Source organism: Trifolium pratense, linkage group LG4, assembly GCF_020283565.1.
Source record: "Trifolium pratense cultivar HEN17-A07 linkage group LG4, ARS_RC_1.1, whole genome shotgun sequence".
NCBI lineage: Eukaryota > Viridiplantae > Streptophyta > Magnoliopsida > Fabales > Fabaceae > Trifolium > Trifolium pratense.
The window spans coordinates 51913966-51986054 of NC_060062.1; the positions used below are offsets into that span (position 1 = coordinate 51913966).

At 33.6% G+C, this 72089-nt stretch overlaps 5 protein-coding genes, 3 long non-coding RNA genes and 1 pseudogene across 8 annotated transcripts in view; 3 read left to right on the forward strand and 6 right to left on the reverse strand.

Moving 5' to 3' along the window:
* The first annotated feature begins 9507 nt into the window (after positions 1–9507).
* LOC123922875 lies at positions 9508–14287 on the forward strand. Its single transcript, XM_045975547.1, has 2 exons — positions 9508–10705; positions 14100–14287. Exons 1-2 carry the CDS (start codon positions 9508–9510, stop codon positions 14285–14287), a joined length of 1386 nt encoding a protein of 461 aa, XP_045831503.1.
* Positions 14288–19889: 5602 nt separating this feature from the next.
* LOC123881467 lies at positions 19890–33376 on the reverse strand (annotated as a pseudogene).
* On the reverse strand, positions 25991–30226 carry LOC123881466. Its single transcript, XM_045930164.1, has 6 exons — positions 29783–30226; positions 29510–29701; positions 29255–29437; positions 29053–29110; positions 28822–28888; positions 25991–26929 (listed from the first exon to the last, which is right to left on the reverse strand). Exons 5-6 carry the CDS (start codon positions 28867–28869, stop codon positions 26375–26377), a joined length of 603 nt encoding a protein of 200 aa, XP_045786120.1. The 5' UTR covers positions 28870–28888; positions 29053–29110; positions 29255–29437; positions 29510–29701; positions 29783–30226; the 3' UTR covers positions 25991–26374.
* Positions 27179–28383, forward strand: LOC123881469. The gene is made up of 3 exons (XR_006799468.1): positions 27179–27415; positions 27584–27654; positions 28335–28383. It is a non-coding gene; the product is annotated as an uncharacterized LOC123881469 (long non-coding RNA).
* Positions 33377–33813: 437 nt separating the features above from the next.
* Positions 33814–35251, forward strand: LOC123881468. The gene is made up of 3 exons (XR_006799467.1): positions 33814–33899; positions 34799–34867; positions 34968–35251. It is a non-coding gene; the product is annotated as an uncharacterized LOC123881468 (long non-coding RNA).
* Positions 35252–50029: 14778 nt separating this feature from the next.
* On the reverse strand, positions 50030–56304 carry LOC123922876. The gene is made up of 11 exons (XM_045975548.1): positions 56001–56304; positions 55807–55893; positions 54515–55386; positions 54246–54429; positions 51161–54154; positions 50888–50967; positions 50720–50797; positions 50527–50636; positions 50362–50440; positions 50211–50275; positions 50030–50093 (listed from the first exon to the last, which is right to left on the reverse strand). Exons 1-11 carry the CDS (start codon positions 56302–56304, stop codon positions 50030–50032), a joined length of 4917 nt encoding a protein of 1638 aa, XP_045831504.1.
* Positions 56305–64841: 8537 nt separating this feature from the next.
* Positions 64842–65735, reverse strand: LOC123881470. The gene has a single exon (XM_045930166.1). It carries the CDS (start codon positions 65637–65639, stop codon positions 65028–65030), a length of 612 nt encoding a protein of 203 aa, XP_045786122.1. The 5' UTR covers positions 65640–65735; the 3' UTR covers positions 64842–65027.
* Positions 65736–66280: 545 nt separating this feature from the next.
* LOC123881471 lies at positions 66281–67864 on the reverse strand. The gene is made up of 2 exons (XR_006799469.1): positions 67464–67864; positions 66281–67397 (listed from the first exon to the last, which is right to left on the reverse strand). It is a non-coding gene; the product is annotated as an uncharacterized LOC123881471 (long non-coding RNA).
* A 3075-nt stretch (positions 67865–70939) lies between these two features.
* LOC123881472 (pentatricopeptide repeat-containing protein At1g77360, mitochondrial-like) overlaps positions 70940–72089 on the reverse strand; it is a 2568-nt gene continuing 1418 nt past the window's right edge. Inside the window, exon 1 of the mRNA XM_045930167.1 lies at positions 70940–72089. This exon is cut by the window's right edge and continues 1418 nt beyond it. Within this exon, the coding sequence (XP_045786123.1) occupies positions 71665–72089 (425 nt within the window). The 3' untranslated portion in view covers positions 70940–71664.

Genomic DNA, 72089 nt, shown 5'->3' on the forward strand with positions numbered 1-72089 from the left:
GGTGTGTGTATCCATGTATTTGGTTTCGTTTTGGTTTGGAATTATTATATGTTTAATAATTGTGTTGTGTGATGGCATTTATATAAAATGTCAAAGAAGTATATGTATGTTTGTATATCGGATTGTCCGATAAAGAAGAATATCAGTTTGTCTGATAAAGAAGTTTAATGGATTATGTTATCCATGTAGTGAGCAGTAGCTTCGTGCTAAGTGATTATCATATGTTTGGTAAATGCATGGCATTCATAAACTCATGCATTATTTAGGGATATCAGACTTGTCTGATAAAGAAGGATATTGGACTTGTCCAATAAAGAAGGATATCAATGGTAAGTTCCTTGATAAAGAAGATGGTACCACATGCATTAGTCGTGTCTAGGTTGGCATGACATTGAATGTTTGGCATTAGACGCATTTGAGTAAATGTGCAATTATGTGTTATGTGTTATGTGAGTTCTTTGTGTTGTCCGAAACGACGCGAAACTATCTGGTTGTGTATTTGTGAGTATGTGTTATCTGGTTATTGCTTTTGAGGCATATGTGTGAGTTAGTAATACGTGATAGGTTGAATATAGGTGTGTTTCTATATTCGTATGTATGTGATTATGTTTACTAACTCTCTACCTATTTGTTATGTGCTGGACCTTTGGGGGTTCAGGTATTCAGGTCGAGGTTTCGATCGAGCTTTAGCTGTAGATCGTTTTGGTGTGGAGCACTTTTGGTGAGGAGCTAGTGTAGGCTACCTTTGTATAGTTTTGTTAAGTTTAGTATTGGTTGTGATGTATATTAGTGCTCTGGTAATTGTAACATCGAGTCGGGGGATCGTTTGTATTCCGTCGTATATCGATGCGAACATCTTAACTTATGTTTTATGTAGATGATTTATCTTTTGAACTACTTTGTTCATTGCTTTGAAAATCCTTTATGTTATGTTTTCCGCTGCGACGTTTCGTGTCGTGTGCACGATCGTTTTGAAAATGTTTTTCCGTAGCGCTCCGGCTACTTATCTTTAAAAAGTTTTTAAGATCACGTTTTTAAGGGTAGCTAGCTGAGGGTGTTACAATAGTGGTATCAGAGCAGGTCGGTTCATGTGAGCCATTAGGATTTTCTTTCTCTTGTATGAAGCATGTGTTGGGTACACTGTTAATACATTCTAACGTCGAGTTGTGATTCGTTCAGGAATCATGGCTGCTGCTAGGACCAACGCTCAGATTGCACAAGCTTTGACTGCTTTGACTACATTGGTGGTAAGGGATAATGACCCGGGAAGGGATAGTGAGAAAAGATTGGAAAGGTTTATGTCGCATAAACCAACTCTGTTTACCGGAGGCTATAACCCGGAGGGAGCTATCAGGTGGTTAGATGAGGTTGAGATCATCTTTGAAGCAATGAGTTGTTCTGAGGAGAACAAGACTACTTTGGGAACTTATGCCCTTAGAGAGGAGGCAATTGTTTGGTGGAGGAATGTGAGACTCAGGATAGGAGTGGACGGTGTTGCCATCGTTTGGGAAACTTTCAGAAGGGAATTTTTAAGGAAGTACTTTCCGGCAGATGTGAAGAATAAGAAAGTGATCGAGTTCATGGAGCTCAAGCAAGGAAATTTATCGGTCGCCGAGTATACGGCTAAGTTTGAAGCTTTGTGTGTGTTTAGTCCACACTACAACACGGTGGAAGCCGAAGAGGATAAGTGTGTCAAGTTCGAGAGTGGACTTCGTCCGGATATCAAGCTTTTAATTGGATTTTCTGAAATCAGGGATTTTCCGACCCTTATGACCAAGGCAAGGATTTGTGATGAAGATAGCAAAGCCAAGACCAACTACTATAAGGTTCTGAATGATAGGAAAGGAAAAGGTTTGGATCGTGGTAAGCCGTATGAGAACAAGGGTAATGGAAGTGGAAAGAAGAAGCAAGGAAGTGGAAGTTGTTACAAATGTGGAGAGCGGGGTCATATGTCATATGATTGCCCGAGGAAAAGCGACAAGTGTTTCAATTGTGGACAGTTTGGGCACAAGGCCGATGCTTGTCGGGTGAAAGTGTTTTGTTTCAATTGTGGCGAGGAAGGTCACAAGAGTCCGGTATGCAAGAAACCGAAGATGCCGCGTTGAGGGTTCGTTCTCTGTTTTATCTCTTAGGTAATTTCGAGGGCGAAATTCTTTTAAGGGGGGTAGAGTTGTAACGACCCGATTTTTAGTAAATCGATATTTTATATATTTGCATATATTTTGGGTTAGTGTTAAATATTTATTTACGCGACCTATTATTATTTATCGCGAACATAAGTTTGTGAGCGAAACCTTTGTCGTGTTAGTGGGCTTAGGCTATTGGGCTTGGTTCATGAACCATAGGAAGTGGTATAAGTAGCAAGTCAAACTAAGGAATAGTTTCATAATTCACTTTTCATGAGAAGTTAGAAGTTAGCAAGAGAGAAAGCTAAGCTAGGGTTTTGGCTAGGAGAACAAGGAGAAGAACTCGAGCAAGGAGAAGAGTTAGAGACCAAGAATCATCGTTCAATCTAAGGTGAGAGTGGTTAAGCATAAGCTTGGGTGATCCAAGAGAGGGGAGGTGTCTAGCCTCCATTCCTGAACTCTCTCATCCAATTTCTTTGGGGTTTGGGTGAAGTTTTCTTTATCATAAACATGTCTTTTCATCTTAGTATGCTTAATGAACATCTAGGAGGGAATATGTATATGTTTGATGATGGTTTTGCATGTTTATGCAACTTTGCTTATTTTGCAAGAAATTGACATGATTTTGTATGTGTGATGTGTTTTGGTGTTTTTGATTGTTGATACATGTATATATGTATGGTATATACATGATTGATCACTTGTTATGCATTTATAACATGTCTAGATGTATTTTTGATGGATTTGAGTGTTAAACCGCCTTATTGAAACTCAAGAACAGATATTTTTCTGGTGTAGTTCGCTAAGCGACCAGGAGTTCGCTGTAGCGAACAGGTTCGCCAAAGCTCGCCATGAGCAGGTGACTTCCTGGTGAGGTTCGCCAAGTCTCGCTAAGGCTTCGCTTAGCGAAGGCCTCTGTGACAGCAATTTTTGCTGATGTTTGTAAGGTGTGTGTATCCATGTATTTGGTTTCGTTTTGGTTTGGAATTATTATATGTTTAATAATTGTGTTGTGTGATGGCATTTATATAAAATGTCAAAGAAGTATATGTATGTTTGTATATCGGATTGTCCGATAAAGAAGAATATCAGTTTGTCTGATAAAGAAGTTTAATGGATTATGTTATCCATGTAGTGAGCAGTAGCTTCGTGCTAAGTGATTATCATATGTTTGGTAAATGCATGGCATTCATAAACTCATGCATTATTTAGGGATATCAGACTTGTCTGATAAAGAAGGATATTGGACTTGTCCAATAAAGAAGGATATCAATGGTAAGTTCCTTGATAAAGAAGATGGTACCACATGCATTAGTCGTGTCTAGGTTGGCATGACATTGAATGTTTGGCATTAGACGCATTTGAGTAAATGTGCAATTATGTGTTATGTGTTATGTGAGTTCTTTGTGTTGTCCGAAACGACGCGAAACTATCTGGTTGTGTATTTGTGAGTATGTGTTATCTGGTTATTGCTTTTGAGGCATGTGTGTGAGTTAGTAATACGTGATAGGTTGAATATAGGTGCGTTTCTATATTCGTATGTATGTGATTATGTTTACTAACTCTCTACCTATTTGTTATGTGCTGGACCTTTGGGGGTTCAGGTATTCAGGTCGAGGTTTCGATCGAGCTTTAGCTGTAGATCGTTTTGGTGTGGAGCACTTTTGGTGAGGAGCTAGTGTAGGCTACCTTTGTATAGTTTTGTTAAGTTTAGTATTGGTTGTGATGTATATTAGTGCTCTGGTAATTGTAACATCGAGTCGGGGGATCGTTTGTATTCCGTCGTATATCGATGCGAACATCTTAACTTATGTTTTATGTAGATGATTTATCTTTTGAACTACTTTGTTCATTGCTTTGAAAATCCTTTATGTTATGTTTTCCGCTGCGACGTTTCGTGTCGTGTGCACGATCGTTTTGAAAATGTTTTTCCGTAGCGCTCCGGCTACTTATCTTTAAAAAGTTTTTAAGATCACGTTTTTAAGGGTAGCTAGCTGAGGGTGTTACACCATATTCAATGGGGTTGACATCAACATGTTCAGACTTGTTAAACGATGCACTGTAGCCAAACAGGCGTGGGAAATACTCAGGAAAGCACATGAAGGAACCAACAAGGTAAAGCTGTCCAAACTTCAGATGCTTCGCACAAATTTTGAAAATCTGAGTATGAAGGAAGAAGAGACTATTCATGACTTTCACATGAATATTTTAGAATTTGCAAATTCATTTGATGCCTTGGGAGAACCCATATCAGATGAAAAGCTGGTGAGCAAAATTCTCAGATCTCTACCTAAGAGGTTTGACATGAAAGTAACAGCAATAGAAGAATCTCAGGATCTGGCCAACATTCAAGTGGATGAACTAATAGGCTCACTTCAAGCCTATGAGATGAGCATAAACCAAAGAAAAGAGAAGAAAAACAAAAGTTTGGCTTTTACTTCTAATACTGCAGAAGATGATGAGATAGATATGGAGAGTGATGAAAGTCTATCTGAAGCCATGGTGTTACTTGGAAGACAGTTCAACCGTATCATGAAGAGGATGGATAAAAGAAATAAATTCAATGGTCCAAGTACCAAATCTGACTTCAACAATAAGTTCAATGGTACAAGCACCAAATCTGACTTCAACAAACCTGTATCTAGTCAAAGGAGGACCAGAAGTGATGACAAAAGTACTTCATCTAGAAGAGTTCAGTGTCATGAGTGCGAAGGATTTGGTCATATCAAATCTGAATGCCCTACTTTTCTGAAGAAGAAGAAGAGTCTTGCTGTTACTTGGTCAGATGAGGATGATTCAGAAGAAGATGAAGGTGAATCTGCTAAACTTGTCAATGCATTGACAGGTGTCTATGAATCTGATGCTGAATCATGCGATGAAACATCATATGAAGAACTTTTGGCTACCTATAAGGACTTATTCATCAGGAGCAATGAATTCTGCAAAGCCTTGGAAAAACAAAAGAAGACAAATTGTCAACTTCAGGCCGAGAAGAATGAATGTCTGGATATAATTAAGACTCTCAACAAAGAGATTGAAAAGCTGAATGAAGACTTGGAGCATGCTAGAAAACAAGTTAGAGTCTTTGCATCAAGAGAAGAAAAGTTTCAAGCCATGCTGCTAAAACAAAGTGCTGGTAAGAAACCTATTGGCTTTGATTACGAGATAGTGGATCAAGAAATGGGTTACAACAAAGCTACAATCACTACCCCCATTGATAAAACTTTTCCTGTTAGTGGTGGGTTACTACCTCCTCATCCTCCCACACATCAGGGAACTGACACATGGTTAAAACCCAAGCAGCATGTCCAGACTAACTCAATGCCTCAACACCCGCCTCACCATCGATACAACAGGTCAAGATCTAGGACTAAAAGAAGGAATTGGAGGTGTCATTATTGTGGTAGGAAAGGGCACATTAGACCTTATTGCTACAAACTGTACGGCTATCCACAGAATTCACGGCCACTTGAACCCAAATCTGAGAACGTGAATGTCAAGAAAGAGTGGAAGAAGAAGGAAGATGGCGTAAGCCTGATAGCTCATACATCACTGCGGGCATCATCTAGACAAGATTGGTATTTTGACAGTGGATGCTCTAGACACATGACTGGAGTGGAAGGGTATCTAGCCAACCTAAGGTCCTATGCCACAAGCTTTGTAACATTTGGAGATGGAGCTAAGGGAGAAATAAAAGGAATTGGGAACCTAATTGATAATGGGTTACCAAACTTAGACAATGTTCTGTTAGTAAAAGGACTTACAGCAAATTTGATTAGCATCAGTCAACTATGTGACCAAGGCATGAAGGTGAACTTCACACAATCAGAATGTCTTGTTACAGATGAAGAAGGAAGACTGATAATGAAGGGAGTAAGGTCCAAAGACAATTGTTACTTGTGGGTGTCTGAAGAAGGAAATTATATGTCTACCTGCCTCATAAGCAAAAATGAGGAAGTCAAACTCTGGCATCAAAAGTTGGGTCATCTACACCTGAGAGGAATGAAAAAGGCCATAGCTGAAGAAGCAATCAGAGGATTACCCAAGCTAAAGATAGACGAAGGAACAATATGTGGAGAATGTCAGATAGGCAAACAAACCAAGGTGGCGCACCCAAGGCTTCAACATCAATCTACTACCAGAACACTTGAATTGTTACACATGGATTTGATGGGACCTATGCAGACTGAAAGTCTTGGAGGAAAAAGGTATGCTTTTGTTATGGTGGATGATTTCTCTAGATTTACATGGATAGACTTCCTTAGAGAAAAATCAGATAGTTTTGAAACATTTAGAAACTTATGTGTACAACTTCAAAGAGAAAAGGGGTCAGTCATCATAAGGGTCAGAAGTGATCATGGAAAGGAATTTGAGAATAGCAAATTCTATGATTTCTGTGCAGCAGAAGGTATCCAACATGAATTCTCTGCTCCCATAACACCACAACAAAATGGTGTAGTAGAGAGAAAGAATAGAACCATTCAAGAGTCTGCTAGGGTAATGCTTCATGCCAAGGGTCTTCCATATCAGTTCTGGGCAGAGGCTATGAGTACAGCCTGCTACATACACAACCGTGTAACACTCAAAAAGGGAACATCTGCAACCTTGTATGAATTATGGAAGGGAAGAAAGCCAACGTGAAACACTTTCACATTTTTGGGAGTAAATGCTACATTCTTGCTGACAGAGAACCAAGGCGAAAACTTGATCCTAAAAGTGAAGAAGGTATATTTCTGGGATATTCCTTGAATAGCAGAGCCTACAGGGTCTATAACTCAAAAACCAAAGTCATTATGGAAACGATCAATGTTGTGATTGATGATGCACCATCCACTCAATCACAGGATGTGGAAATAGATGTTGAACCATCCCCTGACAATTCTGATGGGATAACACAAAGTGAAAAGTCTGAATTAAAAGGTGAGGAATCTGATCAAGACTCTGTACCTGCCCCAGCTAAAGCACCATCTATTAGAACACAGAAAAATCACCCCAAAGATCTAATCATAGGTGATCCAGACCAAGGTATTGCTACCAGAAGAAAGATTGATGCTATCTCAAACACTTGCTTTGTATCAAAATTCGAGCCTAAAAACATAAAAGAGGCTCTTACTGATGAGTTCTGGATTGGAGCAATGCAAGAAGAATTGAATCAGTTCAAGAGAAATGAAGTGTGGGATCTTGTTCCAAGACCACATGGAGTAAATGTCATAGGCACTAAATGGATATACAAGAATAAGTCTGATGAGAAGGGTACAGTAACAAGGAATAAGGCAAGACTAGTAGCTCAAGGCTACACTCAAGTGGAGGGAATTGACTTTGATGAGACCTTTGCTCCCGTGGCAAGACTAGAATCCATAAGGCTGCTTCTTGGTGTAGCTTGCATCCTCAAACTCAAACTCTACCAAATGGATGTCAAGAGCGCCTTCCTAAATGGGTATCTTCATGAAGAAGTGTTTGTTGAACAGCCTAAAGGTTTCATAGATCCAAATCATCCGGATCATGTCTACAAACTGAAAAAGGCTTTGTATGGCTTGAAACAAGCACCAAGGGCTTGGTATGAAAGGCTAACTGAATTCCTGATCAACCAAGGTTACAAGAAAGGTGGAAATGACAAGACCTTATTTGTCAAAGAAATGAATGGAAACTTGTTGATAGCACAGATATATGTTGATGACATAGTCTTTGGAGGGATGGCGGAACCGATGGTCCAACACTTTGTGAGACAGATGCAGTCTGAATTTGAGATGAGCTTGGTAGGAGAATTAACCTATTTTCTTGGATTACAGGTGAAACAGATGGAAGACACAATATTTGTGTCTCAAAGCAAGTATGCTAAAAATATCATAAAGAAATTTGACATGGAAAATGCTGCACACAAAAGAACACCTGCTGTCACACATCTAAAATTAACCAAGGATGAGAAAGGTGTAGATGTAGACCAAAGCCTGTATAGAAGCATGATAGGGAGCCTACTATACCTCACAGCAAGCAGACCTGACATCACCTTTGCTGTTGGTGTATGTGCAAGGTACCAAGCTGAGCCAAAGATGAGCCATCTTACACAAGTAAAAAGAATTTTGAAGTATGTCAATGCAACTTCTGATTATGGAATAATGTATTCCCACACCAACAATGCTAGGTTGATGGGATATTGTGATGCAGATTGGGCTGGATGTGCTGATGACAGAAAAAGCACTTCTGGTGGATGTTTTTACCTAGGAGAAAATCTTATCTCATGGTTTAGCAAGAAACAAAACTGTGTTTCTCTATCCACTGCAGAGGCTGAGTACATTGCAGCTGGGAGTAGTTGCTCTCAATTATTGTGGATGAAGCAGATGCTTAAGGAATACAATGTTGACCAGGATGCTCTAACATTGTACTGTGACAATTTAAGCGCCATAAATATTTCAAAAAATCCTATACAGCACAGTAGAACAAAGCATATTGACATTCGTCATCACTTCATCAGGGATTTAGTAGAGGAAAATATTGTGAAGTTGGAGCATGTTGCAACTGAAGAACAGGTAGCGGATATCTTTACTAAAGCATTAGATGCTCATCAATTTGAAAGACTTAGGGGCAAATTGGGAATTTGCCTATATGAGGAATTATAGCAGTTAAGGCATTATGTGCGCGCAACCGTTTTGTTCTCCAAATTTTATCTATTGGCGCACGTAAATCAAGGAAAGACAAAAAATACTTTCCATAACTGCTCTATTACACGCTATCAACTCTCATATCATCATTATTTCTTTCCAAAACTTTCAACTTCCTCTGAACTTCCTGCTGCGATCCGCAAACACAAATCATCATCTCAAATCATCAAAAATCTCAAAAACTTCAACAAGTTCTTTGTGAAAATGTCTCAATCTTCCGGTTCCGCTCAGATCAAAAACAAAATTGCTGATACTGTGAAAACAAGATCAAAATCTAAGAAGGAAGGAACAACTGTTGTGGTCGATGCGATGCCCATATCAAGTATTCCTGCAACTACTTCTAAGAAGAAGAAATCTGCAAAATCTTCTAAGAAAGTAAGTGAATCGTCTCCCTCGATCTCTATTAAGTCTGATTCTATTAAGTCTAAGAAGAAGAAACCCCAATCTCCTGTAAAAAGGGGTTTGAGCATGACTGATCTCTACTTAAGTAAGAATTCTTCTGAAACGGCGAATGTGGAATCGCATGATGTTGCCTCCGGCAAAAATGCGAATGTTGAATCGTCTAATAAAGTTAATGAAGAAAGTGTTAAGTCTGTGTCTGAAAAAGTGAATCAAGAAACCCCCTCTGCAAGGAAAACCCTAGTTCTGTTGAAACCCTAGGAAAAACCCAAAATTTTGCTGAGAATGTTGTTGTGAGTAATAATCCTAGTGTTCCTGAGAATATGGCAGTTCCCACGAATGTCATAACTGATGTTACTGAAAAATCCCAAGAAAAGACTGTTGTAACCGATGCTCCGACCGGTGTTGAGCCATCCTCTATACCAACTGATGCTGAGAAGGATGTTGAAGCATCCAAAGGAGGATCTAGCCCACATGCTAACACTGCCACTGGGTCGTTTGGCAGTGGATCTAATACTGAAGCTTCCACTGAAGAGGAAGTAAACAAAGAAAGTACCCCTGAAGATGTGGCTGATTCTGAGCCAGAGAATGAAGCTGGTAAGGACTCTGAGAAAACCACCAATGAAGAACAGGACATAGTGGATGTTGATGAAGTCCCCTCTGAAGAAGATCTGCAACCTCCACCCACTCAAAAAGGTATTGGGAGAAGACTGAGAAGCAGGACCACTACACCTGCACCTGCTGTTACCACTACCCCTGTTGTCACCAAGAAAACAAAGAAAAATACTCTGAAGCCTGTCAAGTATGGTCCTAAGAAAGGATGGAGCAAGCCTATACCTCTTTCTGAAAAGAAAAAGGGTGTGCTGAAGAGGAAGAGTGCACCATCAAGTGACTCTGATTTTGAAGCTGAAAAGGATGACTCAAGCATCAAGCCTCCTGCTAAGAAGGCTATGTCTGCTAAGAAGGCCATGTCTCAATCTGTTGCTCCTGACATTGAAGACTTCCCTTGTGACAATGTTTCATTTCATCTTCCATCTTATGCACAACGATGGGGAATCATTTGCAAAAGAAGATTGGCTCTGGAAAGGGAACTAGGCAAAGATATTCTGGAATGTGAAGAGATTGTGAGTTTGATCAATGATGCTGGATTGATCAAAACTGTGTGGGGCTTAGGCTCATGCTATGAAAAGCTGGTTAGGGAGTTTGTTGTCAACATCCCTATAGGTTGTGACAATCCCTTGGACAAAGAATTTCAGAAGGTATATGTTCGAGGAAAATGTGTAACATTCTCTCCAAGTGTGATCAACAAGGTGCTGGGTAATGCTGATGATCCTCACCCTGACATAGATGTATCTGACAATGTGGTCTGCAAAACTATCACAGCTGACAAGGTGAAAACCTGGCCCAAGAAGGAGAAGGTACCAGCTGTCAAGTTAACCCAAAAGTATGCAATTCTGAATCGTATTGCATCTGTCAACTGGGTTCCTACTACACATGCATCTGACATTGCAACAAATCTGGGTAAGCTCATTTATATGATTGGTACTGGTACTAAGTTTAATGCTGGTCTATATATTTTCAATCAAGTTGTGCAGCATGCTAAGACCTCTGTCACCAAGCAACCCATTGCATTTCCAACTTTGATCTGTGACATCATCTTGTCCCAACATCCGAATATAAGGCATGAGGATGAGTCTGCTAAGAAAAGGGCAACTCCTCTGGCCATTCATCAGAAGCTGTACAGTAAACAGCATGCTCCAGATATTGTTGGACCATCAAATGCTGCTGCTGACACTCCTATGACAAGGAAGGAGATGATTGCTATGCTGGAAGCAAACTGTAAGGAGCTAGATGAAAAGAAGTTGCAGTTTGAAAGGATGATACATGCCCTCAGGGTTGAAGAGGCTGCAGCTCAAGCAGCTGATGCAGATGATGATGGTTCTAGTGGTGAAGAAGAAGCTGACTCAGATGCTGAAGGAGAAGAAAGTGATTCCTCCCCAAGTGCTTCTGTTTAACTCTGATGTTTCAGTAATTGGATTTTTTTTTTTTTGTTTTGCATGTCTGTGGGCTGAGCCCTGATTTTAGCACCTAGTGTGCATGGCTTGGAATATTTTGTCTGCACTTTCTGTTCTGCTACTATCTGCACTGCTCTTGGATATTATTTTATGCAGTTCCCATTTTGTCTATTTTGTGGCTAAAAAGGGGGAGTAGTTATTGTATGCCATAATAGCTTGCTGAGGCCTTGATGTGCCACCAGATGCTGGATCATCTGAATAATCCTATGCATGAATTAAGGGGGAGTAAGATGAACTTGGTACTCGATTCTACCTTTGAGGGGGAGCAATACTTATTTTTGCTTAGCACACAATGTGCTACTGCATGTTGAAGCATCATCTGTTCCTGAGAATTTATTTTTCTCAACTTTGAGGGAATTTATTTTTCCCCAGTGTTTCTTTTATGAGAATCTTATACTCTCTATTGGCAAATTCCTGTGAGGCTACTTGTGCTTATCCTTCCGCTGTTGCATGCCTCTGAAGTTCTAAATTGATACATATTAAATATGCTATTTTTATATGAGGGGTTATTAAAACAAGCATGTTAAAATTGTTCTACCTTACTTCATGATTGTGTGCCTACGTTGAGTTGAAGAAAAGGAAGCTTGTGTATCCCTTTAGAACGGTTGAAATTATCTTAGGATGTTTTAGCCAAAAATTGCCAAAGGGGGAGATTGTTGGCGTTGTATGGTTGGCCTCATTTTGCTAAAACATGTGGTCTTTTCTGATGTGGAACTACATGTTTCCACCATCCAGTATAAGCAAGATGTTCGGTACAATGCTTCAACATTGGATACCACATCCAGTAGGCCGGGCCTGTGTATGGTGAGATCTCGCGCCTAAGTTCTATATATGGAATCCACAATAAATGTTCGTTTGTGATAAGGAGCGTTGTCATGCATAATTATTAATGGATCTCGTGATCAAGTGTTGCTTGCTAATCAGATCTTCAAGTTAAGGAAACAAATCATTTTAATTGAAGATTATTCCTTGAAGGAACCATTAATCATGCTGTGCTATTGAAGCCTAATTGAAGACCCAGCCTGAGCTAATGAAGGTTTTTTAAAGAAGGCTGACTCCATTGTTCAAATCACCAAAAAACCAGATTTGAGTCTTACAAAGCGTGAGTTTAGGTTTTAGTATTGTGTCTATTGTGTTCTAAGTCTTGTGTTGATTTTCCACTAGACTAAGAACTGTGTGTTTGTGCATTGTAATATCTCTGGAGCTTCTAAGCAAGGAGATAGTGTGTGTATATCATTCCAAAGCTTTTAAGCACAGAAGTGGTGTAAGTGTTTTATGAAGTGTGTCTTCACATATTAAATCTAGTATTGTACGATCACAGTGGCTGTGGTCAAGAGGAGGTGAGCGGAGGTTCTCATACCTAGGTGTGTCTTAGGTAGGATATAGCACGGGTGGTGATTAGGTGAGAAGTCATAAACGGGAGGTTTATTGAGGGCTTCAAACTAATACTATCATAGTGGATTCACTCCTGGATTGGTATCCCCTAGAGTAGGCTTATGCTGAACTGGGTTAACAAATTACTGTGTTAATTTACTTTCAGTTTGTTTAGTTTATTATTCCTTGTGTATGCGCGGTTGGATGTTGAATCATTGATTCACGCATTAAAAGTGTATTATAGTGGTGAAGCGTTGAGTACAACATCTTAATACTTGTGTGCCAGAATTTCAATATATATATATATATATATATATATATATATATATAATAAGAATTAAGTGCAAATTCTTTTGTGGTTGTCCTGCCGTTATTTAAGGAAAAAGTTTTGATAATTTAGAGTTCGGTTAGAATAAGTAAAGTCAGACTAATAATTATTTCATATAAACTTTCAATTTGGACTCTCGAATAATTTGTCTTCGGATGAAATTCATTGTGTACTTGTAACAAAAAAAAAAGAAGAAATTCATTGTGTACTTTAATACAATCACTTGTTTAAAGAACTGTTTATAAAGAATGAAATAGTATCTTAGCCCCTGATAATTTAGTTTTATTTAATTTTGTTCTTGGTTTTTGAATTACTTCTTGTGCAAGTTTTATCACCTTTCTTCTAATTTTCTTTATATTTGTAATTATCTTGAATATATATATATATATATATATATATATATATATATATATATATTCAAGATAGCCGTATTGACCAACTTTTTGGTTTGTTTTTATATATATTGTATAATTTTAATAAAATTTAATATTAACATTACTAACTATTTTATACACCAAGATTTAAGGTGTTTTGTTTCCGGTTTGTCATCTTTGTTTTGCTAGAGTTTGTTATTATTTTTATTAATTATCTTTTTTTAAGCTGAGAAACTATATACTATCAAAGTTAGTTCCTAATTTTAATAAAATAGAAACCGTTTAACTTTTTTGTGCCTAATTTTTTTAAATGAAAATCATAATAACTTGGTTCAAATTTATTGACTTTGAAGAGTGATACAGGTAAAATTAGTCGAAGTTGGTGGTGTTCATATTCAGAACAGCCAAATTGTCAAAGAAGAAAATTCAGCTTTCAATGTTGAAAATAGAATCTGTTAATACTGGCTTAAAAGTCTATTCAACATTTATCTATGGTCTAAATTCGAACTCAATTGAAATCCCACCATCGCCTTATGACGAGGAGGAAATCACATTCTTCCCTGACTTTGTCCAAATTCAACACAAGTCGTTGAAATCAAAATCTTGCAATTCCGATGATAAGGAAATCACATCCATCCCTGACTTTATCCAAATTCAACATGAGTCATTAGAATTAAAATCTTCCAATACCAGCTAAGAAGACCGTTCAACATTTATATCTAGTCTAAATTTGTCTGATGAGGACAACTTTATTACATACGAAGGGCCTTTCTTGACGTTTGATGCCCCTGAAAACAATTTGATTGAAGATGATTTCGATAGTTCAAACTCAAATATGATTAAGAATCTAGTAGAATCTATACTTGATGATGACAACGACAATGGTGACAATTATAACGATGATGATGAATATGAAGATGATGATGACGACGACGATGACGACAATTTTTGATTACCTTATGGGTGATATTCTGGTACAACTAAGGCATCATGGAGTTAGAGTTGGTTTGTTTCTTACATTGTTTGCTTTAAATTTATTTTTTTTGGTACAATAAATTTTGATATTTTACTTATCCATTAAGTGAATACAATTATATGTTAGCATGAATATTTTTAGTTTAATATTTATTGCATATTTTTTACTAACTAATTATTTTGCTTGTTAAAATAATAAATGTTGATTGCATGTTATTTTGTAGTTTATTCTATAAATAAAAAATAATATACTATTTATTAATTTAATACAATATACAGTATTAGATAAAAAATTTCATATATCTTTTTTAAAGGAATAATCTTATTCCATTTAAATTTCAAAATCTTAAGAACTAGCATATAACATATAACATAGAGAAAAGTATGAGCAGCAATCTTAGGTAATCGTTTAAGTGTATCTTATATAATTAATATAAAATTGAAGCAAACTATAGTTAACGATTTTATAGGTTTTCATTGATGCAATCAACAACCGCATTGCTATCCGGTTCAATTGGTTGGAATCGTTCTTCTTTTAAGTCAAGTTGCTTCCGCTATTTTGGAGAAATAACTTGATGCTTGCAAATAGGTTTTGCTCAGATAAACTCACCTTCTCTATTATAGATGCATATGTTGATCTTGTAACTGCTTTGTTGTTGAAATGAAATTACACCCACATTAATTGCATTTCACTTAATGAATTTGGGTGGCCAAAATCATAAATTGATCGAAATATCTAAGATGGACCCAAATTTTGTGCAATTAAAAATAGGGACTAGCGTTCCAAAAAAAAAAAAAAAAATAGGGACCAAAATTTCATTTAACCAAAATTTCTAAGATGGTTCCAAAATTGTGCAATTACTACAAATGAGTGTTTGTAAATTTCTCTTTTTTTTTAAAAAAAGACAAATAAAATTCATAGATTGCAAATAGACTAAGGGCTTGTTTGAAACACTTCTCAAATTCTCTATTTTAGTTTTTAATACTTAAAAATCTAAAAAACTTGTTTGATAAACTATTTTTGAAAAAAAGTTTTGAAAACTGTTTTGTGTTTTTCAGTTTTGGGGACTAAAAAACTAAAACTTGTAAAATGTGTTTTGGTTTCTATTTTTATTTTCAGTTTTTAGAAAGTTGCTATTTAGGCCCCCGTAATTTGCTAACAGGCCCAATTCTATTTTGTTTTAATTAATATGCTCAATTCTATTGTTTCCTTTTTGATGTTTTTAATAATATAATTTTGAATTAAAAAAGTCAGGTGGTGGTGGTGGCTGGTCAACGGCCGGTCAACGCCGGACCTCTGGCGCCAGCACATATTTTCCTGCGAACCACGGCGGCGGGCGGCAGAGTTCCGATTAGCAATAAATTTAAACAAACTATCAACTAATAATTAGAAGAACAATTTGAAATCAGACAAACCTGCACTAATTGTTTTGTCAGCTGCAATGTTATATATAAGGACAAGCTGCAACAACAATGTCAAACCAAACTTAAACTATGTTGTATAGAGGGACAAAACAATTACTTTCATCAATTAGACTAGCTGGGCCTTTTTATTCAAAGCAAGTTCACCATAAAAATTCTCTTAGCATGAAAAAAAAAATTTAAATAATAAGAAACAATAAAATGTAAAATATGAAATTCATTTAAAACGAACAACTTAAAAAAATTTCCTAGGATAAATATTTAATTCTTACAAATTTATCCCAAGAAATACTAAGTGGATTAAACTATATTTGAACTCGTTCATAAGTCTTGACTCAACTAATAAAAATGACGAAATTGTAAGGTAGAATACCATGATCCGAATTCGAACCCGAAACTTTAAAGTTATGTGTGGATTTAATTTCAGTGGTTTACCTCTTCAACTTAAACAAAAAAAAGATGATATTTCAACCCGAAACCATTCCATTAAAATAAATAAAATCCCAATAAAATCTATAAATTGAAAATTTTTCCTTGTACCCCAACATTTGATAGGAAATACCTATTTTACCCTCATTTAAAAACAAATTAAAACTATCAACCGAGGAGGTTGGATTAAGATTACCGGAAACATGAAAAATAGTAAACTTAGTTCAAGTTTGAGCCATCAAGGTTACCGGTAATGTGGGCTTTATTCCTCAAATGTATATATAAAAAAAAAAAATTACCGCTAGTGTGGAAACGACTATCAATTGAGCTAGTGAGAATAAATTGAACATGTTCTTGAATCGCAGAGTACATGATTGATTCCTACGAAAGACAAAAACTTTACTAGAGATACGAGCACCACTTAGAGAGGGGCCCAGATGCAAAGTTTACCGTTAAAATTGGGTTTGGGTGAAAATTTGTAAACACAAATGTTAAAAAAATAAGGGGGCAGAAGTGAAATTTTTGAAATTTTTTAATAAAATGTTGGGATAAGGGGATAAGTTTTCCGATAAATAGCATAGTACACCCTAAAAATTCATTCCGTGTTCCTTCTTAGAGCTACCGAAATTTCAATTTTTGGAAAGAAAAGGTTAAAGTAAAGACGCGTTCTGAAGAGAAACCCTAAAAATCAAGATTTGAATATCTCTCGATCATCTTCAAACCCTAAATCATCTTGTGTGGCATCTTCAAATTCTTGCAATGTCACAAATTTGCGTTTCTCTTCGAAGATTGCAGAGCGGTTTGTTTCGTTGACGGAATCTTGTTTTCTTCAAGATATGGTTGCAACGTTCGCTAGGTTTCGAAAATCAATTTATTCATTGGCTCAGGTAATGCAATTTCGATCTTTTAATTTCTTTTCAAAAGATTTGCCCCTTCGATTTATTATAGTTGGTACATGTTTCAATCTTCTGCTTTTTTGTAATAAAGAACTTACTATTTTGTGAGTGAAAAATTTAACTGGGGTATACAAATCTATGAGATTTTTTGTTTTTGCTGGAAAGTCCTGTAATGTTGTGAAACACGATAAAAAGAAATATTTTTTCTGCACTATATGAGCCTATATTTACAATGCACAAGTTGGAAGATATTTTTTATGTACCGAATGAAATTCTTTACTGTCAATTGTCCATGTGATTTGAAATCTCTGTTTGCAATTTGAAAAAGGATGATATAACCCCCAAGTTTGATGGTAGGAATCGATGAATTTTGTAATTGTTGGGATGCCTAAGTGATTTTAAAGAAAAGTACATGATGCACACTTTATTTATAATGTACAAATTTATCATGCTTTAAATGCATTTATGAATGTGAATTTGTAACTGCACAAATTCACATTGTAAACTGAGACTGTTTTATAATTGTTGAGGTGACTAGAGTCATTAAGTAATGTATACAACATTTTTTGGGCATCAACAAAGCATTCATAATGCATTTTCATTAAAGGTCATTGAAGCATTCATCCCTTACAAAACATATGAAGCATTAGGGACAATGGTCATTAAGTTCATAATGCAAAATCACTTTTAATTGCAGTTGCAAAATTGAATTTTGGGACTAAGTGTCAACAAAGCAGAATATATCCATTCATGCATTATTGTGAATAAAAAATTCAAAAAAAAAAAAAATAGAAAAGAGAACACCGATAGAAACAGTTGCTTGAGTAGCAATTAAGACAACAACTAGCTTTTCCACATTCAAGGACTAGAGTCATTAAGTAATTTATCAAGCATTTTTTGGGCATCAAGAAATCCAATCCCCTACAAAATTTGAAGGGTCAATTTTTTCAAAGATTAAATGTTTTTGAATAATCAAGAAGCCCGTCGTTGTTCCCAACAAGTATCGATTATGAATCAGATAGGGAAAATATGTTGGAATGGAAATTTCAAAAACGTGTGAAACTCCATTATCGTAACAGACAAAAAACTGTCTTTTGAAATATTGGTACACCAAACAGGATCTTGGAACAGAACACTTTCACACTTAAGTTTTTTTTTTTGTTTTTCTCAAGCATAAGATTGAATGTTCTTGAATGATCAAGAATGAGAAAAATGGGTAAAGTTATACCATTTTTCAAGCAAAAGATTGATGAATATTGTGTTAATATTGAAGAATGAGAAAATGAATCATAATGCCAAATTAATCACCTTCAAGTTGTTTAAAATGATGCCAAATTAGAAAACTGAAAAATGATAATTTGACCTTTGCTCACAATTGTTTAATATCTTTTTTGAGTAGTTAAGGTAACTTAATGATGGACATTATGTAGGTTCACATTCTGTTTTCCCATCAAACCTAAGGGTGACAACTGATAACTCAATCAAACTCATTATCCACTAAACACTATGCTTTGCACCAAACGAAAAATGCCAAGGAACAAAGTTAGAGTAACTACCTGATAATAATTCATATTATAATTGGAATTATCAGCCCCATAAAAGGATCCACCATGTGATTGAGAATTTTCAAAAGCATTTGTTTTCAAGTCTTTCTCTGCAACCATAATTAGAAAGGGGAAAAAAAGTGAAGAGAAATGTAGGTGTGCTGAAAGCTTCATACACTGAACAATAAAGGAAACACTAGACAGCTGAAGTCATAAAATAATAATTAATTAAATAACAAAACCATGAACATAGACTTTTCCAATTGAGAGCCCTTCATATGAAAATGATTATGTTCCTCCACCAAATAAAAATATCTGAAGAGAACTGCAGTTCTACATGGCAGATGTGACTTACACTAACTTATTTTAATAAAATAAAAATCTTTCCGAAAAGGATTTAGTAAAATTACTTGGTTTATGAACCATTAATCACTCTACTTGGTTTATGTTAAAAACAATGTTAAAAAGTGGTCATTAAGTAATCACTTGAGTAGTTAGATTTTCTAAAACCGGCAAAATCTTCCCGAAATATGGTTAGGTGTATAATCTTACACGTTTAATAACAGCAGAAAATAACTACACACTGAGGTTCACTATGCAATTATAATGGTAATGCTATCCCACTATAATAAAAATACACAAAAATGCTAGTACTCGAAGTATTCCTCAACGAGAAGTGGCATTTGAAGAGTCACTTGCTAATAAATAGCATTCAATTTGTATCATTTTCCTCTATTTTTTTAACCATGCCATATAGAAATCCAAGAAAAAGTTTACCAGGTTCCGTAGACAGTGCAATTCGGTCCTTCAATATTACAAGTTCTGTTGAAAGTTCTTCAAAACCCAAAAGTTTTAGATACTCCATTGTGGTCAGCAACCCTTGACTTGCTAAGATTTCAGCATATTTCTCAACAAGCTTGCACAGAGAGGCACTAAAGCGCTTCTGCCAAGTTGCCAAGGCAAGAACAATAGTTTTTTTCCCATCAAATCCTAACAATGTATAATTGTCAATTGTCAAGTTGTACTATTGGTAAGTGGGAGTTTTATATTATAGTTATACATATTTACACGTAATAAGAGTATCAATCTTACCTGAAGAAGGTCAACATAAGATTTCCCCAGCACAAATCTAGACTCAAGCACAAATTGTGGAAAAGCAGCAAATTTTAAAAATTTAATATATATTATGTACCAAATTTTTTTTAAAAAAATTTAATATATATTAAATCTTTTATGGTTTCAATAACTATTAAATATTTGGAATTTACATGGGGTATAATAGACAAAATATAACCTTAAATTATCAAAACGACAAATAATTTGAAACAAAATTTTTTTCTTTCTAAAACGACAAACTAAAAGGAACGGAGGGAGTATAAAACAATGAGTTGCAGCTAATGTATTGCCTGCCCCCGTGAGTTTTGAAGCAAGTGTGTTGCAAAGCATAGTCCATTCATCTCTGAGCAAACTGTTAACATGTGAAGACAAAAATTATAATAGCTTACTATTAAAATACCCGATCATCAAAATTTATGTCCCATTGGGGATTTTATAGTATATGCTAAGAAAAAAATACTATAACATAATATTTAACATTCTTATTATTCTAACATAAACAGATAAAAATGTATCACACAATATTTAATTATCTTGTTCGTTTTATCTCAAGAATACTCTGAGGCAAGCCGGTCTCAGAGCGCCTGCTACTGCATACTTTGGATAATGTCTGTTTCCACCTGGGCTCACATTTCTGATTAACTGAATGGATTCTAAATTGAATCCTCTGATCTGATATTTCCTGATTGACATAACTAACTAATAATTCTAAGTTGTCCTGACCATTGAGCAGGGACGGATTTAGTGTGGGGGCAGTGGGGTCAGCCGACCCCACTTGCCTATTATATTTTTAGTTAATACTATGATTATTTATGCAATGTGACACCATATATCTGATATTATCGTTTTTATATAGTCAATTTATTACACTATAACAAATATAAAATTAATAAGACTAATTTACAATACTAATGAGTATCTTAAGAGTATTGACTAATAAACCAAAATAAGTAATTTTATATAAGAAAATGTTAAAATCATATAAATAACAATTTATATTTTTTTACGTTATAATTTTGACCCCACTTACTAAAATTCCTGGATCCGTCCCTGCTATTGAGTCCCTTCCCGGGGTATATCTAACTGTCCTGATATTCCTGATCTAATTCCTGAGTTTAATTGATTTTAAGGCATGTGAGGGAACCATAATTCGTGTAATTCAGTTACTTGTTAATTTATAAAACAAATTCTATGTTGCTGATACATAAGCTGAAAGGTTTTACCAAATGTCTCAGGTTGCACCGGCTCATAGGACTTATGCACCGATTCATGCAACCCAGGTTTTCAGAAAAAACAAGTCTGGGCTCCATGCGTCGTCTCAAGCACCATTGCACTGATGCAAAACCTACCCAGGACCAGTTTGAACCGATTCATCCGTATGATGCTCCGATGCATCGTTCCCAGGTTTATAATGAAGGAAACGTTGCACTGGCTCGTGCTATGTTTGAACCGGTTCAAACTCGTGCACCTGCATTTTACAGAAATTCCATCTACAATTCAGCTTATATATATATATATATATATATATATATATATATATATATATATATATATATATATATATATATATATATATATATATATATTCATTGGTTACAGGGAATTACACGAATCACAGTTACAACAGACATGCAAGGGCTTATTCGAGTTAATTAATTTAGTCAATTCATGAGTTTTGTCCTAAATCATCCTATCATCCCTATGTTAAAATGCATAGTAAAATTTGGGGAAAGCTAATGAAACTACTCTATTAAACTGAAGGTTTCTAAGGGAACCCACCTCATAATTGATGAACTTGGTGATGAAACTTTAGCTTCTTATTAACCCAACCAAGAACTTTGAGTAGCCAAATCCACCACCAACTAGTTTACAAATAAAATCTCATTAAACAACCCCTGACTTGCCACGAGAAACAAAAGGTATCAGCACCTCTTCAGCTACATTGCAAATCTCTTGATTTAATTAATTCCAATCACCACTCCATATGTATAAAAATCAGTACCTCCATTTCCATGCATGTACAACAAAGACTACATTAAACCGAATTTCCAACCTGTTGTTCCAAATTTCCAACTCCCAGCTGCAAACCGAATTTAAATTTGATTGAGAATCTCACTTATATAAACTCTAAAATAGAGAATTGAAAGAAATTGGGACTTTTAACCCATAGCACTAAGGTTCCAGCCAGTTGAGAATCAAAGGGAAAAATAGAGTTTCCCAGCATTCTATATTTGAAGAAAATGAGATTTGGGAAGGGTTTCCACTGGTACCGAGAGGAGGGAAAGGAATAAAATGGGTTTCTTTCTTTTATGTGAGATGGTTACAGTGGAATCTACATGTGTGAGCTTGTAATGAGGATAATAGAAGAAATTTTGGATTTTGCTATGAGGTGGTATTGGCTTCGTTGAACAGAGAAAGAAGGGGATAATGGGTTGCTCTCTCTTCAATTCATGACTACTTATACACTCATTTACAAACTAGCTCCAATCTTCTAAATGTTTACTAGCATGTCATTCTTTCTTATTTTCCTCACAAAACTACATTTTATCTTCTAATTGGAGATTCTAATTAATAGATTAATATTAATTAGAGTTGGGTTGTTACAGATAAACCATCCACATATTGCATCATGATCTTAAATTTCACTACTTCAATATGACAATTGGTAGCAATAGCATGTAGACAACATATGTCAAAAGGTTGAATCAAATTAGTTTGTTAATAGTAACAATTAGGGAGTTGGACAGTGTTGAAAGTTGACCATGGTGGCGCTAAGGCAGGGAAAGTTGATGTAACAGCCCAGGCCCCACCAACTTAGGTGGTCCCGGCACTGCCACCTCATGATCTTCTCCACCCCCTCTCTAGTGGAGTTTTTGCCTTCCGTGGGAATCGAACCACGTACCCTGGGGTTCAAATACATGTTCAATCCATTCCCACTACCAGGGTACGTGGTTCGATTCCCACGGAAGGCAAAAACTCCACTTGAGAGGGGGGTGGAGAAGATCATGAGGTGGCAGTGCCGGGACCACCTAAGTTGGTGGGGCCTGGGCTGTTACAAGACTTACACTGCAAAGAAGAGCAAGGGTTTCTTTCCAGAATTTTAGAGGCCTAGTGTTCACAAGGCTTAAGAGATCATTGCTCACCATTGCTGAAACAATCTGAAAATAGAAATGAACCACAAATGAAAGAGATTTATAAAAAATAAATATCTGATAGGAATTTGACAATTTTTGTTGGATATGAAATTTAAATACTCCCTCCGTCCCTTTTTATAAGAACATTTTCGAAAATCACGGGTATTAAGAAAAGTTGTTGGAGTAATAATTTTGTCATAAAAGTGTGTTACTATTACTAAATTACCCTTGTGTATTAATACATTCATTGTTGATTTTTCATATTCCAAGACAAATTGATAGTATTAATAAGGGGTATGTTTGGAAAAAGTGTAATAAATGCATCTAAAAATTTGTAAAGGGTCATATATTTAGGGACACATTTTTTATAAAAGTGTCTTATAATTAGGGACGGGGGGAGTATCAACTACCTTTATGTATGGTGATCGGTTCTTCTTACGGTATTGATACCGTGTACTTTCCCACAAGGAGGTACTACCCACATGAGCAATAACTAAAGCATCAGCCCATTTATTAGCCATTGTAGCCACATGCTCTATGTTATTGACTTCCTGAGAAAGATCATCACTAACTGTGTCTTTTGTTTCACTTGGTGCGTTAAAACCAAGGTGTGTGAGAAGTTTTGTTCTAGCAGTTCCATCATCTTCAAACATAACCTTCAAAAAGCCGCATGTTTCCCTTTCCTCCTCAGATCTTCCATAACAATAAAAAGAACACAACATGCAAGAGCCACAGCCTAATTGTTAGACTGACAATCAAACGCAAACAGCATAAAACAATATTGCGCTTCGTGGATAAGAACTTACTCTGATACCTGAGTCTTTTTATCACATAAAACCCTTAATAAAGTTCTTTCCCCATTCTGTATTGCAGCTTCAAATTCAGATGAACGACTCACCAGACCGTCTTCAGGGACCATGTTATGCACATAAACCTGGAAAATTATAAATAACATAAATTCAATTGAAAGGTTACAGAACATGGACAAAGAAATATACTTAAAGTACTAAAATCTTGCCTCTGAAGCCCCAACAAGAGAACCTGAAGCAAGTTTACCTCCAAAGCCAAAAGACACTAGCAGGACTTTTATACCATTTTGGAGGTCTCACTGGTACTGCATAGAAAGGACATGCGTGTGTCGTTTCACCACCAAATGCGACAAAAAAAGAAAAGAAAAAAAAACAAAACAAGCATACACCACCAAATGCTTAGAAACAAAATCTACATAGACTGAGCATTGGTATATGCAGATGAATTATAAGAAAGTAAATATTATAGTTAGTAACTTATTTGATAGAATTAAATAATTAAAGCATCACCTGCACTAAAATCAGTCTCTCCAGAACCACGGCAACCCTGCAGATAACCACACGTGTTAGAATTAATATGGTCAGTAAAGGGATCAGCAGGAAGGAGTATTGAAAGCAGATTATGTCTAAAATATAACGGTCGAAATAGGCATAACTTATTCAACTTCCTTTAAAATCTATGCGTACGCTTCTTCTTTATCTACTACAACTAAAAAATTGAATATATGAAGGCCAAAATTTTAAGCCAAATATTAAAATTACAATATAAGCCAAGTCGATACATGAAAACTGATTGATAGGATTTAGGGACCGTTTGTTTTATCTTTTTTAAAATGATTTTTAAAGTGTATTGTTATTTTGTTAAAAAAAAATTAACAAATAATTTTTTTATAAAAGCTTCAAGTGAGAAATTGGTTTAAAATAGCTTCTATTAAAATGTCATTTTAAGTATTTCATCATTTTGTTACAAATTTTTTTGGATTATAAATTTTAAATCATCTCTAAAATAAGAAGCATTTTAAATAGCTTGTCATAAAAATCATTTTTGAGATACCTTTTTTAAAAAAATATGATTTTTATTAAGTTAAAATCTCTAACATGAATATTTAAGTTATTGAATGTCAAAATGACTCTATTAATTTATAAAAAGATGAATTTGAAATAACTTTTACTATTTTTAATTAAGTTATCATAAAAAACCATTTTTAAAAATACAAAGAAAAAATCACTTTTAATAAAGCTAAAACAAACAGGCCCTTAAGGAATTCTGCTCACAACGGCTTCTTTTTCGTCTACTAAAAGATATATGAAGACCTGAATTCTAAGCAAAATGTTAAAATAAGAACACAAGCTGTATATATGTGAAAACTGATAGATAGGATTTAAGGCACACTATTATGCTCGCAAAAGTGGAAGTTCAATAAATTTATAGTCAAAGGTCAGTAATTAAAGGGAAATTATATAGGAAAAAATAAGAATTTTATTTACCAGATGGAATTTATAATTATGGAGATCAGTTCCATGTCTAGAACTTGAAAAGGAACAAATTATCTTACAATTCATAGCATGATTGAAGTGATACGCAGTAACTTGATCTGACAAACAGAACAACTATCTATTAAATTTATGAGACAACTTCAGTCTATACCACAATAACAACTATCTATTAAATTTCTGACCAATAATAATCAAGCAAAAAAAAATTCAATATAACTAATCTACTATTTCATTTTCCTCATCACATCATTCCTTTCTAATTACTCAAAAGATATGAGGGAGGCAATCAAGACCCTGACCTTCAAATTGCAAAAAGACTTGGGGCTGAAATCAATAATGGAAATTGCAGAAAGGCGGGCAAGTAACTTAGAAGCTTAAACCCAGACACAAGAAAAAAAGTAAAGAATAGCAATTTGACTAAGAAATTGTGTATCCTACTAATCATGTCCTGACCATTTTAAGACTAGTTTTAGCACATCAAACTAAGAAAATATATTTGCTTTACTAAAAAGCTATTAATAATCAAGAAAATATAAAATGATACACTGTCAAATTATATGCCATACAACATTAACCAAGTGAGAATTACTATGACTGTAAATGTATTTTATATATGAACAGGAAGAAGAAAGATATTACTGTACCCCATAAACACAAACAGCTTATCTCAGCATCTGCAGATGCTATGAAATACTCAAAAACTTCATATTGTAAACCTGAAAAAAGGTAAGGAGTCTCTATAAATAATACCTTCTTTTAGACCTGACCGGAGATGGTGACAAGTCACGTTTTCTTGAAAAATGAAGGGAAAATGAATCTGTTCTGAACCTTTTCGAGCCATCTGAGCCTTCACCACATGAATCATCGGCATGACTATGATACTTGCTGGTTCTACCTCTACTGCTTACTGACGAAGAACGCCTTCTTTTGTGCCTGTCATGGTCACTTCGCCTAGATTTTTGCACCCCCTTATCGTTTGAATGCTCCTTTTTTCGGCTAGTGTCTTCAGTTGTATGACCTCTGTGAGGTTTTTCTCCTCCCTTCCTATCATCCTTGACATCAACATGGGAGGACCTTTTCCTTGATTCTGATTTCTTTGACTTCTCACCATGCCTTACATTGTGCTCTTTCGATCTTTCATTTGACTCACTGATGTAATCTGTTTGTTCCTTTTTCTGATTTCTTTCATCCTTTCTTCTTTTGCTCTTGTCAATTTTTTAATCTGTCCTGGACTTGTGACTACTTTTTACCTCCTTAAAATCCTTCTCGGAAGAACTCTTGTCATGTCGGTCATTTTTTTCTGATTTTCTTCTGCTTTCCTTTCCTAGATGATCTTCTGTTGCTTTCTCCACACCATTTTTTCCAGGCAATTCAGATCTTGGCACCCCTGACATGTCTTTCGAGCTATAACCATTAAATCTTGTGTGGCTTCTTTCAATTGCATCAAGCCCATTATCCCTGGCATCTTTATTAACTATCTTGGAATCTAAATGATCAGATTCTTCGGTCATCATAGCTTCATGTAATTGATCAATAGCATCACCATTGCTATTTCTGGATAGCGATGAGTTGATTTTAACTATATTATTCACCATATACGCAGCATTTTTTGCAGGAGCAGGCATAGTGGAACTCTCAATTTCATCATCGGCATCAGAGCCATAATTTCCAAGACCTAAAACATCTCCAGGAGAGCTTGAATTAGATTTTTCATTGGCACCATCATTCTCTATTTCCTCTGCTTTATCTGGAACTAAAACTTTAGCAGTTGCCTTAGCAATCGGAGCAGAGGGTGGAGAGGTTGATGCATTATGGTTTGAAGTGGCAACATTATGACCCACAGGGGGAAAAAAATAACAGTTAGAGCTTCTGAAACGCACCGTTTCACTTAAACAATAACAAATGAAAATAAAATTAATAATAATAATAATAATAAATAAACATAAACATAAAAAAAAAAAAAAAAAACACATCACACCCATTTCACTACATTCTTTCCCTCTCCCTGCGTATTACTCTCTCTCTCTCGGTCAGTACTCCCCTGTTCTCACTTCTCCAACCTTTCCTTCTTCCATTTTTTTTAATTTTTTCAAATCACCAAATTTCAATTAGAAACCAAACAACCTTGAAGATACTTGCTCCTTCCAAAGTAAAGCTTTAACAAATGTGATTGGGTATAATTTTGGGGCTAGGGTTAATGATCTAAGGGTGGAGATGAGTACCCGTTCCTTAAAAATTGCTTATTGAGACTCTTTCAGGTAAATATATCATCTATAACTCAACAATTATCTTTGGGTATATGTAATTTGATTTAGAAAATTAATGTTAGAGATTAGAGTAGATATTTGGGAAATTTATGGTTCCATATGCTTAGTTTAAACTCTAGAATGATTTTCTAAATTTTAATAAACATGATTGATGTTCAGATTCAACCGTTGCTGCTTCATCTGCTTCTCCCGGAGTCGTTGGAGAGCAACATTAGCCGGTCTTCATAGTTGTGAGTTGATGACAATGATTATCACTTATTTTAACTACCGTTATAAATTATATGTTACTAATTTTCTATGTTAATATTGATTATAAATATTTTTATTGGGAAACACGCCTTTGAAACCGTTTTCGTCATCCTTATTTGTTTACATATGGACTCTAGTTTGATTTCTTATGATATATAAAGTAGCGGATTGAAAATTATGGTTTGATTGTGTTTAATTTTACATAAGTTTGGAAATGTTGTTAAAACATGGTTTTAGTGGAATGTATTTTGAATTCACGGTTTTGACCATTTAGCCGTTAACGAGAATAACGATCTAGGTGCACCTAGTTATATGATATCAAGGAGAAAAGGGCTATCCATTAGATGGAGCCGCCCCTAAGTGAAAAGCCGCTCTTAGGAGTAAAGGGCTATCAACGAGATGGAGCTGTCTCTTGATTCTTTCGTAACGAATTATTTTATTTGATTGAATTTCTATATTTTTTTCTTATTTCAATTTTTAAACTCTATAACGAATTGAATCGAATATTATTTATATTACATAGTTACTACTATACAATAATTATTACAAGCTTCTAAAAATCAAACGCTCGTGTCTTTGTGTGTTTCCCATCTAGTTGGTAGTGGTTGTTATGTCTCAATAAGTCTTTGTGACTTACCCCTTCTTCTTACACTTTTTTCAGATTCCCAGTCAGCTGAGTAGCAAGTTTTTAGCACATTCAAAGCTTCATCAGTCTCACTCTTTTGGTAGACCTCCTTATGGAAGGCTAAATTGTATATGTATCTTTTGGTTTGATCGAATATCAGCAGCTATTTTGAGTCTAGGAATATTTCATTTTGGGATGTATAAAGTTAAGAATGTAAATGTTGAAACTTTGTCTAGTGATGTATATGCTGCAAACAGGGTTTATTTTGATTTGGAAACATTGAAAATACAGATGTGATTTTGTCGAAATTTCAGTAAATATTATCTTTGAAGTAAATGGTCATTTTGGAAATCTTATATTTATTGTTAAATTCGGTCATTAGGCTTGCCGGACTAGTATTAGTTCGCGCGCCGGTCACGAATTGTGTTGGGTCGTGACAGCTTCCAATACCTAATACTACATAGCTAATACTTAATCATTTGTGTGTAAAGAAGATAGAAAATTAGAAGGATCAGGAAATTACCTTCAGCAGGCAGATCGTCTTCACGAAGAATTTTGGTTGCAATCTCATCAAACAATTAATCAGTAACCTAAGGAAGAGGCTATAAAATTAGAACTGTAATATATCTTTTTCTGCTAGACAGTATACAAATGTTAATCATGAATTGTTGCGTCTTATTTGATGTCTTTTTTTTCCACCAAAATAAAAAAGGTGTTAATTAAGACAACGGTTTATGTTTCAAACAATGCTTACCTTCAAAAGTTTTTTTTTTAATTTCTTGGTTGATTTCTGCAGTTCTATCAACTTCGACCTGATCATACATTATATGTCATATCAAATCTGGAAGTGGATGAAGGACATTCAATAACAAATGAAGCATGTATGTGAGTGTGTGTGTAGAGAGAGAGAGGGAGAGAGAGAATTTATTTTTATGGAAAGAAATAGTAAAGTAAACCTCTTCGTCCTCAGCTGATCTAGACGAATCAATACTTCTACTATCTGTCTCATCATCAGCCTTCACATGTGATTTATCAATGCCATCACGCACAAGTGTTTGTTCAACTTTTGGATGATCCGTTGAAGGAGCGGCAATGACTGTTTTCTTTATTTCCTCTCTAAGCCAGTTAGGGAATGGTGCCTGAAAAATAATTTCAAAATGAGGTTGGATGAATCATATCTATCAAAGCACTAACCTTCAGAAAGTAATTACCTTCTTAGGGCGTTCAGGAACACCAGAAACGCCATATGTATCAGCAGAGAAAGCTGAAGTAGGATGAATCGTAGCTACTGTACTAAGAGAATAGGGTGCACCATTTGGTGGAATTGTAGGAGGTTGACCAGGTCCAGGAAACCTTCCATATGGTGCTGCTACATGACCAGGAGTGGTAATAGAAGGATTGTGCTGTTAAATTAACCAAGTGTCAGGTGTGTTAAAAGAAACATATTAGTTGACTAGAAAAAACAATGTGCTAAAATTTATAACCTGTGGCCCTGACCCCTGAGGGAAGACTTGGAGGTATTGGTAGATAACCAACACCAGGTGCAACTGGAGCACCCCAGTTATTCATTGAAGAACCGGAATCATGATGATTACAAGTTGATTGCATTTGCATGTCACCATCACGACTAAACCTAGGTGCAAAATCTAAAGGTTGATCAGCAACATTGATAGATGAGTCAGAATGGTTGTGAGATGCAAAGGATGGTGCATGCATTGATGGATGTGCATGGTATTGTTCTTGAGATGAGGAACTTGGCAAAGGAAACATTGCATATGATTGTTGAACCTGATCAGCAGCCTCTTTACATGTAAGTCAATATTCAGAATAAGCATGGAAAAATAAACGAGCGACAACATAAATCACTGAAGTTCAAAATACAGCCTCCAAGTCCTAGAATTATATGCTCTCCAATGGCGTGCTTATATTCAAGAAAGCTTAGTTATCTTTATAAACCTTCTCTCATTGATAATTCTGACAAGTAGCAGTTTTATAATTCATCTTTAGAAAGAAAATATTTAACACGTGTCTACTAATCATAAGATACAAATTAAAGCAGCAGGATGGTCGAAAACGGGTTTCTTCGCTAGCCAAAGTCTTCTGCAAATGCGTAAAGATGAATTAATTTTTGCAGGTAATGCAGTGTGGTGCTAAGAAATATATTGGCTCACACAATCCCTATATCATATTACAATAAACAATGTACAGGAAACAATAAGATGGTCGACATAAACAAATAGTCAGGAACACCCTTATAAACAACTTGTTTGAAAGCTAGCTTAGTACCGGTTGCACATTGAAGTGAATAAAGAATTTTACTATTATAGCATGACGATTCATTAGCCTTGTTATTTTAAGGCACTTGAAAGATAGCAAAAAACACGCAACCATCCTTAAATTTGAACCACTTGTGTCTCAGCTCAACTAGCGCATAGATACAATTAGAAACAATTTTCTTGACAGGAATCATGTGGTTTTAAATATGGTTCTCAATATTTCTAAACAAAAAAAGTAGACTCTCTGTTAAAACAACTTCAGATATGCTTGTTTTGTATTACAAAGGCATGTCAACGGACCCAGACCCACATGAGTAAGATATAAATGCGTTCTAGTTTTTCAATCTCACTTCCAGAATCCAGAGTTCCAGATACAGATGCTTTAATCAATGTTTTAAGAACCGGACCGGAGGTCGAACCGTTGTGACAACTGGTTCAAGGGTCAACCGGTCGGATCGGTTCAACCGTTATTGAACCGTTTATATTGAACCGTTCATATAATTTTTTCACGTGTTTGAGTCTATGGTTGGAAAGGAAAGATTTTTGATTTTTTAACCTTTCAATTTCAATCCATCGTGTTGTCAAAATAAAAAACCTTTCAATCCATCGTTTTTTTTTATTAAAAAATCAGTTTTTTTTTTTTTTTTTTAAGTGAGAGAAAAACCGGCCGGTTTTTCCGGTTCACCGGTTTTCCCGGTTCACACCGGTTCACACCGGTTTTTGACCGGTTCCACTGACTAGCGGTTCTTGCTAGTCGTCCGGACCGCCGAGGGCACCGGTTCGTGGTCGAACCGGTCGGACCGGCCGGTCCGGTTCGGTTTTTAAAACATTGGCTTTAATGGCAAAATTGATTGACAAAGAATTCAGAAAGACCTCCAAATTATATTTATGTACCTTAATATTGTATATGCCTATTTTTCCAAAGGAAGATGCTATTACTCCAGGTATCTTAAGAATACCAATGCACATCAAAGTTCCAGTTAGTTCCGGCTGGCAATTCATAGGCAATCTGTGCCCACCCCCAACCAAAAAAGAAAAATTGTCACTACTGGAAAAATGTCCTATAAATATGAAATCTAGCCAAATCTGGCAATTTTGAAATTCTTCATAAAAAAAAAAAAAGTGAAAGCGATAAAAGAAGGCCAAACACCACCTCTCCAGAAATAGTGTCCCAGCATACGGTTCGGCTATCTTTGCCACAGGTAAGCAAATAAGAGCTATCATTGGGACACCATGACATTGCAATTACGCCTGATATCAGAGATTTAGACAATAAAATAAAGTCAGATAAACTTAAAACAGTGATGGAGACTGTAGCTTCACAGTAAAAGCTAAAAGAACTATAAAATTAAGATCCACCCAGGAAGCCTATAAATCATTTAAAAACATGCTACTATCCATCTTCACATTAATTTGACACGAACAATCAATAATATTGGAGTACATCATACTTGATCAAAAAGCAAGAGCCAGAAAATACAGCACTAATGGCTGACTTTACCTCTAGTGTGCCCCAAAAACTCCTTTATCGGTGTCATTATATTCCTCATATCCCAAAGCTGCGCCAACATGCTCATATAAAGTCAATACACAAACACATTACCTTTAAAATAAACAGACAATCCACAGAGACTATACCCTTATAGAAGGAGATCCGTCTTCATCTGATGCAACAAGTTGTGTAGCAACACAGGATTCCACTGCAAAGCTGAGCACCGCCGTCTAACTGAGTCTGCAAAGCTGTCAGTTCAAATAGGACATACAAGGTTACAGTGAGTTCTTTTTGGAAATATAATATCAGGCTTTTTCAAAACCAAAAGGCAAGAGATGATCGAGTTACCTTATCACTGGCTTTTTCTTCTTTAGGTCCCAAACCACTAGAGAATAAAACCAAAATTTTAAAAAATAAACAAAAACATTATCATCCCAACGAACAATACCACAACGAGAACAAAATATAAAGGTTGAATTTAATCGCTTCCTCACTAGTGGTCCCATATTATGAAGTGGATGCTAATATGTGTTGCACTTTACTATTCCAAGATAAGAATGAAACTTGAATCATAAACACTATATGTGTAAAAATATCAAATTATAGAGCCATATATTTGAAGATTAAGAGCATATTAATCCATCAAAAGAGGGGGTGACTAAACACCATAGAGGGAAAAAAATTCTTACCTTTAATGGTGGAAAATGTGTAGGCTCTGAAGGATTGGCCAAATCCCATATGCAAATTTCACCATCCTCAGCACCAGATGCAAGAAGATTGGGTTCAATTGTATTAAACTCAAGTCCACGAACCTGAGATATAAGAATGTCGAAGATATGATTTCAATAGCAAACACTACATATATGCCAGAGAACAAAGAAGATGATAAAAACTTGCAGCAAGTAGGCTCACAAAAACAGAGAAGAACATACCGGTCCCTTATGCCTTACAAGGTGTCCAAGGAGAGAACTTTCATTTTCCTCCGAGCGGAGAAAATTTATCAGAAAAACAAAATCATTAGAAAGAAATTGAGAAAATTGTATCATGCGACACTAAAATTAAAACATTGATCAATAAAGCTATGAGCCTACATACTGAATTATAATATAGGTGTATTTTATCAACAACTTCAACCAACCAAAAGAAAAACATGAAGCTAGCAAAGAAGCTCAATAATTTGATTACTCAAACAGAAACTACTGTGTTGCTCCATTTTGATGACACCTGACAACCATTCTAGTACGGGAATTTAGTTTTGAGTTTCCCAACACATAGATTATGTATAAATGGCAGCCAAAATTATCCTTTACTTGCATCTAGGCATGGCAACAGAACCCGTACCCGCGGGTACCCGCCCGAACCCACCCCGAGTTTGACGGGGAAAAACCGATTTGACTGGGTTTGGGTTTTCCCCGATTTCAAAACATGGGGATGGGGCGGGTAACGGAGATATTGGTACCCACCCCGAACCCGTCCCCGAACCCGCCCGTTTATATAAAATTACTATATTACCCCTATTTATTTATAATGTCACAAATCATATAACTCATCTTCTTGCTTCCCAATTCCCACTTCACGTCTTTGCCACTTCCCACTTCCACCTAATTCTCTTTCTCACTTCCAATAATTTCACTTCCCAACAAGCAGTAATGATTCCTTCTCTCTCAATTCCATTCCAAGCTTTTCAAGTTCTACACATCTTATATTGCTATGTTTCATTTTCTTATATATATTACCCCTTTAAGGCTTCGACTCCTTCATCTCCTTCAACGGAAAGTCCAGAACGAATTACAACCTTCAAGGCTTCAACTCCTCATCAGTATTCTTCTTATAGTAAGTTTTACTCTTCAATTTTTATTGTTTTTGCTTTAAAACCATAAATCCCTAAAGAAAAATTGAACTTTAATCTTTCTATTCATCGTCTGAACTCTAAAATTAACCATTGTAACATAGATTGATACATTTGATTTTGTTTAATTTAGACCAAGTTCAAATTATTGAAACAAAAAGCCTCAATTTTTGGGGTTGTTAGTTGATTTTCTATCTTTGTGCGTGAAACAAAATAGCCCCAATTTTTGTTGTTGTTAGTTTTTTTTTTTATAAGCTTTGTTTTTTTGTTTTTTTTTTTATAAGCTTTTGATAAGCTTTGTTGTTGTTAGTTGATTTATGGGAAATGCTTAATGTTACGGGAAAGTGAAAACAAGAAACACACAAATGATCTTGGCCCTATATTTTATCAAGGCACGGTCATGATTTCCGTTTTTCACACAACTGATATTTTTTTAGTTTGTTTAAAGCAGAGCACCTAGCCATTCTTGTTTTTCTTTCGTAATATATAGCAATTCCCTTGATTTATATATGTATGTGAAAACAAAAACACAATTTTTGTTGTAATTAGTTTTTTTTTTTTTTGGTAGAATGTTGTTATTTGTTGTTGTTATATATATATATATATATATATATATATATATATATATATATATATATATAAAACGTGAAAACAAAAACCCAATTTTTGTTGTTATTAATTTATTTTTTTTTGTAGAATGTTGTTATTAGTCTATGTTCCTTCATTGTGTATTTTTTAGTTTATTCAACCTCTATTTTGTTTTTCTTTTCAATTTCTCTTGAAAATTATAATTATTTGCTTTTATATTTGCTCTTTCTATATATATTATGAAATAACAAAAAGTTTTGTATTTGTTAACAAATTATTATTTATATATTTGTAGGTAATATGAGTCCTAAATTAAGCAATGAGTATGCTACTTTACTCGATGAAATAGAGCCTGAGGATGAAGGTGAGATTTTCCTTCCATTTATATATAAGAATTCTGGATTTTTTTAATAAATTTGTTTTTGCCTTTCAAAAAAAAATTATAACTTGTATTATTTATATAGGTGAAATATTGACTAGTGGTGTTGCATCCTTCTTTGAAGATGGTGACTAGAATTTAGAGAAAGAGAAAGGAAGAAGACTACATTGATGTTGGCTATTTATCTACTTGAGTTAGGATTTTTAATGAACAATGGTTCTTAGTTATTTGTTTTTTTAGCAATTTCAGTGAACAATGATGTAGAACATTCTTGGTTATGTGGTTGTTTTGATGGTATTTTGGAATATTGGTTTGTACCGGTACTATTTTATGGTTTTGATAATTTTGGTTTGATATTTTGGAATATCATTTCATTTGTATGTTTAATGCATTGAAATTTTGGTTTGTACTTTATTATTTGAAATTTTTTGTATTGTATGTATGTCAGCGTTCGGGAAAATTTTGGGTTCGGGTAAGGTTCAGCAGGACAGGGCAAGGTTCGGGGATACCCGAACCCATTTGGGTATACCCGAACCCATTTGGGACGGGGTTTGGGTTCAATTTTTCATCCCCGCCGGGTAATGGGCGGGGAACGGGTATGATACGATCATGAGTTCCCTAAACATGTGGAAGGAAACTTATAAAAAAATGCACAAAAAAAATATTTGGATGAAGATGCTTGAGCCCAACTTGAATTCCATTTCACATTATAAGAAGCATCTTTGGGCTGATTTATGGTCTAATAATATTGGACTAAATAGAAAACAATTAAGTCCAATTTTCTTAATTTTTATTGTAATTTTCGTTTTTGGTATTAGGAGGGTTTTTAGATGACCTTTAGTTGCTCCCTAGGCTCTCTAGATGCTTCCTAGTGGTGCACTAAGTCATTATAGTGGCTAGTGGGAATTTATAAGCATGTTAGTGGAAATTTTCTAAGTCCTATGATGAATGTATGGTAGTGGACAATAAATCCTACTATGTAAGGATATGCTATAAATAGGACTATCATGTACTTTTCAAACAACTTGGAATATAATCTAATTTGAGAGTTTCTCTTGTGAGAACTTTTTCGTTGTTCTTGTGATAAGAACATTGTTCTTGAGATAAGAACTTTTTAGTGTTGGTTCTACCGGCAGGTCGCGGTTAGGGTCGCACTTTCTTTGATAACTTTGGTTCTACCGGCAGGTCGCGGTTAGGGTCAAGTTCCTCTATATCTTGATAACTTTGGTTCTACCGGCAGGTCGCGGTTAGGGTCAAGTTCCTCTTTTACCTGTTTTCAAGACGATCCTAAGCAGTCGCTTATCAGTTGGTATCAGAGCTTCGGCTCTTGAAATCAGGTTTGATCTATCATTTTTTTTATCTTGTTAAAAAAAAAAGAGTTGAAAAAAAAATATGGAGGAAGAAAAACATGTCTCCATCAAACATTTGGAGAAGTTATTATTTCAAGAATTTCAAAAGCTTCATGAAAAGTTTGATCGCATAGAGAGGAATTATAGAAAAAATTATAAAAAAAGAGACGGAGAAAAGAAGATAGAAGATAGAAGAATGAAAAGTGAGGGACAAACAAAAAAACATATTGCAAATTTTGATGTATTTTTGGGTAACTTCCAAAATAAAGAGATTGGTAGAGAGAAAAGAAAACAAGAGAGCAAGGAGAAACTTGAAAGTGAAGTGAAGGGAGAAGAGATTATTGAAAAAGAAATTGAGAACATTTTTGTGGCTATCGAAAATGTCACCATTCCTAAGAGTGGGAAAGAAAAAGAAGAGATTATCGAAAAAGAAATTGATAGCGTTTTTGCGGTTACCGAAAATGTCATCATTCCTTTTAATAATGCTTCTTTTACTTCTTGTACTCTAGAGTCTTTATCTCAAGGAGAAGTTAGTGAAGAAGATAGAAATCTTACTTTTGAGAGAAGTAAAGAAAATGAAGTAGAGAAGATGGAAAATTGTGAGAGAAAATATAATGATGTTATAGAAGTGGAGGAGAAAGAAAATATTGTGAGAAAAGAAGAAAAGAAAAATGAATGTGAAGCAAAGGAAATTTATGAGAGAAAAATAAATGAGGAGGTTGAAAAAGATGTCAACTTTGAGAAGATTGAAGAAAAAAAATTCAACTTGCAAAAAGAAAGGGAATATCCAAAAGAGAGAATTTTTTTTACTAATCCTTTAGTTATTTATGCAGGTTTGGATTTGAGGACAAATCCTCTTGAAGAGGGAGAGAATGATACGATCATGAGTTCCCTAAACATGTGGAAGGAAACTTATAAAAAAATGCACAAAAAAATATTTGGATGAAGATGCTTGAGCCCAACTTGAATTCCATTTCACATTATAAGAAGCATCTTTGGGCTGATTTATGGTCTAATAATATTGGACTAAATAGAAAACAATTAAGTCCAATTTTCTTAATTTTTATTGTAATTTTCGTTTTTGGTATTAGGAGGGTTTTTAGATGACCTTTAGTTGCTCCCTAGGCTCTCTAGATGCTTCCTAGTGGTGCACTAAGTCATTATAGTGGCTAGTGGGAATTTATAAGCATGTTAGTGGAAATTTTCTAAGTCCTATGATGAATGTATGGTAGTGGACAATAAATCCTACTATGTAAGGATATGCTATAAATAGGACTATCATGTACTTTTCAAACAACTTGGAATATAATCTAATTTGAGAGTTTCTCTTGTGAGAACTTTTTCTTTGTTCTTGTGATAAGAACATTGTTCTTGAGATAAGAACTTTTTAGTGTTGGTTCTACCGGCAGGTCGCGGTTAGGGTCGCACTTTCTTTGATAACTTTGGTTCTACCGGCAGGTCGCGGTTAGGGTCAAGTTCCTCTATATCTTGATAACTTTGGTTCTACCGGCAGGTCGCGGTTAGGGTCAAGTTCCTCTTTTACCTGTTTTCAAGACGATCCTAAGCAGTCGCTTATCAGGGTATTTATCAATGATTCGGGTATGGGGAACGGGGAAGGTAAAAACCGTACCCGCGGGTACCCATTGCCATGCCTACTTGCATCAAATCACAAAAATTGGGTGCAATTGTATTAAACTCAAGTCCACAAACCTGAGATATAAGAATGTCGAAGATATGATTTCAATTGCAAACACTACATATATGCCAGAGAACAAAGAAGAAAATAAAAACTTGCAGCAAGTAGGCTCACAAAAACAGAGAAGAACATACCGGTCCCTTATGCAATACAATAACGAGCAGAGAAAGTATATATTAAAATGAACCAAAATTCTCCAGACTTAAACCACCAAAGCATTTAGCACTACGTGAAAATTGTAACTGAACTATATAAAACAAAATTTTCAGCAAATTCCAAGATCAATTCATAACGTCAGAAAAACATTTCTACTTATCCGAAATCGGAATTACTGATATATAATTATATCTCCAATCAATGCATTTCACAATCTATTAAACGAAATCATCAATTCTTAAGATGAAAAAAACAACGCGCAAGATTGAAAAAAATAAAATCAAATTACCGAATCAGAGTGAGGATTCCAGATATCAATGTTTCCATCGCATATTCCACCAGCAACGAGACCGAGAGAAAAACCTTCAGAAGAAGAACCGTTTCTCCCCCAAGATAAACGGTTGAAACGATCGGAGCTAGGGTATTCAGCAACAAGAGGCAGTTCGGGATCAATAAGTAACCACTCTACTAGTTATTAACAATATTAAAAGAGTGATCAATAAGTAATCACTTGAGTAGTTAGGTCTTTCTAAAACCGGCAATATCTTCCTGAAATATGGTTAGGTGTATAATGTTGCACGTTTAATAACAGCAAAATATAACTACACACTGATGTTTACTATGCAATTATAATGGTAATGCTATCCCACTAGAATAAAATACACAATAATGCTAGTACTTGAATTATTCCTCAACCAGAAGTGGCATTTGAAGAGTCACTTGCTAATAAATAGCATTCAATTTGTATCATTTTCCTCTATTTTTTTAACCATGGCATATAGAAATCCAAGAAAAAGTTTACCAGGTTCTGTAGACAATGCAATTCGGTCCTTCAATATCACAACAAGTTCTGTCGAAAGTTCTTCAGAACCCAAAAGTTTTAGATACTCCATTACTATGGTCAGCAACCCTTGACTTGCTAAGATTTCAGCATATTTATCAACAAGCTTGCACAGAGAGGCACTAAAGCGCTTCTGCCCAGTTGCCAAGGCAATAACAATAGTTTTTCCATCAAATCCTAACAATGTATAATTGTCAGTTGTCAAGCTGTACTATTGGTAAGTGGGAGTTTTATATTATAGTTATACATATTTACATGTACAAATATGAGTACCAATCTTAAGAAGGTATAAGATTTCCCCAGCACAAATAGCACAAATTGTGGAAAAGCAGCAAATCTTATAGGCTGAATAAGTTCTCAAAAACGAAATTAGACGGCATGAAATACCAATCTCCCAAATACATAACATAGTATAAAGGTCCTTCTGTTAAGCTAATTATAGAGTTGTAGTTATATAGCAGCATCGTAAATTGCACAAGGAAACACTTTCTTTGCAAAATCACTTCATACCGTAGGTGCAAAATTGCATTTAGGGACTAAGGGAACATCAAAGCACAATAGATAATAGCATTTAGGGGCTAGGGTCATTAACTAGCTTGTTCATAATGCAAAATCACTTCTAATTGCAGTTGCAAAATTGAATTTAGGGACTAAGGGTCATCAAAGCAGAATATATATCTATTCATGCATTATTATGAATAAAAATTCATATTTTTTTATATAGAAAATAGGACAACGATAGAGACAATTGATCGAGTAGCAATTAAGGCAACAACTAGCTTTTTCACATTCAGGGACTAGAGTCATTAAGTAATTTTTATACAGCATTTTTTGGGCATAAAGAAAGCATTCATAATGCATTTTCATCAAAGGTCATTGAAGCATTCATCCCTTACAAAACAAATAAAACATTAGGGACAAGGGTCATCAAGTTCATAATGCAAAATCACTTTTAATTTCAGTTGCATAATTGAATTTTGGGACCAAGGGTCATCAAAGCAGAATATATTCATGCATTATTATGAATAAAAATTCATAAGTTTTTTTAATAGAAAATTGGACACCGATAGAGACAATTGCTTGAGTAGCAATTATAGCAACAACAATTGCTTGACATTTAATCTCTTACAAAAATTGAAAGTTCATTTTTTTTCTGAAGCAGAAGATTGAAAGTTCTTGAATACTCAAGAATGAAAAAATCGACAACCCATCATTGTTCCCAATAGGTATTGATTATAAACCAAACGGGACATATATGTTGGAATGAAGCTTCCAATAAGCACAAGATTGAAAGTTCTTGGGACAGAACATGTTTCCTCAATTCCCATTATGAATAAAGTTTTGTGTTTTCAAGCAGAAGATTGAATGTTCTTGAAATATCAAGAATTCAAAAATCGGTATCAACAGGTATCAATCGTAAACATGATATCTTGGCGCAGAAACACATTTTTGCACGATTAAGGTATTTTTTGTTATTCTCAAGCAGAAGATTGAATGTTCTTGAATGATCAAGAATGAGAAAAATGGGTAAAGTTATACCTTTTATTAAGCAGAAGATTTTCTTGATTTAGGATTTATACCCTAAAAGCACAACAGATAATAGCATTTAGGGACTAGGGTCAACAACTAGCTTTCACATTAAGGCATCATCCAACATTTTTGGGCCACCCTTACAAAAATCATGGAACGAAGTCTATCCATCCACATTTTGAATAAATTTCATATTAAAATTACTTTTCTTTGAAAGCCACCATCCAACTTTTCCATTATGAATAAAGAATTCATAATGCATTTTCCTCAACGGTCATTGAGGCATCCATCCCTTACAAAACTCATGTAACATTAGAGACAAGGGTCATTAAGTTCATAATGCAAAATCACTTCTAATTGCAGTTGGCAAATTGAATTTAGGGACTAAGGGTCATCGAAGCAGAATATATATCCATTCATGCATTATTATGAATAAAATTCATAATTTTTTTACTAGAAAAGCGGACACCGATAGAGACAGACAAGATATTACGGCAACAACTAGCTTTCACATTCAGCGGCATCTAATCTCTTCCAAAAAAATCATAATCTAATGCTTAAAGATGACTCTATTTCAGAAAGCAAGAGCTAATGCTAACTATATATAAATAAGCCACATATGCTACTGCTAAGTATATACCAAATCTTATTAAGAGTAGCCGAAAGCTATTCTCATTTGTCAGTAAAATAAACACTTCAGATAAGCAATAATAAATCTCCAGCAACCCGACCCGACAATAACATATCTTAAGCCAAATGATATCGAAATCAAAAAGCAAACGACATAAAAATCACAGAATCAAAATGAGTAGAAAAAGAGATGAAAACCACTGGGAAAAGGCTTCCATTACACTGGAAATTAAAGGTTTAAGACGACACCAGAGTTGAGAACTTTAAATGCATTGACATGACTACCTTACAAACTGATCTAGGATTGATTGTGTATAAGTACTAAATTGGGCACATATGTTTTAAAGCTTGACAAATCTTTATCTTTTCCTAACTTCCTTCATAAAATAAATCCTAAACCAAAACTTCAAAATGGGAATCAAACAAGTTTTACTCAGTTAAGTGTTGCACAAAGGCTTTCTGGCAAGAAATGATGTAGAAAAGGAAATATAGATCAAACTATATCTATGAGTTGGAAAGCCGGTGTGAGCATGTCATCTATGCCAAATCCAAGATTACTCTACTTTTCTTGGCTAACTTAATTATTTCTTAAGGAACAAACATCATTGTTAACGGGGGGGCATGGCAGAATGGTGTAGCGAAATTTTTTAGAACCATAAGAAATTTGTGAAGGGATGATGGATGCCTACTATGGCAGCACCATAGGCTGCAATGGTGTGTTTATATGGCAGATTTTTGGCTTTCCGCCATCGATAATATTAGTATAAAACTCTAGATATAAAAATTAATCCAATAGACACTTATAGCATTAAAATATGCATCCAGATTAATCCAACAGAAACTTATCCTATCAAGTATCAATCAACTGGTAGTGGGTGTCACTAAACTATAGCAGGAATCAAAATTCTTCCTTGAATAAAATAGTAATTACCACATCTCTATCACATCGGTGCACACTTATGGAGATGGTATAGAAGCCATGTGTGTAACCATTCTAGATCCCCGGTAAGAAAAACAGACTCAGAAAATCATGTGAATGTAGATATAAGATAACAATAGACCGAAACACATTTTTGCACGATTAAGGTATTTTTTTTGTTTTTCTCAAGCACAAGATTGAATGTTCTTGAATGATCAAGAATGAGAAATATGGGTAAAGTTATGCCTTTCATTAAGCAGAAGATTGAATGTTCTTGATATAGGTTTTATACCCTCAAAGCACGATAGATAATAGCATTTAGAGACCAGGGTCAACAACTAGCTTTTACATTAAGGCATCATCCAACATTTTTGGGCCACCCTTACAAAAAACATGGAACAAAGTCTATCCATCCACATTTTGAATAAATTTCATATTAAAATTACTTTGCTTTGAAAGCCACCATCCAACTTTTCCATTATGAATAATGAATTCATAATGCATTTTCCTCAAAGGTCATTGAGGCATCCATCCCTTACAAAACTTATGTAACATTAGAGACAAGGGTCATTAAGTTCATAATGCAAAATCACTTCTAATTGCAGTTGGCAAATTGAATTTAGGGACTAAGGGTCATCGAAGCAGAATATATATCCATTCATGCATTATTATGAATAAAATTCATAATTTTTTTAATAGAAAAGCGGACACCGATAGAGACAAGCAATTAAGGCAACAACTAGCTTTCACATTCAGTGACATTTAATCTCTTCCAAAAATTGAAAGTTCATTTTTTTCCGAAGCAGTAGATTGAAAGTTCTTTAATACTCAAGAATGAAAAAATCGAAAGCCCATCATCGTTACCAATAGGTATTAATTATAAACCAATATTTTTGGTTCAATATTTCCTCATGGCAAGTACAGTGATATATCCCTAAATTCTGAATTTTTCAGTTATGTAACAAACAATTTATAAAATGGCAACCTCATTTTGTATCATACAAACTAGCTGGAAATAAAATAGAACCAATCAGTAAAGCAAGCATAAATTTCAACACAAAAATGGAGATCAATACTTACACTCGTTGCAGTGTGGCGTGGTACAACATGCTCCCAATGGCAAGTGTCATGTTTGATAGATGAAGGATACTGAACCTTTTCTCAAATCGCTGTCTTAAAGCATTTATAAGACCAATCAGAGCCAAAATATTTGTGGGAATGTTGGATATAGTGTTATAAAGTTCTGCAATGTATGTCGAATGTACATAATTTTCTTCACAACACTCTTTGGTGGATGTGACTGGACCTCGGAAACTATAAATAGTTGAAACTATAAATAGTGTCTGCCATTCTCCTCTACAGCCTGATGATCTTTCCTTAGTTTCTGCCATTCTCCTCTACAGCCTGATTAAACCACCAATTAACACAAGGAATACAACAACGTTAGACCGCAAAAATGAATATGTTTCATCACAAGTAAAACATGAAAATGTAATAAAATTTAAGAAAACATGACATGTAAAATTAGTTCCAAGAGTATGCATACTGCATGCATATAAGCTCTTAGAATTTTGGGTTGTGCCTAACTGATCAATCTTACAAAACTGAGATACCAAACGAAAAGAAAGCTCTCAAAACCCCTCCTTCAACAAGAAAGTTCAAAATAGGTATTGAAAGTTCATTTTTTTTTCCCAAAGCAGAAGATCGAAAGTTCTTGAATACTCAAGAATGAAAAAATCAAAAACCCATCATTACTCAATTAAAGTTTCATGTTTTCATCAAGCAGGAATTGAATGTTGTTGAAATATCAAGAATTAAAAAATGGGTATCAACCGTAAACATGATCTTGGCACAAAAGATTGAATATTGTTGAAATATCAAGAATGAGAAAAATGGATAAAGTTATAACTTTTATGAAGCAGAAGATTGAATGTTGTTGATTTAGGGTTTATACCCTCATTTTCATCAAAAAAGAAAGAAGAAAAAAAAAAGGGATTTGATTTAGGGTTTATGAAGCAGAAGATTGAATGTTGTCGTTTAATAATCAAATCGAAATGCAAATATGTGGAGAGAACGTTGAAAAATTACCGTAGCAAACAGAAGAGATGATCGGCACAGATCGAGCATACCAATTCCCGATCTTTGAGCGAACCACAATGTGTGCTTGTTTTGTTTCTTGAATAAGAAAGATCGAGTTTTTATTTTCTTTGTGTATTTTCATTTTGGTTGTGTTGTAGGCTTGTTTGAATAAGAGTACAATACAAGCCCCCTGACAAACAAAATAACCAAGCATTCGTTCAATAATACCGTTGTGTTGTGTCAAACAAAATAATACCATTAAGTTGAATTATCAATAACTAGTAGCCACCCGTGCCCGTTTGTGTGATCACAGTTTCTATTTTGTTAATGCATATAAATTGCAAACAGTGGTTTATTATAAATTTGATTTTTATTTAAATTAATTTGTGTACTTTTAGTTTTCGACAAAATAAAAATTGTAATTTATGTGCATTGGTCCACCATAGGTAAAGAATTACACATAAAATAGAAAAATAAAAAGAATTACACATAAAATAGAAAAATAAAAAGAATTACACAAAAAATTTAAAAATAAATAGAATTACAGATAAAATAGAAAAATTGCACATAAATTTGTAAATAATAATATATATGATTGGAACCATGAGAGAAAAAAATTAAAAGGACTTTTAATCAAATAGCAATCTTTTGAGTAAAATAGAAGGTATGAAGATGATGGAAGTTCATGGACTATGGACACGCCTCATTTCTTTTGAAAACCACTCAACTTCCTTTCTTTGTACAAAACATTGCACAAACCTATGGTGGGAACAAAGGCAAATTCATATTTCATTGACAAATGTTAAGGATATTGTATGTAACTTTCAAACAAAATTAAGTACATATGCATGATAAGATGCATGGAAGAAAATGACACCTTTAATGACAAAGTATAAACACCAGCAAATAATTGTAAAATTGTAAACATTCAACTCAAAAAAATCTAACAATATATACCATTGTAAATTCAGTATATATATAATATTCCCTCAAAGAAACAGAATAATAGAAAATTTTAGATAAGGTCACAAATTCTACTGTCAACTCCAATTTTTCATTACATATCTTGTGCAAAACAAAGCACCCATATCTATATAGAACCATGCTTACATCATTCCTTTATCAAAATATTAAATGATTACAAATAATATATAAAAAAGAATATGATTCAATATCAAATGTACCATAATATTGAAGACTCAACTAACATGACAATTAAATAATTATGAATGGAACTTATTCATAATAATAGTCATAGTCACGCTACAATGGTAGTCACCATCAACAATGTGTTATGTGCCCTTCACCCTTTCTATGATTACTCCGTGTCATGGAATAAAAAAGGAATTAAGATGATTAAATTAAAAGTAAGAACAATAAAAACTAAAGTGCATAAAAGAATTTACACAAATGAAACATATGAAGAAACATTGAAGAAAAATCAAAATGAGGGTGCAAAAGGTGCAATATAATTGATTTCCATTTTCACAAACCGTAAGAAAACAAATATTTTATTTTCATTTGCTTTGGTTAAATATTATCATGTTGTGCTAGTGCATAATTGATCGATGCATAAATATTCAATTTGGTCCAATCAAGCATACACTTAAATAATTGACACTTCTCAAATTTTGTCTCTCTTCCTATATTATGAGTGCATTGCAGTGGAAATCTACCATTTATGTCATTGTTTTCAACATCAAAGACCAACAATAGAAGATATGAGAAATAAAAATTGTAAGTGGCGGTTGGAAGATAAAAAAGAAACCGAATGGAAGTTATAGATGTTTTTGTCATGGCATAAATGTAATTGTTGTGAAGGGTAATTTTGGAAGAAAAATAGGCTACACCAAAAGAAAAGTTTTGCCTTTATTATTGTTATAGATATAGATAATAATAATAATAATAATAATAATAAGGGTTACGTTAACTTGTGCCCTAAGGGCACATGTTAACCTACCTAAAAATATAAATATAGCATTTAATGATAGAAAAAATTTAATCTTTAGAGAATTGAATACACCACAAGTTCAATAAATTTTTTTCGCATTTATCTCCTTAACATGTGCCCTTAAGGGCACAAGTTAACATTCTCCTAATAATAATAGTACCATTAAGTCGGTCCTTCATTCCAATCGTAGAGTTGAGATCAGCTCCATTCCATTTGATCGACCGTAATAAATTCCAATACTAGAGTATGAGCAGAGTAATAAATTGAATTATTTTGGGGAACAATAAATAAGTGTATTTCTGAAACTTCAAAATTAAATTGGTAAAATTTAAGTTTTTTCCTTTATAATTTGGGACGGAGGGAGTACATGCAACACATCACAATACATTTGGTTAAAAATTTGGAGTAAATACAACGCATTTCTTTGACCAATTTTCCCTTATATTTTAGGACGGATGGAGTACATTCTTCCATAATTTTTTATCCTTTTAACTTTTTATTGTTTATCCCAAAACATTGGTTCTTTTAAGAAACCAAGGTACAATTGATTACTCCCTCCAGCCTCAAATATAAGCAAAAATGTATTTTTTAGATTCATTGAAAAACATTAACATATGTATTCGATCTGTATTATAGTCCAGAAATATCAATTATTCAATGAATATAAAATGTACAATTTTGCTTATAATTATGGTCAAAAGGAATGTTTTATCATTTGTACACTTACACAAAAAAACTTAACTTATTTTTTATCATTAAAGGAGTTTTCTCTTTCTTAACTGCCCTCTTTTGTACCAAAAAAAAAAAAAACTTAACTTATTTTTTAATCCATGTGCAAAACTTCAAAAGGAACAAAAATTATCTTTTTTAATGTAAACAAATAAATTTTAACTTTTCAAATTATTTCAAATATTTTAATAAAAAATTACACATTCAGACTTCATTCAAGTTAAAAAAAATATATTATGTTTGGATCACATTTGCTTAATTTAAAATTTTAGGTATTAAAAATGCTAAAAAAAAGAAGGAGGGAATGCATCGAAACAAATTAAATTTAATACATATAAACTCGTCGTTTTTCCTCTTTTTGAATGGACATGTAAATAACCTCATCTCATACTCAAATGGAGAATACAATTACCTACGGTTAAAAGTTATGACTTATGAGCTTCCATAAAGACTCTAGAAAATGCTCAGTTTTATTATATCGAGAGAACTCGAGTTTAATTTCTCATGGAAATAATTTTTTGTCAGAATTTACTTATCTCGCAGCTAAACTCTGGACTACCGAGCATCCTTTCTCTAAGAATCAGAGGGTTAATAAAAAAAATCAAAACAAAACAAAAAATAGAAGCTGAACATATATAAAGAAGAAGAGAAAACTTAATCTGAACCATCTGATTTCAATAAAAAAATAAAAAAAAAAGAAGAGAAAAATTAACGAGTGATTGGACTTAAGTAATAACTAGTAATAAACTTTAATTGAGGACAAATCATTTTAATAATTCCGAGTTCAAATTCTGACTAAAACAATTATTAACTAAATTTTACTTATTTTTCGGTCAAATTCTAAAATATCTAGACTTCTTTCCTCCAAATAGTGAAGACAACAAAAAAACAAAAATAGAAAAAAGAAGAGGATGTGAACCTATCTGTAACAAAGAATTATTTTGATTTGGAAGAACACTTGGAGGGTATATAACTTCCATTCGATGGACGAAACTTGAGGTGACAATTCAAATGACAATAATATTTAACAGAACCAAAAGGACCTATCCTCCATCTAGTCCTAGCAGCACCCTTAAAATCAAAACTAATCTCATTACTTTTCCGCGCTGCATCAACTTCATCCATTTGTTCAGGCGTTAACGGTATCGGTGATGATTGAACAACATATCGAAGATTGTTTGTACTATTTCTCGGCACATCGAACGAATCAGCAACGAGCACAGCAATTCCTTGACCTTGAAAGCTAAGACTAAATGTTATCTCAGAAAATTGTGCATGACCTTGAAAGCTAAGACTAAGTGTTGCAACTTTCAAATTCAAAATTCAAAAACACTAGCATTTACTCTAATCGTCGTAGTTCTTGCTACTGGTGCAAAGGTGTCAAGCTATAAGAAGCATGGACACCCTAATCTTAGGCACAATTCCGATGCTAATTCCATCAATGCTGCAGTTGGTGATGGAAGTAATTCCAATGGTGTAACTGATGTGGCTTCAACAAGCACTAATGTTGGTACTAACAATGGTATTACTTCTTGTACCAAAAAAAAAAAAAACAATGGTATTACTTCTTTGAAATGTAATAAAACACCAACGTAAGAATGTGAATTCTTCGGTACACATCTAATTTAATGTATATCGGTACACTTGCTGATGTTGATAATTGTGATAAGTTTACAAACCGTGTTTATTAATTTTTCTATATTAAATACTATTTGTGAACCTATTAGAATTGTACACATCAGCAGTGTACCAATACATATCCAAATAAGACGTGTACCGGAGTGTTGATCAGGTAAGAATTGACAAAGGTTAGAATGTAGGTCCATTTACATATAACTTAGATTCATAAAAAAAAAAACGTAAAAAAAATAGTTTTTTTAAAGAATAGTACAAAAAAAATGGCGAACATAAAAAATCTGACCCAACAACCTCGTCTTTTATATTATAAGCTTGTATACACAAGCAAATCCTAAACCCTAATTTGTTTTTCATGTTTTCCCTCCATTTATCTTGCAATTTTTATTAAAAAATAATACAATTTTGTCTTGACTAGGATTCAGACCCGCAACCCTTTAGTGCAAGGCAATATTTCTAACCATTATGACAAGTATACCAATTGTGATTAAAATTATGTGCAATAATTGATAAGCACCATCAATTTTAAAAGTATATCATATTAAAATTATTGTTGACTATATTATTCATCACGAAATATTTTTACGTCTTTCCTGATCAATGATTTTTTTTCTACCGGATCATAAATTTAGAGAATAATTATCATGTGAGATTTAGAAAGTTATTATCACGCGTGATTTGGAAAATTATATATATATATATATATATATATATATATATATATATATATATATATATATATATATATATATATATTCTCATACTATAACATCTTCAACAATATTGAAATCTATTAAAAAAAAAAACATCTTTCACATTTCAATGTCTCATGTTAACAACTTCACCACAATTTGACTTAATTTACTCAGAGGTGTGTATAAACTTTCATTCTGTTTTGTGATTTATTATCTTTTTTCCTGAAATCGATATTGTTTTAAAACTTTATGCTAACTTTATTTTTATATATATATATATATATATATATATATATATATATATATATATATATATATTTAAACAGGTCCTTTGAATCCCTATCCTTTATCTGATCGGGAGAAATTGGTTAATGAATTGCAAATTAGATATCGGACCTACTGCGTTGAGTTTTGCGTAACCGGATTTAGTATAGTTCCAAAAATTTTAATAGATTGTTTTTCACACCAAAATACTCAATTATTTATATTTAATTTTATTTTATATGTTATTTTTATTAAAACTAGTGGCCAAACGGGCACGTTCCGTGCCCGTTTGTGTGATCCGCAATTTCTATTTTGCTAACGTATATAAATTGTAAACAGTGGTTAATTATAAATTTGATTTTCATTTAAACTAATTTGTATATTTTTAGTTTCATTCAAAATAAAAATTGTAATTTACATGTGTTGGACAGTAGGTAAATACCAATTATTTAATAAGTTAACATGTGTAATTTGATTAGAAAAATACACTTAAAAAAAATCTCAAATAGATATGTAGTAGAGGAAGATAATTAAAGAATACATGATGATGAACTGTCAACGAATAAAAACTCTTAAATAGAAAATAAAAATTCTACACCAAAACTACCAACACTTCAATCATGATAAGATTATAACCGGTAGAGATGTACATCCATAGAAAGCAATGCGATCATCAATGATGCTGCTTAACAGGAAGGTCAAACATGAAATTTGAACCATTTTTGTTTTTCATTTCCCTGCATATATATTTTTTTATTAGTCGTTATGAATAAGACAAAGTTAATTTAAGAAGAATGAACTATAATTAGCACATCATATTGGCATGTTAATATGGGGTGAATATAATTGAATACCTTATAAAAATTCTTGTCAATTCTTCATATATCCCTTTATCAATGAATTTTTGACTTTTGAAAAACTACATTTTATATTGCAGAATGTTATAATTAAACGTGAGGCAGTATATGCGTGAAAAGAACAATATTAAAAGCTGATTTAAAAAACCTGATAAATAGATATTTCTTTTTTTAATTTAGTTGTAGCACCATGGCGGCTATCAGGATTTATCGGAGAATGGAGATTTCTGTAATACAGCCAAATGAGCATATATCAAATTTAATTAATTGGAAAACAATGTTATTCGTAGATGACATTGATTGAATGAAATACCTGCTTGTCTTTTGAGCTATTAGTACTTTTCTTATGATATTCCAAAGTTGTGTTTTATCTGTTACTATTGTCGATCCCCATCCAAGAGAGTACAATTTTAGACGATGAACCTGTTATTAAAAAAATGGGTTAGTAGGAAAATGATGATAATAATATTGTGATATTTAGTTCATATTTTTGACTTTATAATTACCTTGTTGTCAATTTTTTTTATCGAAGAAATGGATTGCTCATCCTTCCATATGTTCCATTTTTTTTCGAATTCTCCCTCCTAATTTTTTTGAAACATGTTATTGATAACAATATCTATATCTTCTATCTATACTAATAAATGAAATAAAAAAGTTTAAGTATATCTTACTTGAGTGTCAAAGTACATGTCAAAGCGTTTCCTTTTCATCTCTTCACATAACTGGAATATCTCAGTGTATGGTAGTTTGACTGTATAAGAAAAAAGGAAACCATAAAAACTTAGTTATTTGATAATTAAATATGTTGTAATCACACCAGTAATTTTTAATTGTAATGGTAATAAATGTGGGAGTAACTCATTGATTGCAAAAGTCAAATACCTATGATTGTGACAACAATATATCCCTAAAAACCACATTTTTGGTAAATTCCCCATCTTCACCTTCTAGCTTTCCTTCTTTAATCAACACTCTTGTCGCAGCTCGAGAGACACCTCTTGATAATGCGACATACAATTGACCATGACTAAAAACATGTCTTGGAAGATAGATTCCAACATTTGGAATTGTTTGTCCTTGTGATTTATTTATAGTGATTGCAAAACTTAGTTTGACGGGAAACTGCTTTCTAGTTAGCACAAAAGGAAGTCCTGCACCTTCTGTGGTTTGAAGCTTAATTCTGGGCAAAAAAGCTCTTTTTCCAGCATTGTGCCCTGTAAGTATTTCGACATCCAACAAATTCATATATAAACCACGACATAGCAACCTTGTCCCATTGCAAAGTCCATATTTGGGGTCTATATTTCGCAACAACATCAATGGAGCTCCCTTTTTAATTTTTAATATGTGCGGTGGTAAACTTCCAATAGCAATTGTGTTTAAGTATTCCTGCTGGTATAGATTATGTGTATCACCCTCAACCTCGTCAAATGACATCAAATTATGTTCATCTCCAGGGAACTGGTCAATAATTATGTCATTCAATTTTTGAACGTCATAATTTTTTGGAGTAATGATGGCTCTTTCTACCATATATGATGCATCCCATGCATGATTTTGTAATTGGGGAAATGTATGTTCTATAAGATTTTGAATTGAATTTTCACTCTCCCACGGTATTACAATTTCATTGGGTATCCTGACCATATTTTCTGACATGGTAGGTTCATTTCCATCTCCAATCCGCATAAGAAATTCTGCGAATTCATGATCATGCATTGATCGCATATTTTGGCGCAGATGTAGGATCTTTGTACTTGACCATAAATGAGACCTAACAATACTTGCAGAAATCATTTGTGCCTTGTTTCCCTTTGCAATAACAGGAAGCACTTGGCGAAAATCTCCTCCCATGATCATTACCTTTCCACCAAATGGAGCATTACAACTCATAACATCTTGTAAAGATCTGTCTAAGGCTTCTAAACAATATCTGTTTATCATGGGTGCCTCATCCCAAATGATTGCAGTTGCTCTTCTTATGAGTTTTGCAAGGTTGCTGTTCTTTCCTATTTTACAAAAGGATCGTGGCTCAATATCAAAAGGTATTCCAAATCTAGAGTGTGCAGTTCTTCCACCAGGCAATAATGTAGCAGCTATACCAGACGAAGCCGCTGCTAGGACAATTTCACCTCTACTTCTCAAAACGGCCATTATAGCTCGATAGAGGAATGTTTTACCTGTACCTCCAGGGCCATCAATGAAAAAAATCTGTGTTTGCTTTTGATTGATGACATTCATAATAGTATTGAAAGCAATCATCTGATCATTATTTAACTTTTCAACAGATTGAATGTCTTCATTTGGAATTTGGACTAACAATTCTTCCAGGATTGTGGTTGGTAATCCATCATTTTCAGTTGTGCCAAAAGTTATCGCAGGAAGATCGTAGTTTTCAATGAATTTTCCATGGAGTAGTAGTTGTTCCTTCAATTCTCTCAGTAATATATTAGTTAAGTTATCACCCACCAAAATTGTTATGGTTTGATAATCTTCCACCATATGGGGGTAAAACTCATTAAACAGACCTCTAACATCAGTTGGTTCACAAAAAATTAATACAGTAACAAACAACCTTCGTAGAGCATATGGCAATTGAATATTGCATGCAGTGACTAAGCAATCTCGAATACTGTTATCACACTCCAAATAGCCCCGACGCTCTGCTGCCTGTTTGAATGTGTGAAACGTTGTACCATTATATGTAAGAAGGCATTCCCAACTTGTTGGTCCTCTTAAATGAGACAACAATACACGTAAGTAGAATTTTTCTCCTTCTGAAGGGGATACTGTATAGATGCGACCAATAGCTTTTCGTGGATTTTGTCTTCGCCGCCATTTCTTTACTCCTTTTAGCCAACAATAATGCTCTGGAATCTCTCTGTACAAAAAATTTCTAGCATGTGGATCTACTTGGTTTAGTGCAAAGAATTCTGTTAGCATGGTTATTGAGTTGCGGTTATCATTAAGTACATCAACGATTCTTTGATGATTATAATACCGCACTTGATGATGATTTGGCAAGTGAATTTGTAGTCTTTCAACAGATGGATATAATTTGTACATGGTGAATTTAAAAATTTTCCACAACGCCTCTGGAGCACAGATCCATCTTGCATCAACATATTGCTGAACCTCGTCGATATTTTGACCTCTGTGAACTTCCATCGCAACACGATCTGGACCTTTGTAAACATATTTATACAAATACTTAATGCTCTTGATGCTGCTGCAAACTTCAACATTTATGTGACAGTCGTACTTTAACAACAACCATGGATTATAAGGAACAACCCATCTGTTATCAATAGACTTATTTCTATTTAGGTAGACTGGTTCACCAAATCGTCTTCTGTATTCAGGATATGAGTCATTTCCTTGACGTGTATGTTGTACGAAGTTTTTTGGGTATTTTTTTCTACATTGACCGTCTTTAATACATGGTGAATTATCATTGAGCATGCCGCATGGCCCATGGATCATGTGTTTTAGCACTGCCGCATGTAATTGTGGTTCACATTCAACTTTTGGTATTTCTGCTCTTACCACTCGATCATAATCTTCTGGTTCACGTAACTTGTCATCATTATCTAAGATCAAAAGCATATGCACATGCGGTAGTCCTCTTTTCTGAAATTCGGTTACGTACATATAACTTTTAACCTTTCCCAAAACTCCTTTTTTAATGACATCCTCCTTAAGTTGCTCAAATTTGGATCGGAAAATCCTTGTTAGCAAGTCAGGACGATCTTGCGGAGTTTGATGTGGGCCAAGTTCAGAAGTAATTTCAGACCAAGAAGGATTGCATGTCATTGTAAGGAAAATATCTGGCTTGCCATCCTTCAACACGATAGCCATACCATCTTGATATCTTTGTGCCATGTCTCGTTTACTGCCTATAAAAGACGATGGCAGTATTGTCCTTTGTCCGACATTATCTACAACCAAAAATTAAATATGTGAATAGTTATATGACGAAACTTACACCCCCTCTACATAATATTAAACAAAAAAATGTATATTTTATACCTCCATTATTTTCTCCATCGTGTAATGCATCTTGCAACCCCTGATATACTTCAGATCGAATATTAGCTTGATGTTGTCGAACCCACCTTAAAATTCCCGTCTCAATTTTGACATAATTATCTACGACGTATTGTTGTAAAAGTCGACCCGATTTTAAAAAAACAGATCGATCATTGGGACGAATCTACATTAAATGAAGTAACTATTTAGAAATTATTTAGACGCCAATATTTTTACAATTTATTATTGTTAGTAATTTTAATGTGTACCTGAAGCATGTAACTGTAGTATGCACGACATGTAAGACTTCCTCCAATATTGTTTTTTGTGTTGAGGTCCCAACCATACGTGCCAAAAGGGTACAATATAGGATATTGTAGAGGATCATAAAACCCCTTAGTTTCTTGAACCTTGGTTAGACTTCCATCGTAAGCTACGACATTTATATCTCTTCCACGTTCGATTGTGTCCTCGTCACATCCGACAACAATCGCTGCGACTTGAGAAGCAGATGGTAGATTATATTGTGGTTCATTTATTGGGCGTTCCTTTATAATAAACCTACATTGCTGAACATTTGGTTGTAGTGCAAGTTGCCTTAACTTAATCACAAAAGGATTACATTGATGGAGTATTTGTTGCAACCTATACACTACAACTTGATTTAGTTGAGGATTTTCCATCATCCTATTTTGAAGCTCATGTTCAGTATCATAAATGTATAACTGCAAGAAACGTGGCCTTGAACCTTGATTTGGATGGAAGCCTCCTATTTTGTGGTATAACGCCCCTTGAGCGCGAAATGTATATATTCCACGTCCAGTAGCGATTAGATTTTCATCAATATGAACACCAAGCGAAGTAAACGACAATACATGGTTGTAGCTTCTAATGTGTTGTCGAAAATGTCTTCCTTCAGCTGAGTTGTCTGAAAATAATTGTAGCAACTCTTCAGGAACAGGGACTTGTGTAAGTGTGACCTTTCCACCTCTGCAACACATATCTTGGGTTTCTTTGTAAAACAATGTTGCGTTGCAATGTGTACATCTTCTCGGAGTAGGTAACAGGGCTTTCGCCATGATGGTGTTGTTTTGAAAATTTCGAGCACAATTATGCGTGGCTCGAAAAATGTTTGGCATTTCTGAATTGTAAAAGTAATAACACGTTTATTATTAACAATTTATTTATTTCGACAGTTACTTAAATGTTATCAACAATTTATTTATTTTGAAAATTACTTAAATTTATAGTAAATTACTAATACACACTAATAGTTATTGATTAATATTTTAAATATTTGAGGTTGGAAAAAAAAAGTATTTTAGTTATGAGACATCAAATATGACTTGATTATTGGTAAATAAAATATGAACCGAATTCAATTAAAAATTAGAGATATATAAATTAATAATTGTACCTTGGTCGTCGAATGACAATGCAACATTAGTTGTACCAATTGAGAGGACATTCGGTATCGGGGAGTCTATAAAATTTCCATGAAATTCACTATATAAGTTTGTTGAATATGGATAACCAAAGGTTAAAAAAATATAATAATTACCACGCATAGTGTCATCAACGTTTGTTGTACTTGGGCCTGCTTCGTAGCTATGATTTCCTTGAAAATTTGTGAAATGAGAATTTTGATCTGAAAATGGAAATAAATAGTAAGTAGTTTAACTATGGGGAAAATAATTATTTGTTGAGTTAATTTCAAAAAAATCAGTTAACAAAATATGTTTTTGAGTCACTAACCAAATGTCATGTGGCTAGTATGTATAGTACTTGGTCCAGCTTCATGATCATGATTTCCATAATAACGTGTTGAAGCAAAATTGGTATTTGATAAGTCATGAAATGGCATCACAGGATCCACATTAGTAGCGGTTGTTGTTTGAACTTGTTTGCCTTTATCTTTTGCTTGTCTATAATTTGTTCTCCTTTTTTCAAGATGTTGTTGTCTTTGCTCTGTAGTCATTCTTTCTCTTCTGTCTCTTGCATTCTGTGTACGTCTTTGTCTTTGACGATCTCTTGATTCTTGACTACGGTTGGTCTCCATTTTTTATATTATATCTGTAAGAATGAAAGTAAAAATTACTTTATTAATTTCAATGAAAATAAACATTAAATTATATTTTCAAAACAAAGTGAGAGACTGGGATAATGAGTATGTTGTGTTGCAATAAAAGTGGTACTTTATTCTTGCAGGTAATTACTATAATATTTAATTATAGTGTTTTTTATTTGAATCTTTATTATTTTCTTATTTTGACTCTAACTTTGTCTTTGAAATTGATTGATACATTCTACTTTAAAATTTTGATCTCTATGTATCTTTTAATTTTAAAATTTTGCTTGATTTTGTGGCACAAAAAGTTGAAAATTAACATTTATATTTTTTTTTTGAAACAAAAGAATCACAGCTGTCATCATAATTCATAATTGTATAGAATAAGTTACACGTAAACATGACAGTACCTGAATTTCAAAATCCTTACACAAACTTCCTTCATCCTCTAATAACTATAGTAAATTAACTCAAACCATTACTTGCTATATAACTAATCAATTTTGCCAGAGGAGTAGATGAGTCTTGTGAACCAAAAGCATGCATAGAATCCAATAGTACCGGTTACCACAAAAAATGCATAAGAAGCTATAAGCATGTACCCAAAGTAAAATATCGCAGATACCAACTTTGTGATTTCAAGCTTGGTAAAGAAGTAGAATGTTGCAGATACCAAATTAACATTTATATTTAAGTTGAGATGTTGATGGCTTATTGATCATTCATAATACTTTGGTAAATATTCAAAGTGATCGAAATAGTGTTATTATTAGTGTGACAATATCTCTTTTCTCTTTTCGATGTCTCTCTAATATCTATTTTACTTATTTTTTCAATATTTCATCTCACTTTGGTCCTTAATTCCATATTTTTTTATTTCAAAAAGAATACTTTTTAATTTGGATTTTAATTTCGTTAAATTTTGTACTTTTAATTTTACACTCCTGAACTTTGGATTGGATGGAGAAGATATAATTCACCTCTAGAGTTATTAACCACATATTTGAAAATGATTTCATAAGCCTGAATAGCGTGGATCCTCGGGGGCTATTAGAGCAAAAGAACTAATAGTTTTAGGTGTATTGACTGCATCCTTCTTTTAATTACTTCGGATTAGTTTTAGGTGTATTGACTGCATCCTTTTGTATCATTATTAGTCCTCTAGTTATTGAACAGTAAGATTATGTAAGTGAAAGTGAAAGTGAAAGGAATATTTTATTCCAGACACCTACTAATTTATAAACCAACCACATATCCGAATAGTTTTAGGTGTATTGACTGCATCCTTCTTTTAATTACTTCGGATTAATTCACCTCTTCAATGATACAAAATTGTAGTGCATTATACAAAAAAGTGCATTATACAAAATAAGTAGCAATAAATAAACTGCACAATGAGGGTGCATATGGGTTGGTAATCTAAAGGCACTAACTATGTTTTTTTTTCTTTCGTCCAAACAAAATTAATTTCTTTTGTCAATGCAAACCATAAAATACTACTTATTTGCAAACAATTAACATTGTTCTATTACATCATATTTTTTATTTGCCTTTTTTTTTTAATTCAAAGTTTATTTTCCCTTTTTGTTTAGATGTGAATATGCATATGCATTTATATTAACAATTTTGCATTTAGTGACAAACCTGAATAGAGACAAACCAATACAATTATTGTGTAACATTCATCATCATCATACTATAAAACTCAAATTCTTAATAGAAAACATGAATGAATATGAAGAAGAAATGAAGAGTAGTTGGTTAATTTTGGAAGTTAGTAGAGAGTTGGTTTTATTAGAAGGGAGTTGGTTTTGGAAGTTAGAGTTTCAATAAGGGTATTTTGGGATTTTCAAAAAAAGGCTACACCAAAAGAGTTTCTATTCCCTTTATTAATGTTATAGATTATGAGACCGAGTATTGATATTAGGATTTTCACACACGACACAATTTTGCATGTAGTGAGTGATTTCTATTATATTTATATTTAGATTTAGATTGATACTTAACAAGGAATAAATAATATGCAATATTCGTCATTTCATAGAACATTGTTAAATGGAAAAAAACTCAAATTTCTTTTTTCCTAACATTTCTATTGTTCATTGATTTTATAGGGTGCAGTGATGCTTCCGAAGATGTTTTATGCTGATTTTTGACACGAAATTTATCGTTTCGCAACTTTGGTAGATCCGTTCGCGAATCAATTTGAAGTATTAGTCGAAAAAATTAACAATAATTTTTATTTAACGCATGCTGGTATGCTTTAAAAGATTTTTAAAAGAAAAAAATCATTGGACTTAAAAGTTACTTTTTTTTTTAACTAAACAAGCTAAAAAAAATTACTTTTTTTTATGTCTTTATGAACTTAAAAGTTTGTTCATGTTGAGGAGTATGGTTGATCGTATTACTGCAAATATATATCAAGGTGATATTTATGCAAATAGTAGTTGACTCCAGGTATATATCAATGTGACTATATTATTAATTATGAAAAAAATCACTGATTCACATTTGTTTCTTTTGCTAACAATGTATCCTAACCTTTCCGGATCAAAGAAGATTGTTTTCTAAATGGGTTTTGGGTGTTGGCGATGGAGAAATTGAAGATGACAACGATAATTTAGAACATGACATTCCATCAGATTTATTGATTCCAAATTCAGGTGATCCTCTTGCTGCTATCGTTGAAAGCACTTATCCCCAACTTTTACAAAACATGAACGATATATCGTATTTCAAAAATAGAGCTATACTAGCTCCTAAAAATTCAATAGTCAACGCAATAAATGATTATATGTTGGATTTAATTCCCGGTGAAGAAAAAATATATTTGAGTTATGATACTCCGCTCACACAAAATGTAGATGGTCAAAAAGTGGATGATGTTCATACTCCTGAATTTTTGAACACAATTTCTACGTTGGGACTGCCAAATCACAAGTTGAGACTTAAAGTTGGAGTTCTAGTTATGCTATTAAGGAATTTGAATAAAAAATTAGGATTATGCAATGGAACAAGACTTATTATTACGAGATTGGGAAAACGTGCTCTTGAAGGAAAAATTATTTCAGGAAGTAATATTGGTGATCAGGTTTTCATACCTAGATTTTCTCTCACACCATCTGACGTGAGAATTTCTTTTAAATTTCAACGGAGACAATTTCTTATAATGATTTCTTTTGAGGACTATTAATAAGAGTCAGAGACAATCTTTAAAACATGTTGGGATATATCTTCCGTCGTCAGTGTTTTCACATGGTCAGTTGTATCTTGCAATTTCAAGAGTTACTTCTAGAAAAAGATTAAAAATATTGATCATCGATGACGACGGTGAAGATACGACTAAGACTTCGAATGTGGTGTATAAGGAAGTCTTTCGAATATAACATAATTTTCTTTGTATGAATATTTATCCAAAATTATTGTTGAACTATCGTTTAATGTTACTCAACTTTTTTCATATACCTTACATTATTGAAATAATCTTATCTTATTTAATCATTATATATCTTACAGCTAATCAGACCCGTGCACCGCATGAGTCGATGTTCTACTTTCTAAAGGAGTCTTTCAAGGATTTTTCCTCCACTCTCATTCCCTCAATTTTATGGTGTATTAAGTGGTTAAAAATATAACAAAATTATAATGCTTGGTTTGGAAAAACAAATATAAACATTCTATAAAAAAAAAATATATAAATAAAGAACAACAACCCTCTAACTTCATCTTTATACTTCAATTTTTTTTTTTTACAATGCAAAATTTTCTTACAAATATATACCTCTTCCGGGATCGCTTGTTGAATTTATGGATGACCTTTGTATTTTGCTTTGAATTCTTGTACAATTTTTTGTGTCATGTAATAAGAACATAAATTTATAGAATTAGCTATAGATCTAAGTTTGACAAAATTATAACCGTTATTCTGACAAATTTTGAAATGTTTATTTTTTAGGACATTTCACAATGTTTATAACAAAATTTTGTAGTAATTTGTTATAAACATTGTGACATATTGTAGAAAATAAACATTTCAAAATTTGTCAAATTAGAATAACGGGTATAATTTTGTTAAACTGAAATCTATAACTAATTCTATAAATCTATGTTCTTATTACATGACACAGAAAATTGTACGAGAATTCAAAACAAAATACAAAGGTAATCCAAAAATTCAACAACCGATCCCGAAAAAGGTACATATTTGTAAGAAAATTTTGCATTATAAAAAAAAGAAGTTGAAGCATAAAGATGAATTTAGAGGGTTATTGTTTTTTTATTTAAGTCTCTTTGTTTATGTTTTTTTTTTAAAAAAAAATTATAGAATGTTTATATTAGTTTTTCCAAACCGCATTATAATTTTGTTATATTTTTAACCACTTAGTTACCATAAAACCAATTAATTCAAACAAAAAATAAGATTGAATTAACTCATTAAATTCAAAACATTAAAAAAAATAATAATAATATTAACTCAACAAAATGAAATCAAAAAATTCAAAATAAACTATAATAAAATTGGAGGAGGTGCATGTTGATCATCTTACCGGTATCTAATCAAAGAAATCACCGTTGGATATTTAAGTTGAACATTTCCAAAACAAATGATACATTAAAGCACAATAGATAAGACGATCAAATATGAGACAACGTTAATATTTCTCATTTGATCATCATGTATGGAATGACGACCCATGAACTCTATTTTCATACCTTGTCCCGTGGATCTGGTGGATACAAAACAACACAAGATTAAATAGGAGAAAATATGTCAGTAACAAAAATAGATCCAATAAATAAATGAAAAATAAGAACAATCGCCTTAAATTTTAAATATAAATAATAGTTACTTGAGTAGAATGAAATTTCAATAAATGTTAGAAATGTAATAGTTTATATATATGAATCATTGATAAAGAGATAGATAATAGTGAAAGATCTATTTACTGTTATAGGCGATTGCAAGATATATAACATCAAAAGAGAAGGAAAAATGAAAATTACAAATTTGGTGAAGCGTTGTCGGTATGTTTTCCAAGTGAACACGAGTGCGTATTTATAAGCAGTTCCCTAGATTAGGGTTTTGTGATAGGTTAAACTTTTTATTTTTTGAAGCGTGTTAGGTTAAACTTAAAAAAAAAAAATCTAAAATTTTCAATAAAAAAATCAGATGAAAAATTATATTTAACTCATCACATTTATAGTAATTTTTTGGCTTAACTACACATTTGGTCCCTTACGTTTATTTTAGGTTTCAATTTGGTCCCTTACGTTTAAAAAGTATCAATTTGGTCCCTTACGTTTATTTTATGTTTCAAGTTAGTCCTTTCCGTTAGTTTTGTCACTAACACCGTTTGAACAGTACACGTGTCAGCGTGTCCAAGTGCCACGTGTCAGTCCACATATGCAAATTGACTGCCACATGTGACAAAATTGACGGAAAGGACTAACTTGAAACCTAAAATAAACGTAAGGGACCAAATTGATACTTTTTAAACGTAAGGGACCAAATTGAAACCTAAAATAAACGTAAGGGACCAAATGTATAGTTAAGCCTAATTTTTTCTTCATGCTAAACAGTAAGTAAAATATCACATATTGTAATTTTTTTTATAAGCTAAGAGCATCTAGGTATCCAGGAGTGAGTAGACATGCATCCAACTAAGTTGAGACATTTAAACACTCGCATCGTATACCTATAGTTCATAATAATATTAATAATATGTAATTGAAATTATGACTATATCGTCGTATTCGATGTGTTCGAAAGCGAACTGCTCTAAACGGGCAAAACTAGACGGTTCCTATGGTGGATCTGGTGTAGCCGATGATGATGATGATGGTGAGCTAAAGTTCGATGGGGGGTACCTGCAAGAATGTTAGCACCACAATGTTCAAGTCAGTAATAGCTCAAGATTTTTTATTTTTTATAACCTAAGAAAGAGGTGCAGCAAAGTGCTACCACCTCAAAATATATATTGGGCTCGTTTGGCCCAACTTTTTTTAGAGCTTATGCAAACAGCTTATGCTATTTTTATATATTATTATAAGTTTGTCAAGGTAGTTTATGATAAAATAACTTATAAAATTACAATTTTCGCTAGTGTGAACTTATAAAATAACATAAAACCTAATTTATATTGCATAACCTGTTTGCATAAGCTCTAAAAAAAGCTGGGCCAAACGAGCCCATCATATTAAGAAACCAAGAGATATTAAAAAAATGAGGGGGGCAAGACCAAAACATCCAAGCTAAATAACAAACCTATAGCTAGGATTACCCAATCTATTATCATCAAAACAACTTAAGATTTGGGGAGGGAGGTCATACTATATGGTGAATCTATCTAAGGTAAGACCAATGTTCGCGAGACCATCAGCTCATTTGTTTCCTTCCCTATACACATGTGAAACCGCAAAATTTTTGTTTCTAACTAACTTAAGATAATTCTTCCAACGATTGTTTAAAGTCCAAGGCACTATAACAGAAGTCTTGAAGGCCATAACTACAAGAGAGGAATCAGTTTCCAGCCAAAGATTATTCCAATTTTTACTATCAGCTATTTCAATAGCTCTCATAACGCCACACAATTCTGGCATGAAAGCAGACTTTAAACTAATATTTTCAGCAAACCCACACAAAAAGTCAGCATTATGGTTTCTGAATATACCCCCACAAGATGAAGTAGAGATATTAGAAGTTCCATCTGTATTGCATTTAATCCAATTAAATGAGGGAGGTTGCCAAATGATATCTTTAATAACATGCGGCTTTGGAGGATGTAATGAGACATTTAAGCTAAGAATCATAAACTCTCTAATGGAAGAAGAAGAAACACAATCAGAGTTATTACCTGCAAGAGTAGTATTGGAAATGATCCAAGCAACTGCAGAATTTCAATGTGGAGCTTCGTTATTGAATCTGGGTAGATGAGAGTGTATGAAATGGGTAAAATGTGTATATCTCGAGGATGAGTGCATAGGCAATTTTTTTATTCAAAAGAAAATCAAATGAGAAATTGGTTTAGTTAACTTCCACAAAATTTCTTTTTAAGTATTTGAATATTTTCTTGTAAAAAAAGTATTTGAATATTTTGTTACAATTTTTATTTTAAATAAAGAAATTTAAAAAATTCTCTAAAATAAGAAGTTCTTTTAAATGTTAAGTAAGCTTATCATAAAAATTATTTTTGAGAGATATCTTCTAAACAAAATAAAAATCATTAAGTTAAAATCTCTAATTAACATGAATATCTAGATTATTGAATATCAAAACTACTCTTATAATTTATAATAAATGAGTTCAAAATGATTTTTAGTATGTTTTAATAAATTCTCTAATACAGATCTAAAGATCCCTTCAAACCTAACTACTAATTACTACTCCTTGTCCCAAAATATAAGGAAAAATTCGTCAAAGAAAGTTGATACATTTGGTTAAAAATTTGGAGTAAATACAACACCTTTCTTTGACCAATTTTCCCTTATATTTTAGGACGGATAGAGTACATTCTTCCACATTTTTTTATCCTTTTAACTTTTTATTGTTTATCCCAAAACATTGGTTCTTTTAAGAAACCAAGGTACAATTGATTACTCCCTCCAGCCTCAAATATAAGCAAAAATGTATTTTTTAGATTCATTGAAAAACATTAACATATGTATTCGATCTGTATTATAGTCCAGAAATATCAATTATTCAATGAATATAAAATGTACAATTTTGCTTATAATTATGGTCAAAAGGAATGTTTTATCATTTGTACACTTACACAAAAAAACTTAACTTATTTTTTATCATTAAAGGAGTTTTCTCTTTCTTAACTGCCCTCTTTTGTACTAAAAAAAAAAAAAAAAAACTTAACTTATTTTTTAATCCATGTGCAAAACTTCAAAAGGAACAAAAATTATCTTTTTTAATGTAAACAAATAAATTTTAACTTTTCAAATTATTTCAAATATTTTAATAAAAAATTACACATTCAGACTTCATTCAAGTTAAAAAAAATATATTATGTTTGGATCACATTTGCTTAATTTAAAATTTTAGGTATTAAAAATGCTAAAAAAAAGAAGGAGGGAATGCATCGAAACAAATTAAATTTAATACATATAAACTCGTCGTTTTTCCTCTTTTTGAATGGACATGTAAATAACCTCATCTCATACTCAAATGGAGAATACAATTACCTACGGTTAAAAGTTATGACTTATGAGCTTCCATAAAGACTCTAGAAAATGCTCAGTTTTATTATATCGAGAGAACTCGAGTTTAATTTCTCATGGAAACAATTTTTTGTCAGAATTTACTTATCTCGCAGCTAAACTCTGGACTACCGAGCATCCTTTCTCTAAGAATCAGAGGGTTAATAAAAAAAATCAAAACAAAACAAAAAATAGAAGCTGAACATATATAAAGAAGAAGAGAAAACTTAATCTGAACCATCTGATTTCAATAAAAAAATAAAAAAAAAAGAAGGGAAAAATTAACGAGTGATTGGACTTAAGTAATAACTAGTAATAAACTTTAATTGAGGACAAATCATTTTAATAATTCCGAGTTCAAATTCTGACTAAAACAATTATTAACTAAATTTTACTTATCTTTCGGTCAAATTCTAAAATATCTAGACTTCTTTCCTCCAAATAGTGAAGACAACAAAAAAACAAAAATAGAAAAAAGAAGAGGATGTGAACCTATCTGTAACAAAGAATTATTTTGATTTGGAGGAACACTTGGAGGGTATATAACTTCCATTCGATGGACGAAACTTGAGGTGACAATTCAAATGACAAGAATATTTAACAGAACCAAAAGGACCTATCCTCCATCTAGTCCTAGCAGCACCCTTAAAATCAAAACTAATCTCATTACTTTTCCGCGCCGCATCAACTTCATCCATTTGTTCAGGCGTTAACGGTATTGGTGATGATTGAACAACATATCGAAGATTGTTTGTACTATTTTTCGGCACATCGAACGAATCAGCAACGAGCACAGCAATTCCTTGACCTTGAAAGCTAAGACTAAATGTTATCTCAGAAAATTGTGCATGAGCTTTTGCATTTCCATTAATAGCAGTCACAACAATGCTTAATTGAGTTTGAAGTAAACCAGCATAATCATTTCTTAGAAGATCTAAATGAGCACTAGTGACACTGATTATAGGTATTCTTGGATGAATCATTATGTAACCAATGAACACTATAATGCCAATAATAATCACAGCTATAGCAAAAATTGTGCAGATTATAGCTGCTAACCAAACTAATGGATTAGTGTGGCCACCAGAACTCATTGCAAGTTTTCTCTTGAATACAGCCATATTGTGTAGAATAGTAGTAATTGTGACAATAAGGAAAACACATTGAAATTAAGGGACTAAAAAATATACTTAACTGATTTTGTTTTCAATTTTATGTTGTTGGAAAAGGGTACAAAGTTTTATTTAAGAATCTTACAGAGAATTTTATCTCTTTTGATTCTTATTGGTTTGAACGTTTGGTATCATGCTTTACTCAATTGTAAAGCATTTTATTATTTTAGCATATATATATATATATATATACTGTTGCACGTACAGTATAAGCTTCTTAACAACTAAGAATATTGGATGCTGTTTAAGATATAAAAAGTAAAAATACCAAACTTGCATCACTAAGGGTATAAAATTTAGCAAAAACTTGAGGATTTTGGTGTTTGAATTTCCTCCTAGCAAGATTCAGCAAGAAGCCTCAATAAATAAAGTTCTCAATAGAAGAATTGTGCATAGGCACAAGTATGGTACCCATACTCGGTACATGTACAGGTATGAAATACAGTCAATTTTAAATAAAAAATATACGGGTATATTATATAAAATATTTAAAAATACATTTTCGAATTAGTAACTACCATTACGTTTCAGAAATTTACTTTTTTTGTCCATCGTTTGCCTTGTTATCATCAAATTCGAGAGAATTGAAATGCAATAAAAAAATCAAAATACTTTCTCCTATGTTTTACCACTAGCACATTTAAAAATGAGTGCATAATGGTATGAACATGTACCGTATAGCAGTAACGTACCTAGTACATGTACTTCATTATTTTAGTAGTACTCATGCTTCAAAATTAATCACGAAAATTAGTGATACAAACTCATCGCTTAGAAAATAATATGAAATTTCCAAAACAAAACCAGCATTAAAGGATTAAAGTTGTGGAGAATCCAACATTGCTAAGTATGAAAACACAAAGTACAATAGCTTTTGTAAGTTTAGTTATCATGTGAGCCTATGACAGATTCCAAACCTCAAACTTAAGGTACTATCTGTCCAATACTTGAGAGAAAAACAACTTTAGAACTCACAATAGAAGTATGTTAGGCATCATCATATTAAAGGAAAAATAATTTACATGAACTGAAAAATGGAAAAAGGATTGTTGCACGTATTCTTCCTAGTACACAAAAGAACAGCTGTTTTTGCAGACATTAGAATTATAATTTATAAGTACAATACATTCTTGTAAAAGTAACTTCAAAACAAATCAATGATCGAGACAAGATAGAAACATTGAACACCTACCTATTTGAGAAACGGATCCCCCGTACCGAAAATTTTCTACAATGGAATCTCAGTCGGTTATTTATTTCTACTTCACACGGTCAAAATCATCAAGATGAAATTGAATGTTGAACGGTGGAAATTTCCACCAGACTCCGATCATTGAAAATCATAATTTGCCTATTTGCTGAAAGTTAATCAGTCCATCTAAAGCATATTATTATACCAGAAACCTACTTGGTTAAGGTAAAGTACAATATCTGTTGTTTTGTAACTACAGCTTAAATGGAAAACACTACACAGACATTTGATATGCTAGGGTGCAGGTTCAAAACTGCAACCTCCACTTCTCAACACTTACTGTGTGTGAGTTTCGCCACTGACTCTTTGAATCCAGATAAAAAAGAACAATCTTTGTCTTTTCATTTAAACAAACACTGAATACAGCAGAATTGCCCAACATAGGACATAAGGATAATTGACCCACAGTATGATACCATCTCAAAACAATCTTAATGTGTGAGTTGATACTAAAACTGAATCAAAACAAACTAAACAGTTAACCATCCCAAGTTGTTGGGTCAATTGAGCAAACAAGATACCTTATCTTCGGGATAATATGAATAGGTTCTGATGTATGTAAAATCACATGTTGATACAAAGAAAGTGAGTAAAAACAGTCTGCAGCAAACATAAGTGTTATACTCACAGAAATTTAAAGCTTAGAGGCATAAGTTTAAAAAAATATGAAATAGACACAAATAAGTGTTATACTACACTGTTATGCCAAACTTTCGCATGCAGTTTTGGTTTTAAACCAAACTTTGCCCACCCCTATACTACAGCAGATACTGTCAATTTGGATTTCCTTAAAAGCTAGCTGTGAAAGGACTAGAACCAGGTGACTGAAGTACTCTCAAATGTAGGGATGACAATGGGGGGTATGGGTAGGGTACTATAGTACCCATCCCCATACCCGCAGTTTGAAAAAATACCCGTACCCATCCCCATACCCTATGGGTACATAAGTACCCATACCCGTACATGTTACCCGCATTTTTCCTAAAAATAAATCGATCAATTATGAAATATCATATAATTTTAATATAATTAATTTTTTTAAAAAAATTTAATATTGACTCATGAAAATTATAAACAAAATTTTTACTAACCTCATGTTAAAGTTCATTTCTTTGTTGACATATTCACATTATATTTGTATTATAAATAAACATTTTTATTAAAAATGTATAATAGTTTAATAGTGTTGTATTTTTTTAAATTCATATACATATGTTATTATATAACAATATATATAAAATAAACAAATATATATTACGTGGGTATGGGCCAGGGTGGGTACTAAGGTACCCGCACCCATACCCGTTAATTTTTGTGGGTAATTACCCATACCCATGCCCGTACCCAAAATGCGGTTTTTACCCTACCCGTTATGGGTAATTTTTTTCAAAAGCATGTTATACTACCCAATGTGAGACTTGGGCAACCTATAAAACCAAATTCCTAACATAGCACCACTTTCGAATAAGACGACACAGGAGCTACACTTTGATATTTGACTAGTAGCTATCACTAGTTGGTTTAGCTGGTAAGTAAGTACCATAGCAATTTGCTTGACATGCTTAGGTGTGATTCCTGCAAACAGCAATCCTAATTGGTAGGCTATATATAATTTACTACGATAGCTCCCGCTAATGCTTATGGCTTTTCCAGGACTGGGAGTTCGGTAGCTTAAGGATTAGGACTTTATTCCTAACCGTCTTAGAATTTTATTCCTAACCGTAAAAAACTGACTTGAAATGTATTGTTTCCTCTTCTGAGCATACAGTGTAAATTGGCTCAGTATGGAAAAAAGATGAATTACTGATGACAGTGATCAGTTGTCAACCAAAAATATCTAAAAAAGCTATAAACACTTGACTTGTAGCACATTCGTGGCACCAGTGCACAAAAGTGAAATGTATCACATTCCTTGTAACAAATTATTGTGCACCAGTGAAAAATAAAATAACTACAACCATATTCCAAACAGCAACATGTCTGTTTCATCATCTATTGGATTTGGATGGGTGGCGGTTGGCAAGGAAACTTCCAAATCAACCTCTACCGATATGATTTGTCTTTCACAACTTAGAGTTATTCATGGCTAAGTTTTTATAAACAAATACCTTCCTTTCCAAATCCACTAAATGATTTCAAACATTTCAGGCAATGAGACTTTTCATAACCTTTTTTGCCTCCATCCCGTTCACAGCTCTACCTGACTTCCACCTCATGTTCCTAAACATGAGTAACATCAATTATATTATATCAGAAGTGTTAAGAGTCTCACATCGGTTGAGAGATGACCTGACTAAATGTTTATAAACTAGAGGCAATCCTCACCTTACAAGCCGGTTTTGTAAGGATGAGTTAGGCCCAAAACTCAATTCTAAGATGGTATCAGAGCCTCTCCACGATCCGCTGGGCCACTTGTTATCAGGTTTCCGCTATCGGGCCACCCACCGTTTATATACACGCACCAAGCCCAATAGTGCTGGGCGTGAGGGGGTGTGTTAAGAGTCTCACATCGGTTGAGAGATGGCCTGACTAAGTGTTTATATACTAGAGGCAATCCTCACCTTACAAGCCGGTTTTGTAAGGATGAGTTAGGTCCAAAACTCAATTCTAAGAAGAAGTACTCTGATAGCTATCTGGAGTTAGCCAGTGAGGTATATAGTTTACAAAATGTATAGCTCACAATTCTTCTACAATCTCATTATTTCTCTCGGCATTCCAAGATCAATGAGAATAATTTACCTGGATTTTACTCCTTTTAAAGATGCCCTTTTTATCAACTATTTTCTTTCAATGTGGAGCTTCGATTCCCTGCATGACCAGCAGTGGACATCTCGACCGTGACCTGAGTGGCTTGATAGTGGATGACCCAAAGGATCTTACACAGGATCTGATACTATATTAAAGAGGGTTGGATCTCACTCCCAAAGAGCTATCTTTGAGCTATTTATGGTGGATGGTCTCATGGATAGGCTGTGATGCCATTTCAGGTTATTTGGGATCTATGTAGTCAATGACAAATGGCGTAGTGTAGCTGACGAGTCACCAAATGCTATAGTGGTGCGGCTGCTAAGACTAAGTCTAGGGGAGAGACATAAAAACAGGGGTGAAAAAGAGATTTGGTTGCGCATAGAACAGGTGAGAACATTGTGCCGGAGTCGGCACCAGGTACGTCGAAGTTGACAAAAGGCACACCCATGACGCACAGAAGCAAAAGTCAAAGATAGGAATGTCACAGAGAAGAAGAAATGAGGGTGTTTCTGTCTTTTCGCAATAAAAAGTGGGAATTTGTGTCTTTTCGCAATTAAAAAATAAGGGCATTTTTTTTTTGATTAATATGAGGGCTTTTTGTCTTTTCTATTTGCCTTCACTGTTGCATTCATCTTCTCAGCGATTTTGGCAGCACATGCCTCGCAACTCGCAACACATAACTGTGCCACAGCAACTACAAATTTTGGTATTGGCAACAACTCATTCTGACAATATCAGTTGGTAAGGTGACAGGTGTCCTTTGTAAACTCTTTTTAGACTTTATCTATTTCCTTTGTGGAACATAGATTTTTCTCAATAATTGGAGGCACAAAATTCCTTATACCAAGTTCTATTTTAAAAATGGTCACCGAAAATGATAAAAATATGAAGCACAAAAAAGTCTAAAATGTTGTTATTCAATATAACCAAAGATTGATTTTTTTCCCTAAGCACAACACCACCCAAAAATATCCAAACCTGCTCTTTTCTCCCTTAATTCTCCTCCCCAATTATTTATTCTCCTATTCCTAGTGGCCCTAACATGAACTGCTAGTGTTGTTCATCAGTCATCAAACAATAGACAGAACAAAAGATTGTGTTGTAACTTGTAACTTGTAATTCAGTTACTTGCACTATATTGTTAACAGGCGCTGGCCCTAAATGTGCACCAAATGCACCCAACTTATATAAGTGAAACAGGAGTCAAGCACAGGTTGTGCGGCATCGGCGATCACAAGAAGAGATTAAATGGATGGAAAAAATAGATTTATCCAAATGGGGGGCTGGTGTGTAATTGATCCATGTGGGATTAGCCACATGTGAATCTTGCAAATGAACACACCGACAATACGAGAAATGACTTGTCAGGGCAAGGTATCTCTCAATTAATAGTTTATTGGAACTGTCATTCTAAATGTGTAAAACTAACAAAAATATATAGCCTAACAAAAGCATACCCTTTCTAGGAAAAGATATATATTGCAAAGATATATATCTTGTTCAAGCAAGATATATTTCTCTAATCATAATGTCCTGGGAAAAGAAAACCAGTCATTGACGGAGCTTTATCATTCAATGCTGGAGATTGAATGATTGTGGTGGACCATGGCCTCCTCTACACCACTGACGCCATTGACATCCATAATAGAAGTATAAAACATGATAGAGCATAGTATGATGAACTTTCATTCAAGCCTTTATGCACAATAAAATTTGCATGTAGGAGAATGGAACCAGTAGAATCAATTTGCAGCTTTGTTGCGGTACTAACTTTCATGAACAGTCCCAGAAACGAACTGCTTTTACCACAAAATATCAACCAAACAAATGCAGGTATTTGCAGAAAAATTTGTAGGATATTGTTTTAGGGCAAAGTCAAATCAAGAAAAGAAAAGGTCGTCTTTGACACAAGAGGCATCAACAATGAAGTGTAAAACTATAGTAAAACATAAAGGAAAGAAAAAACTTTCTAGATTACAACTTGACATGAGCTTTCCACCTCCTGTATAAATTATCAAATTTGTCTCTTGTACTTGCACTTCTACTCTCCTTATAGAACACTTCCTTCAACTTGGTCATTGTAGATTCATATATGATGATCCTTTTATCAAGCATTTCTTCAGCAAACCTTCTGACCTCTGACAGTCTTTTCAATTTACAAAGACCAATGAGCAACATATTTGCACTCACATCAAGTGCACCAACATGAGTTTCAACCATGTAACTCCAAATCTGAAGTGCTGAATCAGGGTCATCACAATTAAACAACATTTCGATGGCCACTGCACAATTAGAAGCTGTAGGCAGCCACTCGTTCTTGATCATCTCGGCAAAGAACTGCTCCGTTTCACGAACCTTTTTGTTCTTCACCAAGCACTCGAAAATCATGTTATATGTCA

What these genes read in the sequence shown, in the direction of transcription:
- LOC123922876 (XM_045975548.1), bottom strand. Translation starts at nt 56,304, where the DNA reads ATGGAGACCAACCGTAGTCAAGAATCAAGAGATCGTCAAAGACAAAGA. An exon ending in TAAAGAAGGAAAGCTAGAAG is followed by an intron (nt 50,968 to 51,160) that starts GTGAAGATGGGG and finishes TTTCTTATACAG; the next exon opens with TCAAACTACCATACACTGAG. An exon ending in ATAGCTCAAAAGACAAGCAG is followed by an intron (nt 50,441 to 50,526) that starts GTATTTCATTCA and finishes GCTGTATTACAG; the next exon opens with AAATCTCCATTCTCCGATAA.
- LOC123881470 (XM_045930166.1), bottom strand. Translation starts at nt 65,639, where the DNA reads ATGGCTGTATTCAAGAGAAAACTTGCAATGAGTTCTGGTGGCCACACT.
- LOC123922875 (XM_045975547.1), top strand. Translation starts at nt 9,508, where the DNA reads ATGGCAGTTCCCACGAATGTCATAACTGATGTTACTGAAAAATCCCAA. An exon ending in TGACATTGCAACAAATCTGG is followed by an intron (nt 10,706 to 14,099) that starts GTAAGCTCATTT and finishes TTACATACGAAG; the next exon opens with GGCCTTTCTTGACGTTTGAT.
- LOC123881466 (XM_045930164.1), bottom strand. Translation starts at nt 28,869, where the DNA reads ATGAGATTGCAACCAAAATTCTTCGTGAAGACGATCTGCCTGCTGAAG. An exon ending in AGACGATCTGCCTGCTGAAG is followed by an intron (nt 26,930 to 28,821) that starts GTAATTTCCTGA and finishes CCGATTGCTAAG; the next exon opens with GCAACTGCTAAAGTTTTAGT.